At 41.5% G+C, this 72,089-nt stretch overlaps 2 protein-coding genes and 1 long non-coding RNA gene across 4 annotated transcripts in view; 1 reads left to right on the top strand and 2 right to left on the bottom strand.

Moving 5' to 3' along the window:
• cdh15 (cadherin 15, type 1, M-cadherin (myotubule)) overlaps window positions 1–783 on the bottom strand; it is a 16,005-nt gene extending 15,222 nt beyond the window's left edge. Inside the window, exon 1 of the mRNA XM_037095683.1 lies at window positions 639–783. Coding sequence (XP_036951578.1) covers window positions 639–689 — 51 coding nt within the window. The 5' untranslated portion in view covers window positions 690–783. The remainder of the gene's footprint in view (window positions 1–638) is intronic.
• A 21,841-nt stretch (window positions 784–22,624) lies between these two features.
• Window positions 22,625–60,902, bottom strand: acsf3 (acyl-CoA synthetase family member 3). Of its 2 annotated transcripts, XM_037096100.1 has the most exons (10): window positions 60,832–60,902; window positions 58,433–59,236; window positions 53,476–53,631; window positions 49,095–49,249; window positions 48,276–48,421; window positions 44,203–44,300; window positions 43,348–43,474; window positions 28,291–28,425; window positions 27,584–27,695; window positions 22,625–24,728 (listed from the first exon to the last, which is right to left on the bottom strand). In XM_037096100.1, exons 2-10 carry the CDS (start codon window positions 59,150–59,152, stop codon window positions 24,614–24,616), a joined length of 1,764 nt encoding a protein of 587 aa, XP_036951995.1. In that variant the 5' UTR covers window positions 59,153–59,236; window positions 60,832–60,902; the 3' UTR covers window positions 22,625–24,613. The 2 variants fall into 2 exon arrangements, with proteins under 2 accessions (XP_036951995.1, XP_036951996.1); XM_037096101.1 differs by lacking the exons at window positions 22,625–24,728; window positions 27,584–27,695; window positions 28,291–28,425 and adding an exon at window positions 32,006–32,178.
• Window positions 37,557–48,143, top strand: LOC119018432. The gene is made up of 3 exons (XR_005074757.1): window positions 37,557–40,295; window positions 40,454–40,576; window positions 48,008–48,143. It is a non-coding gene; the product is annotated as an uncharacterized LOC119018432 (long non-coding RNA).
• Window positions 60,903–72,089: the final 11,187 nt, after the last annotated feature.

Here is a 72,089-nt window from a genome sequence, read left to right as displayed (position 1 = left end):
ATGAAAAACTGGTAGAAGACATCGCTCAGGTAAAAGCATAAACTGTATATTTTCAGGAGTGGGGCAGCTAAAAAGCCATTTTCTAAGCAGGATCACACTCTGAAGGGGCAAGGAGTGAAGAATCTTGTGCTGAAATTGGGGGTTTGGCTGTTGACAACTGTATTATGGTTTAGTTGTGTGTTTGTACTGCACACCACAATGTAGTGGCCAAGAGTAAATTAAAAAAAGTCTGAATCTAGGCGTGTTTAGCCAGGGAAGAGAGAAGGATGTGTCACATGATCCCAGTACCTTTGCAGCAGCCTATCCAATCCATTTCCAGTCACTTGGTATTGACATTTTTTACAGCAATCAGAAAGTGGGGAGGGATACACTCCCAACACTACCTCCATCGCTCAAGCACCTTTGCTCTTTTATAGAGTCAAACGTTTAACTAAATCAACTAAAGATAACATCGTCCACAGTCCACATGATAAAGACAGCTTTAACTTTTCTTATTTTGAGACCCTTTCATCGACAGGCGGCTCACACTGGATATAAAACAGAAAACAAACACAAAGCAACTGATAATGCTCAAATAAATCAGCATATATAGTTCATTTTAGTCCACAGCAGCTACAAAGACACATGATTTTTCTTACCTGACAAAGCAGAGTACCCAGCACACACACCATCACCATCCTTGCCGCCATCCTTAGTGCCTGCACTCAGAAACTCAGAAGCATGTACAGACCTCTGATGGCTCAAAGATCTGATGCTGCTCCACTAAGAACTGGGCTCCTGAGTGGCTCGACCCTGAAACCTGTCCCTTTCTCGCCTTTCTTTCTCTCGGTCCTCTTGCACTTGCAGTCCCTCTCCCTCTCTTTGCCTCCTTTCCTCTCCCAGCGTTTGTCTCTCACGGCTCCTCCCTGTCCATGGCTGGGGTATGTCTCACAGTCGTGGGGTAAGGGGGTTAGAATTTCAGCAGCGGCCCTCCCATGTACCCCAGCACATGTGCTGTCACTCAGAGCGAGACAGAGAGGCAGAGAGAGATGAAGAGAGAAGCAGGGCAGCTGTTGGTGGTGTAGACAGAAACAGTGTCTGCACCAGTTAAAAGTAGGTAAACTTTATTAAACACTTTATTCAAAACGATGGCACTTTATGGGGAGACAAAGGAAGAGGCGGGGAAGAGGAATAATGGTCCAAAACCCAAAGATGCAAGAGAAACAGAAACAAACAGAAGCTGAACCAGAGACTATTTAATTTGCTGTATAATTTAGTAACAAACTTTAACAGTTGTGTTGATACCCTCAAAGCAAATCTTCTATCAATTTAGATTTAAGTTATACCACTTTGTTGACAATTATAATTAAAGACTTAGTGTCAAACATCTATCTCCATTTATGATAAGCTGTCATACTAACAATGGACTGCTTTCTGTTTCTGTTAAAACTGAGAAATCAAAATCTGCCACAAAAATGACTTCAGTATTTTCTTGACCACAGTCCACATCGATCTGTTTCTGTCTTTGGGCATCCGTTGCTGCCATACTGAGAGGAAACCAGCGGTCCTTTTTTCACTTCCAGGCCCCACTTAATGGCATAATGTACTCAATTTCAATTCAACTCAATAGGCTTTATTGTGACATTTGACATATGTTGCCAAAGCACAGTTGTGATTGTCAAAGACTATGTCAAAGGACAAGTTCAACCGACAGTGAAAATTCATTAAGTCATTATGTACTTTTGTAATGTTGCTGTGAGAAATTTTTTTCAAATCAATTTGCGATCTCAGTGTTTCCAGAGACTTAGATAACATACGACGAGCTGAACAGACCCATTTTCTTTATTTATGCTTTAATGCAAGTCCCCATCTACTTCAGTTGTTCGGGAGAATGCTACAATGATGTTTTGCTGTGAAGCTCCAGGAATGTTTAGTGGACTACAAAACTTCCATCGGCATGGAGGTGAGAAGATAACAATTTCATTTTCATATTTTGGGGTGAACTTATCTGTTAAAGGTCTAGATTTTTTGTTTCCTAACTCATCAAAAAATAACGCTTAGCTTTACAGTCGCTAGTGCAAAATAACAACATAAAAACTCTTGTGTTTAAAGTCTTACGTAGCTTGGCGCTTGTTTTCTTCTTAAATCCTTCTTGTCCGGATCAACCCTCATGTCATAAGGCCACATACATAACCTCCCTGTCCAGTCGGTCTGTGTTGTGCCCTCGCACATTCAGAACATGACTGGACTCTTTGATCTCCTGCTATTTTGAACACTGTCAAAGCAGAAGATGAAGATATATGGTGCTCCATGGGTGATGTCAAAAGCAGAGATTGCCATGTCTGCAATGCTTAAAATTTGATTGAAACGTGGCCATGACTGATGAGAGTTTTAGGCAACCATCTCTGTTGCAAGAAGGTGGAAAAACAGAGTGAGACTTTAAACTTCTCAGGGGAGAAACAACCAGCAGGAAAGATGTGTTTGGCATTAAGAGACGCTAGACGTGGGGGTCCAGATCCCTCAACAATACTTTCAACACCCTATCAGCAAGTCTGCTCACAGGTCGAAGGTCGATACGGATCTTTAAGAGATAAACAACTGCGGACCCCGTCGGCTTCTCTCTCACAGCAGAGACTTGCAGGACAGATGTTAAAAAACAAAAAAGTGATGTAACAAGACTGTGTAACGGTGACTGTGGTCATGCTCTAAGGGACAGAACTTTTGGACCCTGAGTATGTCTTAGAGAACTAGGGGGTAGATTATGACTTCTGTCCTGGTGGATGGATACTCGGAAAACCCCCTTGCAAATTGGATTCAGACAAGTATCGTGGTTGGTAAGCAGAAAGTGAAGCGGAAAGCTTCATTTCCTTTGTCCCCTTTATTCCAGGAATGTATCTCAAAACTGGGCACAGTGGCTGCTAAAATCAACTAAACATTTCTCCTATAGGCTAAAATATAAGGTAGAAAAATACCATATTGTAGGTTTTTGCAGTTTCCAGTTGAGTGATTTCATAGGTGCTGGACTCATTTGCAAACATACTGAGACGCTTTCTCTGTTGCTTATATCACAGGAGGGTGGATGTTGCAATGGCACTGCAGAAGGAATCATACAGACATGAACAAACAAATGACATGACATGATGGTGTTGATCAAGGATTGTGCCATTTTTTTCTGTGATGTGGTTTAAAGTCTCTGAAAAATAAAAAAAACCAAATCATTCCAGACTGACAGGAATCTTATTCCTCCATTGGGTTTCATGACCACACTATAAGATTTTTATATCTGCTGAGAGAGAGGCTCCACGTCCACACAGCCTGCCATGTTGCACCACCATGTTTCTGCAGTATACCATGTAACAGACAGTCAAATCAAACACTGCCTTTAGAGGCCTGTTTCGCGGTTTTAGTGGTCATTGTATGTGAAGTGTGAATGAGGGGTATTTAGTTGGTCACAATCTGCAACTCCACAGCTAGATATATACTAAATTCTGCACACTGGACTTTAAAGTACCTAAACCAGTCAGCATTATTTACACAGATACATTCAATTTGTACTTCCCATGTGTATCATATCATCAATTCAGTTACATTGAGGTGACATGTAGATAAGCATTTTTTTTCACATTAACATGTCAAGACAGCATTTTAACATCTTAAGTGTGAAACCACTGGAGGTTTTTGACAAGCTATCGGAACAGTTTTCATCTGTGTTTGTGGCAACAGAAGCAGGTAAGTCAAAACATGATCTTTTCCTCAACCTTACCAAGTTGCTTCTGGCCTAAACCAAACTAGACCAATAGCACAGTGCTGTCACAACATACAATTGAAAATTGGGCGTTAAGAATCGTAAAGTTTCAACACAGCTAATATAACGTACCACAGTTATAAACAACTAAACAACTGCACAGATGAACCTCTCTGGAGAACAGAGATACGGATGATACTCTAAAGTATAGAAAATGTCATGCTAGAAAGAAAGGGCAGTGGAATCACTGAGTGTGTTGGCAGGCCGACCGTGTGCGCTGAGTGGGTGTCTGCATGCTTCCATGTGTCACCGTGTCCATGAGCGCGTGTGTGAGAGAGTTAGAGGGTTCTGGTATAAAGGGGGTGATTTTACAGCACCTGTCTCTGTCATTTCAGGCTCAGGCAGTTGGCAGGAGCCGCCCTGATGTTTCCCTTCCCTCAACCCCCCCCGACACACACACACACTCACTAACAACAAGCTCTCATTCCAGAGCGCATGCAGACGTTTCAAGTGGAGCTGGAAGGATAAAGCTCGCCCATTAGATAGTCTAGACGAATGTTATGCTATAAAAGAGATTCAGGTGTGTATTATATAAACAAAGGTGATGCTGAAGTTGAAATGTTGAACCAATTACAGAAATCCTTTTTAAAAAACCCTCTACAGCATCAGAAACACTGCCCACTGTTGGCAGAAATAACGGCTCATATTAACTCAGAAGCGGACTAACTGCAACTAGATCACAACCATAAGAGTGAACCCAGAATGGAAACTATGTTCACTAATCCTGATTTAGGGATTTAGTTATTGTATTATTGAATGAAATGCATTATTGCTGTCTTTCTTTTATAATCAACCATATAAACATATACATATACATATGAAACCATAACCATTTAAAATTCTGGTTTAGACTAAAAAAGTGCCATGGGATAACTTTTGTTGTTATGTGGTGAAACGTAAATAAAATTGACTTAACACATATTATTCAGAAAAGCAATAGCTGATTTTCTGTCTGGTGATATATTTTAATTTTACACTACTAAAACCTCTACTGGACTACATTTCAGACATACATTTTGCATTATTCTTTGTGCTTAGACAATAGTTACCTTTATAATTAAGATTTCACATGCTCAACATCTAAGGAATTTACAAAATACGAGCTTTATTATGAGACCAATAAGCAGTGTATAATGCACCTAATATTTGCTACACACCTGCAAATGACATCATCATAAGTATTACTATCCAATAATGCACTGAATAATATTATGAGTAATGCAAGTTAACACAGTGAACGTTTGTAATGGAGTATTGTTTGAAATACTTCTTCCACCCCTGCATACTTTCTCTTCAAATTGTTATGGAAAAACTTGTTACCATACAGTTACAAGCTGGCAGAAGGCAGACACAAAGCAACCACCATTAATTTGTTTAAAAACAGTCAAGGGAATCCTACCCTTTCCTTTTTTAGCATTAATTTGGAGTTGGGCTTTGATTATTATTGACAGCTTTCCAACAGTCACTTTCCTCTTTGTGGAGAAGTAAGAACAGTTAGTATGTCAAAACAGTAGAGTTGTCGGATATAAAACAGAAACAATGAGCTAAAGAATGACACTTGTTTTGCTTCATATTCTTTTTTGCCAAAAGAAAGAAAGACTTTCTATTAAAGAAGAAGGTATAATAGACAGAACAGTTCACAGACATTGCCAGAATCAGAGCCTACAGTACTCATCTCTCTAGCAAAGGAAGTTGGACAGATTAAGACAACATCTTTGCATATATATGGATATTACAAACACACAAACTTCAGAATTGTGCACGTTAATTATAAAGGGAAATAAGATGACATGCAAAAGCAGAATTTCTCACTGCACCGCATTGTCCACTTTGAGATGCTGAAGAGTATTCAACCCGCAGAACATGCTGAAATGAGATCATGAGTTTCAAAGGCTTGTTCGTGCAGGGTCCCACTGAGGCGATAATAGCGAAGCGGACTTGTGGTGCGCTTGAAGCTGCAGTCTGATCACTACACAGTATTCCTCTGAACACACAGGAGGAGCCCCACTGATCAGGAAATAAGGAACCCAACCTGGTAGCTGTCTGGCTCACCAGGCAGACAGTAACACTATTAATGATGAATATTGGAAGGAGGCAGAGGAAACCTGTGGTCGGTTTTCACACTATCACTGACGACAGTGCGAGACACAGTGGTGAACTGTCTGGAAATCTGCTGGTGATGATTTTTGTATTATTTTTAGTCAAACTTTCATATGTTCATGAATGTCCACAAGATTAAAGGAATGATATGGCATAAACATATTTTTTATTACTTAATATTAACATTAATTTTACTTTTACACTTCACAGGATTGAATGTATATTGATCCACATTGGTTTAAGATATCTTCAAATAAACAGGCCTACATGTTTCTTTATTCATCTACACTATATACCCTGTTTTGCCCTTTTTTCTTCACATTGTGGTTGCTTTAGCTTATGTGTCTTGACCTTTTCCTTGGAAGTATTCAACCATATTTTGTATTCTTAATTTGTCAGTTGATGTCAGTTGTCGGATTTTGTTTAACATGAATTAAAAGACAACTTTCAATCAGAAAGCTAATGGATGCTGATTAGGGTTAGAGTTATCATTAGGGTTATTTTTGCCTGCTTGCAGCCTCTACGCAAGCAGCTAATTAGGCCAAAGCTCTAATGCCCATTGAAGTGCATGGCAAAGCATTAATGTAATTTCTGCATGTATAATGTGGAATGCAGAGTGCGAGTCATTGATTGGCTGCCAAAATACTTGTTCAAGTTGCAAGTTTTGCAAAAAGCTGCAAATTTGTTAAGAAAACATCCACAGTGAGTATCACACATCACAAACAGAAATGCTTTGTCATGTTTAGAGATAACATTTGTTGAGTATGGCAAAAATATGCAGATATATTTCACCAGAGTAACTGACAACTGCTGCTCTTTGTTGTCTATCCTTGACTGCATCTTAGCTAATTAGCTCATGGTTCAGTTAGCTATGGAGCCAGTGGCCCGAAAGTCCATCTAGACGGGGAAATCAGATCACATCACGGGGGGAGTCCCTAATAGCGACAAGGTCTAGCTCAACTGGTTCTGACTGTCTGATGTGAGAGTGACCATGCCAAGCCATCAAACTGGGATCAAACATGGCCTCCAAGACGGACAGGGGGCACAGTATGGAGGTGATTTACAATAATTTCTTTGGTGAGTTTTATTTATTGTATGTTGAGCTGACGAGGCAGATAAGCTCATCTTAGTTTGGTAAACAGTGGCATTATTCTGTTTAGCAAAGAACATAGAAGTAAGAGGTTTTTTTTTTTTGATGTTTTGTTGTCCACGTAATAGTTCCTTTAACCTTAAAATTTGCGAAGAGAAGTAGAGTAGATGCTGTATTATTGTTGTTTAGGTGGACAATAATACACAAAAAAACCAGACAAAAATAAAACAAACATATGAAATAAAAAAAAATATATACCTTACGTCTTACCATACATCTGTCAGACATTTAATACCTTTTCTCTCAATCTGTGCACCAGTCAGAGTGTAGACTGACTTCTGCAAATGCATGTTTTGTTATAGGCGTTTTCATCCTACCAGAGAAAGATCAAGATTCAAACTGTGACTTGTGAAAATCACGTCTTTGTCTTGCATATGTCTTGATAGCAGTATTTTTCTACCTTTTACAGCAGATGTTGTGGTTTTGTGCACCAGCAGAGGGCAGTGTTAGACCATATAAACATCCAGCTGGCGAGGAGAGGAGGGAAAGAAAACTTGCAAGGTGAGATGAGGAGGGTTTGTCTGAGAAGAGATTTGTCTGAAGAATAGAACAAATGATGACCGTGAGGATTAAGAACAACATATCATGGCCCAAAAAAAAAAACAGTCATACAATGACTCACGGTACAAGAGTAAGACAGTTAAATCAGGACTTCTTATCAGAATAGCACACAAAAGCCTTGCAACATGCACAAAGAACTGTACAATACATTATTCTAGAATGATCTCTGCATGATAGTCAGCTTGTTACTGTGATGGGTATAATGTCTCTGGATGTGTGTTGACTTGACTCACAAATCTGTAATTTCTTTGTCAGCGATGAAAAACAAAAGCAATGTATCATTTCTTAAGGCAGCAGTAAAGGGAGGCAAGTGTGCTTGTGTGTGTGTATGTGTGTGTGTGAGCGAGAGAGCGGGAGGTGGTGAGGTTATTGTAGCTCTGCCTTCACCCCAGCCAGCCTCCACCAGGGTGGGTTGCCAATTAGAGACAACACATATGACACACTTGACTCCCCCGCTTGAACCATGGCTGGAGATAATAGGCCTCTTCCTGCAGCTCAATCGATGACATACTGTCCCAGGGTGGATGTCTGCCTCAGTACGCACACACACACACACGCGAACACACGCACACACACACACACACACAGACAGACAGACAGACAGACAGACAGACACACACACACACACACGCAAATGCAACACATTTCTTTCTTTCTTTCCTTCCTTCCTTCCTTCTCGCGGAGTAAAATGTCAGCTTTTTGTTTCTTCACAGAAATATACAAGCAACACAGCAACACACACACACACACACACACACACACACACACACACACACACACACACACACAAGGCTTTCTGCTCTCGTTCTTTTATTCTCTCCCATAAACAATAACTTCCAACCAGGAAGAAAGAGCCTATTGTTCATGGTGAGATAAGAAACTGGTGCAAAGGAACACATTGAAGCTACATGCAAAGCTAATCCATCAGCTAACTGCGTTGCGTTCTGGCTAACCCCGCAGGAGGCGTCTGGGCTGTGTGAGGGCACCTGAGTCATGGGGATTACAGACATTACAGTAATGGATAGTCTATCTGCTGCGTGCGGTAATAGGCAGACGGCTTGCGTGAACTTGCTCTCAGCGGTTGGGTCTCGGCGTTGATGTTTCTGACTTGCATCTTGATGCGGCTGTTAGAACTCGGCTATCAATAAGGCCGCCTCGTAGCTGGCTAAAAAAATCAGTACAACCTAACCATGTGTCATCCCCTGAGCCTGTAATACTTAATTTCTCTGGAAAAAAAAGTATTTAAAAGTCTTTAAACTAAAATAGAGAGAAGTGTTTGCATGGCTGGGGAGGAAGGAAAAGGATGGATGAAGAAAATTGGAGGAGGGCCTCTGCTTAGCTTTTTTGGATTGGGGGGTGGATAGAGGGATGAATGTGGGGTGGGAGGCCGTTGACAGTTGTGTGCATGCGTGAGCCTAATCTGCCTCCATCAACTGTCAGAGTCAGAAATGTCAGGGCTACGGAGGCTCCTGGTCCTCCCTCTCTCTCTCTCTCCCTCCCGCTCTCTCTCTCTTAACAGGCAATGTCATGTTGTCAGCCCACATATGCTTGTCTGCAGTGGAGGGGAGGGGTTGGAGTTGTTTGGGGGTCGGGTGGAGGGGACATGGGCACATGGGCAGCCTCCGTCTTTTTCCTGTCGCCGTCGACACTTGTCTTCTTGCCTGTGCGCCGCTGATGCTGTTCCCTTTTAACCCCTCCAGCTCCCCCCGTCCTCTCCTCTCTCTCTCTGTGTTTGGATAACATCGGAGGCGCCACTTAGTTGAGTCGAGAATTAGGCTTTTTTGTTTTGTTTTGTTTTTGACCTCTGGCGTGATTTTGTCTCCCCGCCTCTTTCCTGCTCTCTTATCATCACAATAGATTCTGTGGCCTCTCTCATTTGGGCAGCAGGGTGGTTCATCTGTCCTTCAGTGGGTTTTTACATTCCCCCGAAGTGCCAGAAACCAGGTCAAGTTTATACATTCAACAGCAACATGTCTTTCAAGTAACAGAGTCCATTTTAATTCATATGTGTCAGTGAGCTTCAGTTTGTCTCTCCTCTGATGTGTTACCGTAATTGTTACATGTGATTTTTTTCTTTCTAATGTTGTATTTTTTTTCATGCAAAATAAGGCGTTAATATTGAGTTTTTTGTGTTTTACAGAAGGATGACGTCATACCTGGATTGGAAAGATGATTGCAACTTGAGGAACCGATTAAAAAAACCTTTTCTTTTGATTATCCAGATGGTTAGAAGAGTTTTCGAGGATAATCAGAGCAGCCGCAAGTGTTTTTACACAACCTTCCAGGTTTGTTTTAAGGAAGCGTTTATTTTTCAGTAAAATCAGATGCTTATCCTTGGTGACTTTGTTGAAAAAAAAAAATCTGTCTGGCTCACCTTTTATTTGCGGGAAACTAGTCATTTAAAACCTTACTTTTATATTATCACAGTTCTAAAGCAAAAAGTGGTCTCGCTTAAAAAAATCGTCAAAACCAAATACCTTGACATTTCTAATTGAAGTTGTTCTAGCTCTAACTGAATAAAATGTTACTTGGTAATCCTTAAGTTATTGGTTTAATGACCTTTTTCTTAAGTAAAGTCAACTTACACAATTTTTTCAGCTATTTATGTCATTGATTTTAAAGATGTGTTTAACATTTTAATAACAGATTAAAACTGCTTTAAAATGCTGTGCGTATTCATAGGTGTGTATGAACTACTTACTTTATTTTCCCTCACTGGTTGTACACCTGGACACACATGTATTTGAGCTCTACATGCTATTTATCTTATATTTATTTATGTGGTTGTGGCAATTGTGTAGCTTCTGTGATAAATCCAGTTTCTCTGGAGCCTTTTAACATCTAAACAGGGACCAAAGATGAAAAACAGGAAAAAAAAAAAAAAAGTCTATTCATGAATTTGAACGATCCCTGACAAATAAGTGAATAAACTAAAAAACCAGCATCCCGGGTCTCTTCTCTTCTCTTTGGAACGAGAAACCACCAAGCTCATGTGTTCTGAGAGGCACGTAGACAGCAGTCAAGCGTTTTTATCTGTATGGGTAACAGTGCTCTTGCCCCGCTGACCTGCCCCTGGCACCTGCCACAGGGGGCTTTGAGACTACCTGTCAATCAAACTCACATGACACCCCCCTCCCCCCTCCCTCTCTGCCCATCATCCTTTCTTAGGACTCACCATGCAAGTCTTGGCTAACTCATTACATCTCACCCCCACTCGTCTCTGACTTTCCACACACAGATGATATCTCTGTACGTACCCAGTGGAGCGCACCGCCTCCCTGTCTCAGCATGCACGCTGCATGTTAACCATAAATCCCATATAGTGTACAGTATGTCTGCACGAATGGATTACCGCGCTGTAGCACGTTTGGCTCCAGTCTGCAGTTGTGGCTCCTTATTGAGCTGAGCTACAGCCATGTCTGCAGATGTCTGGTCTGTAGGATATTAATGCAGAGCGGCTTTAACAGGGAGCAGGTCAAGACTCACATTAAAGCTTCAGCAGACGGCTTGTGAAAAGACTGATTTGTGTTAAAGAGTTAAAGTTCCATGCTCACTACGCCCTCACTACTTCTAGAAACGAGGGGAAGAGACTGAGCTGTATCTGTAATTTATCATAATATTTAGCCTTAGCAATAATATGTATGATTCATAAAACGTGATCAATGGCATTGAGCTTTCAGGAGCAACTCGCATGCTTTTTTTTTTTTTTACATTCAATTTTCATGCCCTCGGTTTGCGCACAAGCACAGAAAACACAAACGCGCCCATTGAAGACTCCCTCTGTCACACACAGATACGAACACACACGCACTGAAACACACACCCCTCCCGGCTATGAGCACCCTTGCCCCGAGTGCTCCCTCGTTGCAGTCTCCATAGCAGGCAGGGCGACTGTCTGAGTGCTTTATGTTTGCTGTAACACAGAATCATCACTGTCAGGGCCATTGATTTGTCAACAACATAGTGATACACTGTAGATGGATAATGGCCCATCTTGTGCACAGTTGCTACATTTTTCTGGACAGCCAAGGAGCATCTGTTGTTGTTCTTTTTTCCTTTCCCTTTTTCCTTCCTCCTCCTCCTCACTCTCTCTCCCCTCCCTCCCTCCCTCCCACACACACACACACGCGCACACACACACACACACACACACACACGCACACACACACACACACACACACACACACACACACACACACACACATCCCTGCAGTTTGAAAACAATAAAAGAAAAAGCAATGTGTCTTGTTCAGCTACTAAATAGCTGTCTGGTTTGTGTCTCCTGAGGTGGTTGCACATCAGTGGCTAGCCCATCTATCAGGCCGATGCACGGCCCCTCAAACCTCCAGGTAGAGAGATGATAAATACCCCACCTCCTGAAAAGGGCATGGAAAAAGATGGATGGATATGGAAAGAGAGAGACAGTTACAGATATCAAAATGGAGTGATTGAGGGGAAAAGGAGGAGGAGAATCGATGGGGAAAAATGAGGACAGGTACAAGAAGAAATATAGATAGAGATTGAGGACAGAGAAAGGGACATCTTATCTTTGTTTTAAGCGTGCCAAGTGTGTGTATTACGTAGGCTACGTAGCTAACAGAATGAAAAGACAAAGCTAATGTTTGCTTGCCCTTACTGTTACTTATATCACCTGCTCAGAGAAAGTGTGACCAAGTAATTATGTACAGTTCTCAAGCAAGTCCACAGTCATGTTTTTCTTGAGCAAGTAAAGTCAAGACAGTCCAAGAAAGACAAAAAACAAGATATTGGTACCTGTCTAAACATGATACTCTTGACCAATTTATCCTAATTCATCCTGTATATATGTCTATTTCTTCCCTTTTTAATTTTTATTGCTTATTTTTTGCTATTGTTCCTGTTATTGTTTAATATATTTCTATTTCTGTAATATTATGTTGCTGCTGTGACAAACAAATTTCCCCGTCTGTGTGACATTAAAGGATTTCTGATTCTGATTCTAAGTGTTCAGAAAGTGAAGAAATAAAGAAAAAAAAAAGTGTGTTCTAAGAACTTTTTATTTCTTAATGTCCTTTCATTAACAAAATATTCCCACCCTATCACTTTAGTAAAATTCTGACAGCTGGGCAAAACAAAACAAAACAAAACAAAACAAAACAAAATAAGAAAATAAACTGTAAACAGAAAATAAACACAAGTCATTCAGGTGATCATGTCTCAAGTCAAGTTATGTCAAGTTTCAAGTCATCTAAACGGTGATTTGAGTCTGCATCTCTGAAGAGGAGTAAGAATGACATTTGACCAAAAATGCTGTTAATGATGATATAAAGTAGGAAGAAATTAAATCAAAAGTGCCACAGAAATAACCTCAAATTACAAAATATCTAGATGACGGAATGGCGGCTTTGGTTAGCTTAGGACAATCAGCTGTACGTGAGGTTTGTTCAAGTGGCGTTGCCATACCTGCTGTCCCAAAATGGTGGACTCGTTCTTGCACGTGTGACTCTGACTGGTTAATGACAGGCCACAAAATTTAGCACATCACAAGTTCGAGGCTAGTTATAGTCACAGAGAGCTTGAAAAAGGACTTAAGGCAGAAACTTAGGGATGGATTCATGAATAGCTGTAGGTACAACCCGGTCCAGGCTCCCCTGCGCTCATCCCTTATTCCCTCAGCTGGCTGATTAAACAGTACTTTCCCCCTATTCCCCCTTATCTGGGCTGTCGCTGCATGAAGGAGCTATCTGCTGTGTGACTGGCAGACGACTGCCTGCTGCCTCCGATAGCATTCCACTTTGGTTAGGTAAATAGGAACTTAACTGAACTGAGACAATTTAAACAGTCTAAATGTAAGGAGATTAAAACTGGCCAAACAGTGGCTGAGCACAGGGATGCATCAGTGCTAGTGCTGCACCGCTGCGAGGACGAGGAACACACACGCAGGTTTTTTTTTTTGTGCACGGCCCGCACGAAAATTTCACAAAGTCAAACCGAATGACACGAGCATTGGAGACGCCCAGCAAAAGACACGCAGGGCCAGAGGACACGTAGGAGCAGCCTTCAGTTGTTTTTGATGCCTTGCTGCCCTCTGACCTACAAATTCACTTTCTACGCTTGCAAAATCCCCACAACACAGACACACACACACACACACGCACACACACAGACAAACAGATACAAATGGCATGAGGCAGGCAAAGCAGGATGGACCTGGGGACAAGTTTCCGCCTGGACGCCCTCATCCAAGCCAGTCCTGCCCTTCTCTGCCCACAGGCCTTTCCAGACTGGCCAGTCGAGTGAGCGACCTACCCTGACTCTAACACTGTGTGGCAGGGGGACCTAGAGACAGATGTTCCCTGCCACTGGCATGGTGCAGACGAGGAGATGGTATCCCATGTGCGCACAGTAATATGTGTCTGTGAAGACGGAGGGAGAGACAGACAGAGAGAGAAACTGAATGCTTGACTGGCGATGTTGGGAGGAAGAAAGGAGGAGCAGCAGTGGGTGGTGGTGATGGTGGCGGGGGGGGGGAGTTGTAAAAGGAGAAATAAATCAAGTCAAAGCAATTTGTGGCAATAGCTGCTGCAGTGTCATTAGGAATCCCGTCACGCAGCAGCTCCTCTGAGCAGTCAGAAGACGCAGGTTGACAGCAGGCCAAAGAGGAATTTTAATTTTTCCCCCTGTCTCCCAGCTCCCACCTCAGAAACATTTTCGAAACTACTGGCCCACCCTGCCAATAGTAGCCTTCAAACTCATCCTCAAAGCTGCTGGCACTTCCTGGATTAAAGCCTTTCTCAGTGTCATAATAATACAGGATCACTGCAGGCAGAAAATGTGCTTTCTGATTTTTTTTTTTTTTTTTGCAATTTTACAAAAGTTGAACACAAAAGTGAGAAATCAAGCAAAGGATAATTCTTCTTGGTTGAAATGCAGCTTCTGCATCACACTGCTTAATATTCCAATTTAAAAAATGTTTGATAAGGAAACATTTTCTTTTACAGAGGTTTTGTTTGATTACATTTACAATAATTATCAGGTTTTAACATAATTTCTGCAACCACGCTCCATAGTAAAAAATGTTTTTTTTGCATATTCCTACTTTTCCCCATCTTCCTTTTTCTGTGTCAAATGAATCTTCAACATTTTTGATGAGTTAAATATGCGTAAAATTGCACTGTCCAGTTGCCTGTGATACAGCACTTTGAATTATCATGACCTGGATGACGGAGAACCCTCACCAGCAACTGAGGGAGGAACATTTTTAAATTGGAGAAAAAAGTCAAAGTTGCAATAGTTCCTGGCAGCAGCGAAGAACAATGGAATAAATTATAATTTTAACCAAATTTCATACAAATGAGTAAAATTAATGACATGACATGGCTGAGGTGCAATTACTAAATCAACAACATTCAATTCATCTTGTCTGTGGTGCAGCTTCTGAATCACTAGTTGTCACTTTATTTTAAACCACAGATGAAGTCAGTGATATCATGATAATCAAAGAAGAGCTTTCAAAGCAAGTGTTTTAGCATAGTAACACGTTTTATTCACTTTCCTTTTCTTCACATTCTAGTTAAATTTTAGATGTAATATTTACCATAAACATTTGTTAACATCAATGTTTCTGCAAGATTTAAACATTTCTGCCACCCTATTCTATAGAAAACCTCCATCATAATGTTTTTTTGTTACTTTGTTTTTGTATATTCTTACTTTGTTTCATTTGACTTCACTGTGTTGACTTCACAATGTTTTTCCAGCATTTCTTTTTTATGTGTCCAATAGTCTTTGTTTGTTGTTTCTTTCTTTCTACATTTTTTGCAGGTATACAAAAAACTACTGTCATTATCGTAAAATATAGAAATATATTTTGAAACAAAACACAACATAACATAACACAACAAATACATTTAAAAAAAAATCTTCTCTTAATAATTCATGCATTAACATTTTAATTGTAATTCGGATAAGTAATGTAAGGCATACACTTACATGATACAACACATTTGTCATACATACACCTATGTCACAGAGAAAGCTCCTGAAGAGGGCAAATGTTTCTGTGACTGCTGCTGGCACTAATGTTGTTACAACCACAATGAGAAGGAAGGAATAAATTGTCCTTTTAACCACATCTCATACCAATAAGTAAAATTAATGACATGACTGCGGTTGAAATCATCCAATCGATAACATTACAGATGATATTACATGATGCATTTGACCTTTTATAGAAATCTGTTACAAGTGATAGAGATAGTGTCTCATCAGCAGCAGCACACAAGTGATATGGACACAGTGGATGTGTGTCAAACACAGAACCAACAAATCCAAATCAGTGTTATGAGAGGATAAGCAGCACAAATGGAGAGTGTGGTAATAACGCTGCCCAGAGCCGAGCGGGGCAGAGTAATGCTGCACATTTCTCCTCTCAGCTGCCACTTTAATGAGCAGACAAAATGGCCACCGTTGAATAATTAATATGCGGGTCCATTAACAAGGCATTAGAATGCATTCTATCTCTTATTGATTTTTTCCTGTCTTTTCTTCTTTTTTCTTTTTTTTTTTTTGCTGAAAACTTTTACTCCGTCGGTAGACCACTCTGCGTCCAGCGCTGGCGAGAGTGAAATATGGCTGCTGCTGTTTAAATGTCAGCTTTGTAATTACACATGGAGCCATGAGCTGGGCAATCCCGCGGCCTGAGGGCCTCTGATTTATGGTCAGGCACTGATGGCGACGGCACAGACACATACAGACAAAATGCCTTCACACAGAAAACATCTCCTCTCCGCATTAAAAAGACAAACACACAACCTAAACTCAGATTATGCCCAGTTTTATTTACTGTATATTAACTGTATTAAGTAAATGCTTTTATTTGCTGACAGTAAACACAACAGTACTACAGGTGATCCAATAATTATCATGTTTCTTGTTTCTTAATGACCCTTAAATGCATTCTTTTGGTCCCCACGTACTTTCTATTCAAATTCTTTTTCTGTTTTGTGACTGGGTTTTGCGACCACAGTGGTTACTAATATGTGTTCGGTCGGCCACTAAGCAGTAACAGCGGCATAACAAAACGCAATACGTATATAAACATATAACGTAGGTGGCAATTGTATGTTTGAAAGATAACATGATTTGATGATAAGACTTTTCAGCATCAGTCAGTTGCTGTGTTTTTGGGGTTTATGCTGTCTTTCAGCGAAACAGGATTACTTAAATGCGCAACATGTACTTTCTGCCACCAGGTGTCTCACAATCAAAACAGAACCCATAAAAACGCAAATAAATGTGGGAATATTAAAACGACATTATGCAACTTTCCAAGCAAGCAGCAAAAAAAGATTACTTTACACTTACAGGGGTTGAGCCCCGTCTCTTGACATAGTAGTTGTTTTCCTGCGTGCCTTAAGACAGCCAGTCATCATCACTGTTCGATCTTGGCTGAAGAACCGTGCTGCATGGTCATTGGCTCACACATGCTGATGAGATGAACTGCTTAGGTATTGAAATTTGGTACAGAATGACGAGAAATTTTTCCAATACTTGATAGTATTGAAGCAACTTGCTCGGTGCAGTTGAAGTATCATAGTTTGGTGCCCAGACCCACCGAAATGTGGTGTTTTATAAGATTAGAAATGAAAAATCTTTGCATGTTGGACTGTCATCTTGCTATTTTCTTACAATTTATAAACTATAATCAATCAATCAATCAGTACATCTACAAGTAATCAACAGTTCAACTGATAATGAACATAATCGTTACAGCCTGACACACCTTTATCTTTGTATTGATTCAGCTACTGATAACAGTGTCACTCTTCCTCCCAGTGTCTGTTAGTCTTGTGTGAAGTGTAGCTTCGGCCGTCTTTCCTCCTCCAGTGCTTTTTGCTCAGCGGTCTAACACACTCTAGTGGCATGTGGGACACCCCAGTTCAATACACCCTCCCTCCCTCACGCACTCCGCCCATCAGTCAGATTGTAGGCACAGATACCTGCTGGGAAAACCAATCTATATCTGGACGAATGGAGGAGGAGAGGCGAGGCCAGATCAATGTACAGATATTGATACACGCAGCCATGCAGGGAGACTACACTCCTTATGAACTCATTCTCTCCCTCGCTGCAAAGATTAGGGATCGAGATGAACTGCTGAGTAAGGCGTGTGCGTTTGGGGATGACAAAAGAGACACTGTAACACACGGGCAGATACAACAGATAGAGGGGAGAAGAAGGAGGGAGTGGGGATGCGTAGTGCAGACACAGATTACCACCACAGAGCACAGTAATGGTGTGAGAGGAGCACGTCAATAATAAATACCTCCCATTACACCACATTGGACCGCTGCAGCCGCCTGTACAGCACGACACCACGCTGACTCCCTGATCTACCCCAAATTACACTGATGCTCTCACACTGAGCTTCTGTGGACTGCAACACACTGACACAGAGCACAGCTATGCACAGATGCATACATAAAAATCACACATGCGGCTGCAGCTCTGAATTTATTTCCCAGCACAGCGCAGAGGTTGAGCACCGGGGGTTTGATCCCCCCTGCCGACTCCCCCATTGGGGTCTGGATATTTTTTTTTGAGGTTCCACTCCCTCCCTCCCTGCCTGCCTCCCGCTCTTCAAAGAGACGAGGCTTGACATCCAGGTGTTTTATAGTATTTGTGGCTCTGATCATCCATCAAGCCGATCGATCACTCTCCCAGCAGCTTTTATTAATGATCTTGTCAGGCAGCCCGCTCTCGGGTGCAGCCGCTTGTCCAGAATGATAGATCATTAGCTAGTCTGCCTGCTATTTATTCTCTCATGACCTTGTCTCTCTCCATTGTTGAGTGGGCCGAGTTATGAGTGCTAGAACATGATAATTCACTATTGATTCTGCTTTTGGTTTTTTGTTGCAAAAAAGTTTCATTTTTGAGCTTCGTTCAACTGCAGACAGGCACAGACAAAATCAGTCATTTAAGCAAAAGTTGCAAAATCACAATGTCAGAAATATCGAATACAGGTAAGAGTGCAGAAGTTTTACCGACGAAATGTGGTCAAAATATCAAAAGTGAAAGTGCCGAATTATGCCGAATGGTCCCTAGCAGTGTTACAGTAACACACCTTTGGATGATTCAGAATGATTATTTTAACTTCATACTGTATATTGTTGGGTAGTTTCACATCTTACAGTGCATCGTATGTACCACGTGTATCATGCGTTTTCAATATCAAATCTTAATTTTGAAAAGCATTATTTTTTGGCATTTAAAAATATATATATTTTCAGTTTTCAGTGTAGTTTGGTTTGGTTAAGGCAACAAAAGCACTTCGTAAGGTTTAGGAAAAGATTGTGGTTTGATTTAATATAATAAGTCAACATAAACTTTTGCTTTTGCACAGAACATGAACAATGATCACAAATGAAAACATCTGTTTGAAGTTACAGTAAGGTAGGTTAATGAGGTTTTCTGTTAGTTTAATTGTTGGGTTGTGGTTGCTAGTTGAACAACAAGGTGATGAGAATACCCAATGCGAGCCAACAAGAACGTGCCTCAGGCACACAACACTCCGCGGTGGCGTCCCCCAGGTAAAGTAAGGAGCTTTTAGGAGTCCCACTTGTTAAACACACCATTCATAGTTGGTCCCTCTTCCCCAGCTCAATGAGCAAGACACAGAGAGAGAGAGAGAGAGAGAGAGAGAGCAAGAGAGTGAATGAAGGTGAGGAGTGGCATTAGGGAGAACAAAGCAGTGAATCAAAGTAATAAAACGACTGTTTCTCTGTGGTTACATTTTAAAACAAAAATAAACTCACCCACACCAGAAAAGCCTCTGCTCAGCTGCCTCTCTGCTCTGCCCCACCCTCAGTCAAACACACACACAGACCTCAGCAGCTCTTCATACATCCATGACAGACAGAGAGCAGAGGAGAGACATGGAGACTTATGTGAAATGAAAAATAAAAAAATAAATAAAACAAATACAGGCAGAGGGCAACCACACACCTCCAGGGGGTCACAAGTGATGACCAATTACTTTTGTAAGATTATATACATTTTTTACCTTTCAGTATAATAAATATGTGAACTACATTTAGTTTACAGCATTCTCTTCAGTCATAAATAATACCTTTTGTCGTCACCTTCATTTACAAAAACCTGTTGTGGAACATCATGGACAATGAGACAATAACAATAAAAAGTGACCAACAGATATTAATGACGGGTGACAGGAAATTAAAGAAAAAAAGGGAGTGACAGAGAGAAGAAGAGGGAAAAAGGTCAACAGAGAAAAAGGCAAAGAGAAAACAGAGAGCGAGTCAGCAGGAGTTTCACAGGAGCGAAGCCCGAGGCCGAGCCAGTGAGGTGTACGCAGCTTTAGAATAAACATGAGCTCCATGTAAACAACAACCTGCCACTACAAGCATCGGTTACGCACCCACACAGACCTGCTGGGGCTCTGGATTCACTGATGTGTGTTTGTATGTGTGCGCACTGTATACTCAGGCTGTCCCTGGGGCTGAAGAGCCTTGCCTGTCATCCTCCCATCACTCCTCTCTCTACCCACTTACATCCATACAGCCTGTCATGTTGATCAAGTAGCTACAGGCCCGAAGCCTTTTGTGACTGTCAAAAGTGTGCACATGTGAATATCTGACTGAATAATTGTAGTCTGATTTTCCGTTTGTGTCTCTGATGTACAACAGACCAGAGGTGTATAAGTGCTCTACCACTGAGAGGCTCCTATGATTCTGTGGCTCATTACTACAGTCTGGTGACCTTCAGTGTACAAAGCGAAGCGGGAGGAACTTCCTTCTCCTCCAGAATCAGTCACGATGGATGGCTTTCATGTTTGCAGCGGATGACGGGCTGACTGAGTCCGACTGAGTTTCAGTAACACACTGTATGGAGATCAAATACAAACTTTCAGAATGAAAGGCATGAAATAAGTACAGTGTAGTGGAGTACTTTTACGTCTAGTGTCTTGCAACCTCACACTGACGTCTAGCTGTCTCTTGCTAAGTTTAGCTAACAAGCTGCTGCGTCTAGGTTAATTATTCATTCATATGCACAGAGAGGTATCAATCTGCTCATCTCGTTCTCAGTGAGAAAGCAATTAATCCTCTTCCCATTTCTTTAGCATTACGCGTGACTCTTTCCTGACATTTTTCAGTGATGTCACCCAGGATCACCGAGTGGTGAAACTTCTACATCACTGCAGCAAGGTGTGAGTCTCTGTGTAGTTTCTCACAGCTTTTATACTGAAGCGCTTAATCATCTTTGCTCTGAACATTTCTGTATAGTTAAATCGTCACTTGATAGCATGAGGTTTTTTTTCTGTTCATACCTATCCTTTCTTCTGTCTGTTTGTAACAACTTTATTAACCGCCCAGTGGCGTTTGTCAGCCCTGTGGTGAGGTTGAAAACTGTCAAGTCTTTCTGTCTGCCTTCGACCAGGTGTATGCTGGGATCTGATTCTGAAAAGTGGGTAGAGAAAATGAATCGATGATTGAATGAACTGGCATTCAATCAGTGTGCTCGCTGTAATAAAAAATCTCTCTTTGAAATGTAATACTGTTTCAATCCTTTGTTAGCTTGTGAAGCCAGCTGGTTCCTGTTACAACCTAATGTGTGCATCGTCTGACGGGATGATAAATTAAATATCATCCTGCAGGCGGGCTAACATTCAAAGTGAAACTGTGACAAAGTAAAAAGACACAGGCGATATGAACCCTCCCGTCATCTGTTTTCAACATCACCTGCTTCTTTTAAACCTTTGCCATTCTACCCAAACTCTCCATGTGACTCGAACACATAAACAACCTCACCGGTGTCCCCCATAACCCGCCCTCCAGGACCCTGGGGCCCAATAAGCAGCCATCTGCAGACAAGCTCTTCTCACCACGCTCCAGCAAACACAGGCAGGAAGTGTTTGAATGTGTATGCGTGGATGTAGTTCAAGGGCACAAGTACTCCATCAAGCTGGAGTCCGGGGAATATACACCAGCTTCCCCTCCCCCTTATGTGCACCAGGGAGGCACTGGAACCCGTCCTGAGTGCCCCCTCTAAACACACACACACCTACAGTAGAGTGTATCTATTACTGCACGCCAGCTCTCTGCACTTCAGTTTTGATTTTGACCCTCTGCAGCCGCCCCTGTCTCCCCACCCGTGGCCCCGACCAAGTCCTGGCTCTGGCGTGGGTGGTTGGGCTGGGTGGCAGGGGGGGTTTGGGGGCATTGAAGCTGTCCTCTGGTGCTCCTACAGCCCTGCCTGCTCATCCATCCTGGCCTGCCAGCCCACAGATCGATAGCTCTGCTCTCTTAATCAGGTCTCTGGTGACTGTGGGTGGACGGGTGTGTGTGGATGTGTGTGTGTGTGTGTGGACAGGAGGTTGTATTGGCTGGGGGTTACACTTGTGTGTCTCTTTCCATCTTCACTTCTCTGGCTGTTCATCACGACTGTTTATCTCGACTGTATTTTAGTGCCTCATTCTCTCTTGCCCCTCGAAATTCTTCTACATATCACTTGCTCAAAATCCTACGCCCACTTTTTCTTCACCATCTCCAGTCCCGTCACCCCCCTCTTCTCTATCAGCTCTCTCTAGCCAGCTCTTGTTAAGGCTCCCGACTGTCCTGCTTTATATTTTCATCTCCACTCTGTGGCTTTTCTTTCATCTCTTCACGCACTCTCTGCCTATTCTGGCAGCACGCCAGGGCTCATTCAAAAGGAGTCTCAAAGTCGAGTTGGTCCCGGTGCCACCGCAATCTGTTTTGACTTGTGATGAAGACAGAAGAGGCAGCAGTATTGGAGAAACGGAAATGAGAAAGGATGAGAGGTGAGAAGAGCGAGCGGAGCGAGAGGGTTAGTCAGATGGAGTGTGGGGCATCCAGCTGTGGTGTTGTGCCTTGCTGGAGAAACCGCCTTTGGGCTCTCATCACACCTGTGTAACCACAGCTGCGTGCACACACACGTACGTACATGCACACACACACACGCACACACTCTTGAGAGAGAAGCAAACAAAAATAACTCCAAAACACTTCGACTCAAATTCTCTAAAACTTTTTTTAATTTTCAGATAAACATTATCTATAATTTCAAGTGCATCAGTGTGTGAACAATATTAAAGGTGCACTATATAACTTTTTCAGCCTGTCCTCATCAGAACCTTTGTTGTGTGTTGAACTTGTTTTAGTACAAGATGCTGTTTTTCTTCAAACCCCTCCATAACATAACCACCATAACAGTTTTGCTGTAATGTCAAATACAAAAGTAAACATATGGCTTTAGAGTACATCTAAAGCGCATGTCAGCTCTTGCAAACTACTATTGTACATATCATCAGCTGTGTCTCTGTTTGTTTATAGGCCCGTAAAAAAGCAACACAGTGTACGTTACATAATATTAACAGTATTTGCTCACTTATCACATTTCAAAGATCATCATGTTCCACCACCATATTGTCTTTGATTTTGTCTGGTACGAGTATAACTTGTTACGATTCTTAAATTCAAGTCACACCACCAAAAGTGTCATACTGTATTCTCTAATTACACCATTTTCACAAATAAATCATCAACATATTCCTAAAAAAGTACTACGCGCACTCTTTACCAGTAGTTACTGATGTGTTTTAAGTATTCTTACTTGAACAGATGAACATCCTGTTTTAGTGTATGTGTAATTATTCAGCCAAATCAGACTTTAAATAGCTGTTCCCATCTCCTTAAGGCAGAGTGAACAGTGCATCCCACAGTGCATAAAGGGCACTCACTTGAAGTGCACATATCCAATGTTTTGACCCAGTTCTATACCGCATAAAATTGCACAAAATATGTACTATAGGTTATTCTCTATTGTCCATGGTTTCTGCAGATAGGGTACAAACTGCACCAAAAATGCCACAGGCAAATGAACTTCATGCAGAAAAAGCAACATGTTTTCCCGCGTTTTATTTTGGGGAGGTGACACGCAGCAAAGGGACACAGGTTGGACTTGAACCCTGGGCCACTTGGGCAAGCACACAGCCTCCGGACATGAGACGGGCGCTCCACCAACTGAACTACTGGGGCAGCCCAATACAGAACAGTCAGTATTTACTCAGTGTGAATACTGACTGTTCTGTATTTTTGTCATGTTTCTAGTGTGAACATACTTTAAACCTGTTTAGAATACATACAGTATGTAGTATGGAACTGGGAAATTACTACGATTGCAAAGCCTACAAAAGTGGGCCACATTAGATTGTGTACCAGTTAACACTGCTTGACAATTTCTTGTACAATACATGTTGGACTGTTTTGAACGGCATGTCAGATTATTCAGACTTTTTATGATAAATTCATTTGCAATTAAGGTGCAAATTTCTCTCCTCCTGATTATGTTTCAAAGTGCCTCAAAAAATTACATATCTGACATGGCAATTGATAAAAAATGCATGGGTATGAGTGATACTTAATTTAACAGAATTACCTTTAGAACAGTTTTTGTGTTATGATTATGTTACATCCAAATTTAAAGGAGACCTATTCTACTTTTTGTTTCTGTTCTTTCCCTCAGTGTTTCATGGGTTCGCCCCGTCAACCTTTGATTTAGTGACTTCCTTAATGTTAAAGTACGTAACTGTGTCACATATTTGCATAATGTAGTTAATCTAGCTAGTTTGGCACATAAAACTTCATTTAGCACAGCTGCTATGTTGTTGCTAGCGATGCTGGCTCAGGTGTGTGTGAGCTGACCAATCAGAACAAATTGGGTATTTGGGAGGGGGGGCCTTAAAGAGACAGATACTAAAACAGTTTCAGACAGAGTGGGAATACTGTGCGGCAGAACTGGACAGTAAAAGCATTTTTGATCACTAAAGCAGGTAATCCTATTCTAGTAATAACCTGCCTGAACCTTTAGTATAACATGTCTGCTTTAAGTCAAAAATTGTTTTTCTCTTTACACATTGTATTTCCTCTGTAGCCAGGAAGCTACACCTGTGTTTTTTAACCAGCCACCTTTATGCTGCCATGTGCATCAAAATGGTCTGGTCATGGGAAGAAGTGACGCAGGAGGTCTTTCTTGTTGACCTTGCCCATCTGGTTCCTTGGCATCTCCTCCACCAGCTCCAGGCCTGTGGGGATGGTGTAGGGCGCCATGTGCTCCCTGCAATAAACACTGATGTTAATACACTGAAGACTGTTTACTGCAGAGAGGAAGGGAAGATCAACACAGACTCAACTCAGACAGGCATGCACAAGGACACATAACACTGATCAGTGTGCACACATGCGGGATGGGACAATGCACACGCACACACAAATGCAACAAGAAAAAAATAAAACAAAAGCGGAAAAACAATTGCAAAACAAAGGCTAGCCCCGTGGCAGAGTAGACGAGATAAGGAAAGAAATGTCCTTCATACACTCTGCAGCTCTCCTCCCTAATATCCACAATTCGCCTTCCAGACACAGACAATTCCCTTCGTACAAAACAATATAATCACTGTGAGATGAAATAAAAAAAAAGAAAAAAAAACAAATAATAAAAGGAAAAACAGAAGGCTGGGATAATTAAAAGTGTTTTATTTTTTCCGTTTTGAGTGCACGGTTGTTACGTCAAGTCTTGAAGCCTGGAGCTTTTCTATTATCTTCTAACCTAGTTTGTTTGTTTGTTTGTTTGTGCCTGAGTGTGTGTTAGTGTGTGTGTCCCTGTGTGGTACGAGGGAGCATAATGACTCATACTGCTGCCATCAAACACTCCTTTCAGCAGATGTCTCCGTCTCTCCCTCTCTCTGACTCAGTGAGTAAAGTGTGAGTGAGTGTATGTGCATACATACACTGTCTCTGTAATGGGGCTTGTTCGTGTCACCAATTTCTCCAGGGCAGTGTGTTTGTGTGTGTGTGAGGGTGTTTGTGTGAATGTGTATATGTGTTTGTGTGTGTGGGTGTTGAAGGCAGTGTGAGGCGCAGAGGGTGTGATAGAGATTCAGACTGACAGCTGAAGCCAGGGCACTGAAGAGTGAGCATCCATCTACTTGTTTATGTCTCATTTTATCTCCCTCTCTCCCCTATGCCCTGGCCTCAGCAGTGGGCTGTGGGCTGGCACTGCCTGTCTGCTGGCAGCACCTCTGGCTGCAAACACTGTGTGTGTATCGCTGTGTGTGTGTGTGTGTGTGTGTGTGCCTGCGCAAGTGTGTGTTAACCTGGGTCACAGGCAGCAATAGTATTCCACCATGCTGGACCAACAGGCCACAGCAGTAGGATCTAACACCCCCACACCATATGGAGCCCACAGCCCAGACGCACACACACACACACACACACACACACACACACACACACACACACACACACACACACACATGCACACACACACACACACGCACACACAAAATGCACTCAGAATTCAGAGAAGTGAATAAATGACTGTGGTGTGTAGTAGATGGATAGTGCAGAAGACAAAAACCAGATGGTGGAAAAAAGAAAAGAAATATGTGGACAAATGAGTTGGAGAAATTTCTGTGTAGAGGGTGAGTAAAAGAGGGGGGGACAAAAAAACAAGCAGTATTAGTGCTTTCAAAATAAACTCTCCTGACATTTAGGAAAAAAAAAGAAGCTGTTAACATGTAAGACGAAGCCCTCCGTAACAATCATTTGTCCGCTTCCTCCGCATCCTCTCCTTTTTCATCTCCTGTCTTTCCTTCAGCTCCCCTCATTAGTCCATCTCTGGCCTCTATTTCTCTCACATCCCTTTGCATTGATCTGAGGACTTCGGGGGCTGGTCACTGGGGGATGTGTGTGCAGAACTGCTCGGAGAGCTGCAGAGTCCGCATGAGGAGCCTTCATTTGTTTACCACAGGACCGGCAAAGAGCTTCTTTCCAATCGAACATAACAAGATTCAACCAAGGCAGGGTCAGCACTCCTTCACAATCATGGGAATCGGTACTCTTTTTGTGTTTTGTTGTGAACGGTGCACGACAGTGCATCAATTATTTCATCAGCTGCTTTAAAGGGTATTATTTCTCCGTAGCGTAGAATTTTTCAAAGTGGAAAAAAAAAAGTTTTCTTGCAAGTCTTGCAAGTGCAAAAGCAATCAGTACATTACTCACGCTCACACTACAAAGTCAAAGTAAAAATTAACTCTACTTTTACCAGAAATTTTATCTTTGCAATATACTGCATTACGGCAAAACTTGCCTGGCGAAACTTTTTTGCCAGATATGAATGAAGGGTGTCATGGTTAGCTCTGTCGCCTCATATTGTGAATGTTTGGAACCTCTTCAGCAGCCTCTCTGGGTGGAATCTGCTTGCTCTCCATGCTTGTGTGGGTTTCTCTGGATGCTCCGGATTCACACATAGTCCGAATAAGGGATCTAAACAATTAATCATTAATTGATCTATTCATTGATTGGCCGATTAAAATCTATTAACCAACATTAAGAGATGGGCAAAAATTATTACAGATGATTACAAATTACAAATACTTTTCCTCCTCAAACATATCAAACCAAAATGCAAAATACTCCATTTAATTAAAATGTTTTGGGTTTATTGTTGAATGGCTACAGACAATGAAAATGAAGTAATTATTTTGGTTTATTAAATCAAAGTCTCAAGTATTTTGGTGTTTATTTGATCGGCTATTTTAACTCCTAATGTAGCCAACTCTGATTTTGCATCAAGCATAGATCGAGTTTTGGTTAAAAACAGTTTTCTAATGGAAAAACAGCCACCTATCAATTCAAAAAAATGTTTAAAATTTGCATCCCTGGTCAAAAGATGTGCAGGTACGTAAATTGCCCTCAGACAATGATAGTCCGTCTTCATCTGTCAGCCCTGTGATTGGTTAGTGACTTGTCCGAGGTATAACCTGCTTGTTGCCCAATGTCACCTGCGATCCTTTTACAACAGGTAAGCGAGTAAAGCTGATGGATGAATGAATGAATGAATAGGTGTGTTTTGTTCATGTATTACTGTTGACGGAAGCTGTTAGATTATCAAGCTGAAAGTCACAATACCTTGCCCAGGTCTTCAACTCCGGCAGGGTCATACTCTGCCCCTTCTTCAGCTGCACCACTGCAGTCACTTTCTGACCCCAAACAGCATCTGGGGCCCCGATCACAGCCACGTCTGCAAGGTTACAATCATACAAAGCAGACATGCTGTTAAGTTCTAATTCAAATTCTTTCACTGTGCGGTGCAGGACATAAAAATTAGGACCCGAACACATGTGTTCCATCTGTATTTGAGCGCAGTGATTTTAAAACAGAACTATAACTGGGGTTATTCATGCTGACTATCATTCATATGGTCTTTACATGAACATCAGGAACAGTCCTCTCATAAGTCACACAAACCTCTTTGGTTGTCTTGTCTCTATGGTAAGGATCATTGTCCTGTGGCATTTTCTTAAACTTATATACAGCATAAAAAGGTCTACAGCACCGACCTTATATTGATTTGGATGCCCTAAATATCTTAAATCCATTGTGCTACGGAAGAGAGAAAAAACTATGACAGAAGGATCCCTGGCCAGTTACTCACAAGTCAAGTCAATTTAATTTATATAGGGTCAAGTTACAATCAGCGTTATCTCATGACACTTATGCACTAATAGGTAGGTTGAGACCATACTCCTTAATTTGTTCACGGGCACCTGACATTGCCCCATGAAAACAACTGCCACTGGCACATCACCGGTAAGACACTAAACCAGCACTCTTACCTGTGATGTCCGGATGAGCCAGCAGCTGACGCTCAACCTCAAGTGCACTGATCTTGTAGCCACCGCTCTTGATGATATCAACACTGCTGCGACCCATGATCCAATATACGCCGTCTTTATAGACCACCGTGTCTCCTTAAAGACAAGAAGAGAAACGGTACACAGAAAGTAAGATGGAGTCACAGTCAAAGTTTGCATTTTTGAAAACAAAACTACAGACCCTCAGCCATGACTGAATGGATAATTGTTCAAGTTTTCATGTCAATCCATCAAATAGTTGTTGACACGTTTCAGTTCAGGCCAAAGTGATACACCAACCACCCAGCCGTCTTTGCTTTCCCCTAAACCTAGCCACTAGGACGGCTAAAAATTAGTGAAAATATAGCAAAAAAGCACCATTTGCATCATCAACATGACAAATTTTGGCCATTTACTTTTTTATAGTTACATTCATGCAGCGCAATCAGCAACTTATTAGCATTTTCTCCCAATTCTTTCTGTCATCACTTGAAGCTTATTCTGAGCCATGCCTGCCACAAGACAACCTAATTTACTGTAATTGCTATGAGTGGTTTCTTGCAGGAGACAACAACAGCTTTCCAGTTTGTGGAGAAAAATATGTGTGAAAGTCAATTAAACCGAACAAAAATCAGAGTATAGGGTACAGATGATATTCATATCACCTTTATGACTAAAAAACAAGGAATATAGAGTAAGTAAACTTGATTGAACACAAGGAGTGTGTGAGTGTGTGTTTAAGACTGCAGTGGACAGATGAGTGTTTAAGATCCCCTCATGTCATCCTCCAGACACACACACAGACACACACTTCGGTGTCTGGGGGACAGGTGTGGGGGAGGATGAGTACAGTATGTGGGATGAGGGGCTCAGCTGGGCCGGGGGATGACGAGAGGAGGAAATGGGTCAGTATGGATGAGTGGAGAGAGACGAAGGGGGAGAAAAATGGACAGAGGAGCGAATGAGCGGGGAGGAGAAAGGAAGGAACAAGAAGGTGTCCTTTTGGATTATTACAGGTGGCATGTCCGCAGCTGGGACCGAGGAGGCAGTGGATGGATGTGTGTGTGTGTGTGTGTGTGTGTGTGTGTGTGTGTGTGTGTGTGTGTGTGTGTGTGTGTGAGACACTGTGATGAGGTCAAGCTGATGCTGTAGTTAGGTGGTAGACTTAGAGATCAGCAGAGGTCAGGATCAGGGGCTGTGACTGTAGCTTCAGTATGACTGAGCACACCGAGGACAATTCATGTCCGCTGTATCTGAACATTTGGGTGTTCGACGATCAAGGGGACAAATAAAAACAGCAAGTTTTTAAGTTTTAAGGCTAATTAGATATCCTTAAACATCAGTTTTCACATTTAGTAAGACATTAGAACGCACATTAGAATGTGAACGATTTATTTAATTAAAGATGCAAGATGTTATTATAGACCTTCTGTGTACATACAAGCATGTTTAATTAAAATACCAAAATTAATTAACCCACAATTCAAAACATTGTTTTGGAAAATAATTCAGACCATTGTGCAGGGACATAAAATGTAAGGAAATGTATAATTTAATGGTTAAATTAATATACAGTAAAAAATAAACAATAATCCAATAAGGTCAATGAAATATTAAGTAAATTCAACAGCTTTTGGTTGGTCATTAAAGAAGTCCTTCAACCCAACGCATAATAAGCTTGTTCACCTCTTTGCCGAGAGTTAGGTGAGAAAATAAATAATTATCTGCTATGAAGTCATTTATGTTAAGCTAAGCTAAGCTAGCTAAGATAGCGTAGCTTCATGCTGAATGACCACGTAGGAGTGAGGTATCAATCATCTCATCTAACTCCTGCCAATACAGAGGATAAGTGTTCCTCTTACTACGTACTACATCTTTACATCTGGGGTGTCACCGGGAGATTTTAAATCCTGAATGCAGCCCTCCTCAGCACATTTCCACCAGCTTCAGCGGTGTGTGTTTGCTGACACTACAGCAGAAGCAAATAGTCTACACTTGAAATATTGCATCAGTAACAGAAAACAACTGGTTCTGTCTCACCTGGAATCAACACGATGAAGCATTTTAAGAGAAGGATTATTTTTGGCAGTGGTCCTTTTTTTTTTAACCGTCATCTTCTGTCTGTCCTTTACTCCATCATTTAATCTCATTTATTCTCTACACTAATGCTGTATCCCTCCATCCATCTTACACTTTTGTCCACTTTCAGCCAAAAGCACACAAGTCTGCTTTTTTATTTCCACTTTTTTTTTTTTTTTTATTACGATCCATGCCCTCCATTTTTTCTCACTACCTCTGGAGCATCTCTCATCACATCTCCTGTTTCCGTCTCACCACCTATCTTCCCATCTCTTCTTCCCCCTCTTGCCTCTCCGCTTCAGCATCAATAGAGGGCCCATCTGTTCCCATACATCACGCACTTCATTTCAGTTTATTAGCTGGGATAAATCATAAATATTTCATTATACATCACGGGCGGCTGTCGCCTGCACACCGACAATTTATCACCACTGCCCTCTCTGCCGGCTTGCCACGGCGGCTATAAGCTTTCCAGTCTATTAAACAAGATTGATACAGTGTGTAAATTTAGATATTGGGAATTTCTTCACAGTCCACTGCTCCGCACTGATAGGCCAGGGTAACAGGGGAGGGGAGGAGAGGGAGGATGGAGGGAGAGGAGGAGGGGGGAGCAGAGGAGCTTGTTTGGGTGTTAACACCACTAACAGAGTGCAGTTTCCTCCATTCTCCTCCTCTTTTGGATGGAGAGGGGAAAATAAAATTAAATGTGGGACTAATTTGGTTACAGCCATGTAGCTCTCATCGTATGCATATAAATATAGGGAGAAGAGCCGTTTATATGCAAACTGATAAACTGTTGCTGTGTGCGCACTGGCTGAAACAGATAAAAAAAATACCATAAAATTCTTCCATTTGGCTGTAAATGTTTAAATGTAGAGGAAGGAAACGGCATTAATGAGGCAATGTTTGACAAAGGGGTTGAAAAGAAACACTCAGACAACGTACTTTGATTGAGTTTGAAGTACTTATACAGGACTCTTTGACCTTGTCTCTTTGAGGAGAAGGAAATAACGAGGGATAGAACAGCATGTTTGCAGAGCGGCACAAGTGGGAATAGTGATTGGAGAACACAGACTGATAAAAGAGGAAAGAAGGGCGGGAGAGAGATTGTTGGGAACTGTGTTACTAGGACATACACACACACACTACTGTATGTACACACACGCTGCGCACACACACACGCACACAAACACGACTTCAGGCATCAGAGACTCTCTGCCATTATGTGTTATGGCGTCGGAGGCAGATATGGCCGAATGGCTTTCTTAATTAAAACGATAAGAAGCCTAATTGCACTGGGCTTTCATCTCATTCTGAAGCATTAAAGAAAGTGAAGGCACACAGTGTGGAAAAAAAAAGAAATAAAAACAGATCAAGACTGGAGGATGGAGGGCAGAGAAACTTCCATAATGTCTTTTAGAAAACTAGAAAATGACATTAGTTGGCTCTGCAGAAAACTTTATTCTGTTAATTGAAATTTCAGACAATCAACACAAAATTATTTTTAAGCCATTAATTATCATTTTCTTAACGGGGAAAAACAACATTGTGCAGAGAAGTGTGTAATCAACGTTTGGAAAAAAAGAAAAAAAAAAAAATCCAGCTCCAGCAATTTTTCAGATGAATACAAAATTGCCTTAAGAGGAATTTCTGCTGGAGTGTGACATTTTAACAGAGCTCTGGTGATTGGCCTTCATTCCTGCAGTCAGATTTGTGGTTGCACAACATTGTCTCCATGTGTGTAAATCTTGACAGTTTCCATGGTAAACCAAGCATATTACATTGAACAAACTAGATGGAAAAAAGAGGAGAAATACAAATTGTAAGCAGTGACGGTAAACATCAACTGTGAAAATGTAGACGACAAACAGATTTCTAAAACATGTTCCCTCCACACAGCATTACACAGCCATATGCTGTGATTGTTTTTTTTTTTTTACCGGAACTAGGGACCAGTTTGCCAACAGTCTCAGAAAATATCATGAATTCACATGATCACGGTATACAGTATTATGTCATTGTTAATACACTGCTCAAAAAAAGGGAAACCTGCCTCCCTGTCTGCACTCCTGACAACATCTGATGCTGGTCTTGCTGCTGGGTTGATGCCCTTTTACAGCCCTGTCTCGTGTGGCAGCCGGTCTCCTGGTAGCTCCTCAGCACTCTCAAGACTGTGCTGGGAGACACAGCAAACCTTCTGGCAACCACGAGTATGGATCTGCTCCACTTGGAGGAGCTGGACTACCAGCTGTCTGTGGCCACCACATACAAAAGTGTTCCTTTTTTGGGGGTTGTCTTGCTTTTGCCTCTCCATTGCACCTGCTGTTACTCTCAATTGCACCAAAGCAGGTGAATTGATTCACAGGCACTTGCGCTTCCTGAATGGACAGACTGAAGTTTAACTGACTTGGTGTTATACTGTAGCGATGAAGTGATCCCTTCATTTTTTTGAGCAGTGTATCATTATCAGTTACAATGAACCTTAGTGAGGAAAACAGAAGGTAAGACATAAATAAATGTATCTGTGTATTTGAATTTAGATAATTAGGGTATGATAACCATCAGTTCCTGTACTGTGGTATACCTTAAAACCAAAAATATCCCAGTGTTACATAATTACTGCTTTGCAGAGGAGGTTATGCTTTTACCTGTGAGCATTTGTTTTTTGGTTGGCTGGTTTGTCAGCAGGATTACACAAAAACGACTGAACAGATTCCCATGACACTTGGATGGAGGCTCAGATCAGACTTAATTAACTTTTTGCGTAGATTCCTTCATTGGGAGATGGATTCAGGATTTTTTTCTCACTTTGATTCAAAATTGTGAGACAGGGCATTTTTTGTCCTTTTCATTAATTTCTCAGTGAGTAACACATGGACCTTGACGAAAAAGATGAGGCATATTTAAGTTGTTTAATTTTTATTCAAATTTGTATAGATATTGCAATACTATCATTATGGTGAACTTGTTTGGCCATCGTGTAGTGAAAGTCTGATATCATAACACCCAAAATCTAAAATCCAGATCTGCAGTGTCTGTTGCTACATGTGATGCACTCAGGTTGGAGCTTAAATTTATCCTAGACAAGGCAGGTGAGTCCCTCCCGGCTGAACCAAGCTGTGGGCTCTTTATCCATCAAACCAACTGTTTGCCTCTCTCCCTGAGTACCCACTCAACAAACTCTCAGAGCAGCACGGGGGCTCCACAGTAATGGCGCCATTGATGTTACCTCAGAAAAATAGGTACTATGATTTGACAGGATTCAGAAGTAGCTGTATTTCCAATGCCAATCCCAAATCATTAATTGATGTCATAAATGCCCAGCGTTTTCAATTTATGGCTGATTGTGTGCACACATGAGCCCTCGCTCCATGCAACTGTTCAAAATAAGACGGACACAGACAAACACACACATAGTCTAGACATGTTGCTTTGCTTAGACAAAGAAATATGTGAAGGAAAAGGGCACAATGTGACATATGACAAAGGCCAACATCACACAAACACTTCAGCCTGTCTGCCACGAGCGTTACAGCTAGAGGTGTCGGAGAGGCAGAGAGGCAACTCAAAATGCACAAAAACAGTTTCTGTGGAGGTGACAGAAGTCATCCATTAGTTTGTCTGGACATTCAGACCACAAAACAGATTTCTGCTGTTTCTGGAATAACCATTATGTGAGTGTTTATAATTGAATGTGATTTGAGTCTGACCTTGATCTAAGTACCATGTACTTGTTTTTTTGTGTACCCCCTCCACTCGACCCTGGAGATGTGTCTGGCATGTAGCCTCCTGTAAAGTGCACTTTGAGTGATAAAATAAAAACATGTCCACACTCACATTATTTTTCTCACTCTGCTTTTGACTCAAACTCAGACTGCAAACTCATCCATGGGTAAAGTGTAGCTAAAAAAACAGCTCCAGACACTCAAGTAGGCGGTTAAAATTAAAAAGATATTTAATAAAGATTGACATCTCTCCTAAAAACAAGCCTGCATGTCTTTGATTCCCATCATTATACAATGAAATACCACACGGATTCTATGAAACTTGAGACGCTGCATAAAAGATAAACAGAATGTGATAATTTGCTCTTCCTTTTTGACATATACTCAGTTGAAAAAATATAGTATATTTAATGTTTTACTATTTGTAGAACGTTAAATATTCAATATGTTTAAAAAAAATCAGTATTGCCAAAACATCAGTTTTCTCATTGATTCCTTGTACTTTGAATATTGACACTTTACTTGTGACCAGGGTTGGGAGGGTTACTTTAAACCGTATTCTGATACAGCTAATAATTACCTGCTATAAAAAAGTATTCAATACCGTAGTGCAAGTATCACAATATTCTTAAGTAACTTACCCTGATTACTTTCCATTACTGTTTGATTACCTCCATATCGAACACATGCAAATGAATACATGAGAAAATACATAGCAAAAAGATTACTGTCATGTAATCCAAACATATAAGTGTTTCTTACGTAACAATACACACTTGTGCATTTAGTTTCAATTGACAACAGAGTGATGTTGTGTGAGACTTGTGAAGTTTTTGTCATGTGCGCATGGTTACAGACTAGCACAGGGCTGCCCAAAGTGGGGCCTGTGGGCCAAAGTTGGCCAACACATTAGGTTCAATTCAGCCTGCCAGATGTTTCTAGAGAAGAAACTATATATTCTAAAAGATGCAATGTGTAGGAATTTTATATTCAAACATTAACCAAAATTATCAACAGATGTGAAGTATTACATTGAAAAGATCTCAACTGAAGTTGGCATGCTAATCTGCTAGCCCTGGCCCAGGTATCAGCACCTCCTTTGGGCAGGTGTCGACCATTAAGTTTAGCTTTTGTTCATCTCTGTTCTAAATTGTAATCCTGTTAGTAATACCCATTTTTAAGACATACCCGTAATTTAATTACGTAATTCTTTCTTTAATGGAACAGTTGCTCACTGTTTGCTAATTACATAATAATATAAAATGTATTCCCTTACCAACCAAGCCTGCATGTGACTGTCAAATCTAAGAATTCAAATGTAAAAACAATTTAAAGTTAAATGAAGGGATACAACAAATGAAATCTTTCTGACTTAATCTTATTGTGTGTAATTATTTATGGTTATGAATTTACAGTCTAATATTTCCTGTAATAAAAAATACAGAACCCTACTGTGATGACGATTACAGTATTTTATAGGTATTGTGATTAAATTTACAATGAGCACACTGTTGAATATATTACAGCACCCCACTAGTTTATTGCTGCCAGCCAGTCACTTTAAATTTCACAGTATCACTTTAACAGTGCAGACATCGAGGTTGTAGAAACTTTTTATATCCCTTTGAATATTATATATATGTACATATTCAAAGTTGTTTAGAGTATTGGTTATCTGTGTATCTGCACAAGCATCAAGGAGGAGGAGATGCTTCTCCACTGTGAGTATGAGCACAGTCACATTCTTTCACCACATTCAACACCAACCTGAACTCTCACACTGCAGGTTAAAGCTGAGTGCCCTCCATCACTGTGGAGAGGAGAGCCTGATATCTGAACAAAGATGAGAGAGGTCTAAAAGTGAGCCGTGCCTCGTCTCAGAGTGACTGTAAACACTTAGCATATATGAATATTAATGTTCCACATTAAAGCCCCGATGACTAGATGGAAGAGTTAATGAGGATAAATAACAGACAGCCAAGCAGTGAAATCTCAGCTCTGACATTATTTATCATCCTTAACTTTTGTCACAGCTCCTTTTTTTAGTAATTAATATCGTACAAGAAAGCACTTTGCACTTGGATGAGTGATCTAATTTGTTTAATATAATGCAATTAAAGAAGCTTGAATTGCTTTATGTTAATGTTACTGATTATATTCCTCGCTGGGTTGCCTCTCCACCAGCAGATAACAAGCTGAACTTGAGGATTGATGTCTGTCTCAGATCTGCCATGTTCATCAGGCAGACTACTTAACTGCAGTTTACATGCACCTTCTCTACACTGAATCACACACATCTGATAGTCAACCCAGACACACAGACAGCAGTCTACTGTAAAGCCTGAACGCAGAACAAACCGGATTCGGAACTCAGGACAGTTCTGCTTTTTGCACTTTTGATTTCGAAGTTTTCCATCTTTTTGTTTTTGACCAGAAAAAATATCTTTCCACTCTCTAAGAAAACAATGGCAGCTGCTTCAAGAGTTTGCTATAAACTCCTGGAGTTTAGTAGCTCACATAATGCAACATTTCTCTAAATTTACCTGCAACTGGTGGTGTTAAGACCAGGAGCACCATGTGCTGACACCTTGGCTGGGAGTTACAGGGTTGGTTGGTTTGAAACAAAGTGCCAGGAGGGGTGGGGTGTTGGTGGATCCCACAGGGAGCTCTGACATTGGGGTTGGGAGGACACAATGTGACTCGGGGTGAAATATGACATTGGGAACACAGAGAGGGATGGAGGCAGTGGAGAGGAGAGCACAGCTGGGAGCGATAGAGCGATGCACAAATGACTAGTGATGGCTCTGCAGGATATGAGCCACACTTCTGTCTGTCTGTCTGTCTGTGAAGAGAACTTACCCTGCAGACCTAAAGCTCACCTTTACAGCCGGGGTTAGATCTCTCTAAATCTTGAACAAGCAGCCACAGTCAGACACACAAGCTTTATCATGAGGCACACACACACACACACACACACACAATCTCATTAAATTTGTTTTAACTAGAGCCAGACGGTACTCGATCCTTGATATCAGGAATAAACTAATTCTGACGTTGCTATGTATCGCCCGACATACACACATTTGTTGCAATGATCCTGCAAATGTGCAGTGTTGGGGAAGCTACTTTGCAAGCGTAGCCTGTGAAGCTACATGTAGTTCAGCCTTTCAGTAGTTTGAACAAACTACATTTCTACCTCTGGAGAAATGCAGTTTGTAAAACTACTGCTAAAAAAAAGTAGCTTTAGCAACTACTTATACTCATAATACTCATTTAACTCAGTATTAAATAAATCAACATAGGTGTATATGAAATAAAATATAATAGCCTACAAAAACTTCACATACCAGCATAGATATGCCTCTCAACTCAAGTTTTATTTTTGCAAAGAACAAAAGCGGACATTTTTGGTCAACATCACAGGAACTTCACAGTCACTAACACTAGAACTAGATGCCAGGGCAGAATCGCTTGTTGACATGACAGGTTGTGCATGATGTGCTTGTGCCATATGAGCACTGCCTTCCTTGGCACAAAGGCCCACCCACTCTGTGAAGCATTTGAGTGCTGCCAGGGCAAGCCAATCAGAGGCAGCGTTGGCTTAGCATGTCATAACATGTTTCATGCCTTTTTTCAACGAAAAATTAAATACATTTTATCAGCACATATTGTTCAACATATATGCTGATTCCAGTGTATCTGTCATTGGCACCTGCCAATCAATATATTATGTGGGCCTCAGTTTTAACATTTAGATTTGTCAAATAAAATGAGGAAAAAGGTTAGCTTAATAGCAAAAATTCTTAAAAAAAACACGCCTCTGCAGCAATATACTATAAGCTTGAAACATGTTTTATCATCAACCTGGTAGGAGCATCTTAAAATAAAAAGTAAATGTTTTTTACAACCATATGTAAAACCACCCACTGGTTGGTGGACTACCACTTTTAAATACTCAATCTAGCATTACTGACATTGCTTTCTTGTTTTTTTGGAGCCAGTAGTGACCATATTTGAGGGTGGAGCTCTGTCCTGATTGATCTGACGGAGAACATGAGGACATCCTGTGCTAGTAGTAGCCGTGCCCTGAAGCGTAACCTGCTTTATAGGTCATTTTTATCTAAAAGGGAGCATAATTTACAATATGAATGTCACCTTTTTCGCATAAACTTACATATAATCAGAGGTCTTTTTGAAACCAGTGGAGTTGCCACATGTTTGCTATTAAAAAGGCTTCCAGGCACTGCTGCATTAGCCTTTGGTGTCTGATCCAAAAGTTCTGCCCATGTTTTATACAGTCAAATGTTATAGCAACAAAATGTAGAAACATGCCACCAAAACCTATTTTGCCACACTTATTGTTAATTCTTGGTCTTACAAGATTCAGTTGCCTCATGTAGGTAGATTCTGCAGGGAATACGCCATTAAGTGTATGACACTGAGGTAAAAAGACAAAGATTTAACGCCCTTGTTAACTTTTATGCCCAAGAGTCTGAGTCCCTTCCAATCAATTAAATAATTAACCATCAGATAAGGCAGGGTTAATCGTCAGCCCCCAAACACAGCTTCCTCCACACTGCCTGCCTCAAGTAAGCTTCCATTATTCATCACTGAAACGCAAAATTTGAAAATTGCTAATGCTCAAGCTCCCTTCTCTTCCCACAAGTCCTTACTAATTTATGTATTCATACATTTATTTATGGTTTATTTCAGAACATCATAATCAATTCCAGGGGGAGCACTGGGCTCTTGGTTGACTAAACCCAAATACACTGCACCATCACCAGTTATACCCATTTTTTCATCTATGTTGCCCCTTTACTCGTTATAGTATTTGCAATTATGCAACAAATCAAACAGCAGCCCACTTGTCAAATTGAGCTGAACTCATATTGTAGCTCTGGGTGGCAGATGGACTGCAGCGGGAGCACAAGAAAAAGGGTTAAAAAAGGTGAGAGAGGATCAATGTGCTCAGAGATGTTTGTGAAGATGAGTGGAAAGAGAGAGCACTCAGGAGAAGGTGACAGCTTCTCTATAGAGCTGCCAGTCATGCTACACAGCACCCGCTTGCACTGCCGAAGACACCTCTCGCCAGCTGAGGACTTATTGATCCAAACTCTCACACTCCTCCACTTCTTACACTTCACTTTTCTTTGGCAATCTCTCCCTTTCCCTCCTTCTCCTATTGGCCTGTCAGTCTCCTATTAGCTTTTTTTTCTTCTCAGATGTCATCTTTCACTAGGCCACACAGAAAAGTTTTTAAGACCTGTGTTGGATTTTAAACCATTTTAAAACCTTCTTTTTTATCGTTTACACAGTTCTGCTGGATTTTTCATTTTCAATTTGTGCATCGGATACCCTGAGTGGACATGTTGGAAATTTGAGAAAAGGCTGTAGCATTGCAGGAAGATTTTTGAGTTAAGCTGAGGTGGGAAAGTTGATATATTGATCAAAAGACAATGGGAAGAGACTTACAAAGAGTACAAAACCTGTGAAATGCATGAAACATCTGACTTAAACAACAACTGAGATAAAATGACTGGATAAAAAAAAACAAGGTCTTTGTGGAGGTATTAGGGCTGGGCAATTAAACGATAATGATATCTATCGCGATAGACACGTGATCAATATCAATAGAAAATACGTTCGATAGAACGTCAATAATTCCACTGAACTCTGTTAGAAAGAAAAGAAAACAGGCAGAAAACCCTGATCCAGAACCGCAAGGCATTCTTAGGGATGTAGGCAGAAGAAGGGCTTTAGCCTCTAAACCTCTCCCGGCCCAGCTAAGCAAGAATGGTGGCATGAACATAGTCACTTGCTCTTTGGTAACCTAGCAACAACCTGTTGTTGTGACATGCACAGTAGCACTTTCCTGTTTTGCCATCGTGCCACATAACTGCTTTAACAAAAAAAATGGCGTGGAGTGAAAGGAGAAAACAAGTGCAACAGTGCGAGAGGACATTGTGGATAAAAGAGGAAAGGTCACATCAGCAGTTCGGCAGTATTTCAGATATTTTAAGTCTGACAAGAGTCAGACCGATGTTGTCTGCAAACTACGCAAGGTCGTCATCCCTACCAAGTCTGGCAATACGACAAATGTATTTTAACACCTCAGTCGCTCTCATCCGTTGGAGTACAGCAGCGTCAAACAGCCACAGCCATCGACATCTGCCGGTGCAGGTTGATCACCACACAACATTTCCCCATTCTGACCTGTTTTTGTCTTTGGAATTAAATATTTATTACTTCTGTTGTAACCAAACATTGTGTGCTCAGATCTTAGAGGCAGTGCATCTAAAGACCATCAGATAACATTTTTCTCATCCTCCATGTTTCAGCCACACCTTCGCAACTCCTTTACAGCTAGCCAATTGATGCTGGGTGGGCGCCTGGAAGTAGCTGCTGCTTCGAGGCAAAATTCGAGTCAGGAAAGTGTTTCAACACCTCGCTGCAGGTGCCAGGTTTGTAGATGAGATGTTGTGCATATTTTATTCAAGTCAAATATTTGCAGTTCATTGCAAAAGTCCATAAATGGACATTGTAGTCAGATTCCTGAGAAGCAGTCTCAACACATTTTATTTCCCCTCCCTGACCTGAAGGTCAAAACCTAGAGGATGAAGTGAGATACAGAAATCTCTGTCAGAAGGTGACAATAGATCAGCCAAGTGTTAGCAAGTCAGAGATGGAGTGTGAGGATGAGACAGTGTCAGAGAGGAAGGTGGAGTGTGAAACAGTGAGCAGGTGTGAGGGTAAAAAGAGTATGAGAGGAGAGGTAGGAAGCTAAGGAGCGGGTTAAGTCCCCCCCAAGACATCCACAAAGAGGGTTCATGTGAGTCACTTGTGGGAGTTTACTGTCCACACAAGCAAGTGCCTTTTTTATAAATCAGATGCATGTGTCTCAAAATATGTCGAGTTGTGAAGTGGGATAAGCTTGAGGTTGCAAGTATTTTGTTTCTATACTCAAAACAGTTCTTTCCTCAGCTAACGACTTGTGAATTTCCTTGGTGAGGGATCAATGAAGTCTTATCTTACCTGAACTTATTGCATCTAATCTTTTCTTATCTCATCCTGTCAGCACTGTGGCCACCAGTTTAAGATTTTTTTTTTTTTTATTGTCAAACTGGGATGACAGATGACTGTTTAAAACTACAGCACCCACGAGTCTCAGAAGAAGGCAGAAATGTCAATCAGAGCTGTGACAAACACTTTCTCAACACGTGCTGCACCACCATAGTTCCACAGTTAATCTAATATTGACTGAGAATATAACAATTGGCTAGTGGAACAGGTTTGATGCATTTGGAAAAATAAGTATGTACGCTAAAAATTAAGCTAAAGCCATCAGGCAATTAGCTTAGCTTAGCATAAAGATTGAAGGGAGGAGAAAAAAGCTAGCCTGCTTCAGTCCATACCTAAAAATGTAAACGTAACAGCATCTCCTACTATTTAGCCCTCGGCACAGCTACATCCTGGAGTCTTCACTGATTGTCTGACAACCTCACAGTGAATTCTTTAAAAGAGTGAAAAGTATTATCATTTTGTTACAAAACAGTTTGTGTGGAAGAACAGAATTTTCAGATGGTGGAGTGTCTCTTAATATCTCTGAAATGATCTTCTAGATTTGTAATTGACTTGCAACTCATCCTCAGACAGTTCTTTCAGAGGTTCGAGTTATTCTAGTAGCAGTTAGAGCTACAGAGGTTTGCTAAGATCACTTCTTTTCAACTCCACAAATACAATCTTCAGCCCCAACTGATGCTGACTCATATGACATCATGCCTCATCACCTGAGGCAATTTATCAGATTCCCTGTAACTTACTCTGGGGTCACAAATAGCTTAATACAACCATTTTCCACACATGCAGTAGTACTCCCTGAGATCTGTAAACAGAGTTTGCTGTGTATAATTGGTGGAGTTCCCCTTTACAAACATTTTAGTACCAGATATTTTAGAACTAATGATGTAACCACAAGAGGAGGGCTTTTAAAGTGCTTCAGCTGTCACCTAACATTGTCTACAGAAAACATAAACTGAGCTCCTGCCACTTCACAACTCTATATGTGTGCTTGTGTGTGTGTGTGTGTGTTTAAGTTGGCATCAGGGAACACAGGCAGGTGGGTGGGCAAGAGTTTGATAGCTGCCTATAGAGTAATCCACAGTGTGTATATGTGTGTGAGCGTGTGTGTGTGTGGCTCGAGGGATCGGTCTGTGGGGAGCTGATTGCACAGGCTCTCATTATGTGGCCAGTGGCTGTAATGGAGTGTGACAGCAGCGTGCTGTGCTCTGGATCTCTGTCCTTCCAGCCTGCAAAGCCAATTAAACACACTCTGCCCTGCTCTCCCACTGCTTCGCCCTGCTTCGCCCTCCACCACTCGCTCCTTCCCTGCTTCTTTTCACCAACCCTTTCCCCGCCTCCACCATCACCAGCTCCCCGTCCCTACCTTGTCCATCCCCACCCTCTCGGGAGCCTTACATGCCACCCTTTGTAGCGTACTCTCTCTCCCGTCCACCACTACATCTCCAAGCTCAATACTTCCAGCTCTTTTCTCGCTCTTTTTGCTTCTGGCTCTTATCTCTTGTAGTCTACGTGACAATTAAAAGCTCCTATTGGTTCTGCCCTCCCTTCTGTGTCCCCCAGCCTCCACCACTCCACACACAAACAACGTAGCGCCTGTCTACTGGTGGCTTTGGAGTAAAGCGGAGAATCGCAGTGCTGCAGGGAGAGAAAGCCTCTGATGACAGCTTCCCTATGTGCGGCCACACACACACACACAAACACACGCACGCACAGAGAGAGAGAGAGAGAGAGAGAAAGAGAGAGAGTAATACTTGGTTTCTCAAGACCCAGAGCAGTCACAACCACTTAGGAGGAAAAATGCCCTGCAGCACCAAAACACACATAGTCCATTTATCACTCCCTCATAGTACCCCAAAATGCACACACACACACACATACATGGCACACACAATTTGTGTGTGTGTGTGTGTGTGTTTTCTTGCTGGTCTCCTGGTTTTTAAGTGTTTAAAATCAAGCCCTGAAAGTGAAGTCTGCAGCAGAGCTGAAAAAATCTGTTGACATCTTTCCCCCCTCCTGTGAATCCCTCCGACGGTACAACTCATGTAGATGCAATTAGTGGCAGGATTCACTCCCTCTAAGGGAATGTGTGTGAATGTGTGCGTGTACAGTGTGAGTTAAGAGAAAAGGGGGTCAGATGAGGAGGTTCGGGTACCTGTTCTGAACCAGCCGTCGTCAGTGAATGACTCTCGGGTCTCTTGAGGTTTGTTCCAGTATTCCTTGAAGACAGACGGACCCCGAACTAGCAGCTCCCCTTCCTTGCCCTCCAGACCTGGACGTTCCTGCATTATTCAGAGAGTAAGAGACTAAGACAGACAGTTTTGAAGACTTAAGGACAGTTAAAATTAGCCAGAATAAACACTTAAAATTAAAATCCAACTGGTGCTGATGGATGCACAGCAGGACAACACATGCTAAACTGAATCTAACCAGCCTACAGTTGCAGACTTATGAAAGAAAAATATTGTATTTCCATGTTTAGGAAATGAGAATAACCTGTATTTTATAGTTAATCTAGAAAATGTGTAGACACCATCTGTGTTGTGGCTTGTACAGTAGAGTTTGGGATTTGAAATTCACAGAAATTCTCCTTGAAAATGAACTTCTTGAAAGCCAAAAAAAACCCCCAAACCGAATCTATTCACAATCACAACCTATATTTCAGTCTTTTTCTTTTTCAATGCTCTGTAGACTCTGTAGATAGCCAGGCTTGAAATAACCAACAAATCTATCCAATTGCACCATTAAAACACAATATTGCAATAAAGACCTTTATTCTTGGCACAAGCTCCTCAATCTGACATGCCACTAAATGTAACTCACATTGCAAATGTACAAGCTATGTGAAGGTTATCTTGGTTATGTCTCCAAACAGGGGTAAGGATGTTGAATCGTGTGATTTCCATGATTCGCCATTAAACTGTGGACACCTTCAACATCGATTTGTAATCTAAAATCTAAAATTGCCGCCCCTAAAAATCGGCTTATAACTTATTAATTCAGTGTTTACCCGAGTCTCTCTGTGACTGCCCTCCACAATGGTGATGTTGGTTTTGTTATTCATGACAATCTGGACTTCCACACTCGGTAGCGGCAACCCCACAGCCCCTGTCAGCAAATCAAGCAGAAACACACACAAAAGTTCATGAGTACAAGGGAATATAGTAAATTGAAAGCAAGATGGGATGATATTTGTTCCACTGTAAAGAGGCTGAACACTTGTATTGGCAATGACCAATGTAACGATCGCCATCAACCTTTGGTGCAGGATTTCTACTACTGTGGGAGTGCTCTCTTCCAAGATGTCATTAACCTCCGTCTGCAGGGCATAACTGGTCACTAAATGGTTTGCTGAGCTTGTGAAACACTAAACTGAAAGCTATTCGTCTCACTCGCCAGTCAGCTTACTTGGACAGTAGTGGGGATTTCTGGGTCAGTGGCCTGACATAGCTATTTTCTCCAGCGCTGAGTAAATACTGAATGGAGAACTGTGTATTGGACATTTTCTGTAAGACTTGTGAGAACAGATACATTGTGATACAGTCAGACAGAGTCCTCTTAAAGTGACACTGATCTGCAGCATCCACAGCATCTAGTCAACCCAAAGATCACAATATCACCCCACTCCAACACACACGATGTCAGTCATACTGCTTAACCTCCATAACCATCCCCTGAAATAACAGTCTCAAATTTTTTGCACCTGTTTGATGCCGTTTCTGATGGAAAAAAGAAAGCAGTGACTGAACAGTGGATTTCAATCTTCCAGTCAACCACTGCTGAGTGCTTGACAAGGCTTTTTATTTCAGCACAGTTGCATAAAAATGTTACATGAGCCAACAAATTATGAAATACAATGAGACCTGTCAAAATGCAGAAATTATTCTCAACTGTGAGCCGCAGTCAGTTTTGAGTGAAACTCTTTATAAGAAATGCGTTTTAAAACATGGTTCAAAACGAAAATTCCCACATTCACTGACACCACCTACAGTCTCCATCTTTCTGTGTGCAAGTGTGACATCCTGAGTTAAGTAATTATAGCAAAGAGTGCACAGGGGATGCACAGAGAAGGTCTCAGTGGCATTTTCTGTGAGTGTGTGCGTGCCTGCCTTAAGGCTATTATGCCATTTCACAGACCACTGCTCTCCCAATAAAGAGCAGGTCAGGTCCTGATTAAAGAGTGATTCTCTCACTTCATATTGATCTAATCCACTCCAGTCCTGATGGGCAATGTCTATCACACACCCTCCATCGCTTGCGCTCGGTCCAACAGGAAAAACCAACTGACCACAAAAGTAACTAGACTGTAGGTCGGTGGAGGTGCAGGATGGCAAACAAACCCAAGTCAGAAGGTCTGACAAGTTAAATCTAGCACAATTTTAATGATCACTGCGTCCTGAACTACTGGTGGGATGTGGAGAAGGTTAATTGGGACGTAAAGCGTGAGGTGGCTCTGCTGTCTTATTGTCACTAGAGGAGCAGTTTGGAGGACAGAGTGGATCAGGTTCAGCTACAGCTGAAGGAGACTTACATGCTTCATCGGATGTGATGGGTCTACACCTCTTTGTGACAGCTGGCTGTTCACTTCACATTCATGTGTGATTGTTCAGAACAACTACAGCCATTTAATTTGAGATAACACATGGTACAAACTAGCTCTTCACTAGAATAACCTTACCCTTGTTTTAGATCAAGGCTGATGTGGTTGAACTAATTCATGACAAGTCAGGAAAGCTCAAGGAAGTAAGAGATCAATGTGCTTTACATTATAACGACAAATCAAACCTAAATATAATTCAAATAAGCGATAACATAACCCTAACAAAAAAGGTTAGTCTCTCAGCCTCTTGTTCTCTTTTCTTCTGACTGGAGTGAGAAAGTGTAGAACAAGTAATCTTCACCATGTCAAGGAAAAAATTGACATCGACAAAATGTCCTCTCCTTCAATGACAAAGTCTCCAAAATCCATTTTAAAGTGTAATTCAGGAAATCTCCCTCACCTTTCACTTTTATTTCTGGTGAAAATACACAAAAAAACAAAAGAGCTTGTAAAAAGTAGAAGGCAAATCGAAAAGATGAAAGGGATAGCAGAGTGAGATAATAATGACATAGATAAAAACAGGGTTGAACAAATCTCACATATTCACATCTTTAAAAGGGAAATATGACCTAGAAAAACACACTGCTGTTAATCAGGAAGGCTCCAAAATAGTGTGCTATACAACAAAATTGGGCCAATTAGATGTCCTAAGTATATTTAATATCATTTATATGACATAATACTGCTGTCAATAGGTGTATTACAAGCTGAGCTGTCTTCTTTGGTGGAGGACATTAAGAAAAGAAAGTGTGTGAAAGAAGAAGAGAGAGACTGCACACCTCTACTCAGCTGAGAGTGTTTCCTATAGCTGCTATTGATTCATTTTAACCTACTTAAAGACAAGACAGGAACACACTGACACAACAGTCACAAGCTCATGCCCGCACACACTCACACCTCCACACACACTCACACACACATACATACATACACGTGCACGCAAACACACATTTTTAAAAAAAGTGTCTGTGCTGCAGTGGAAACATCAATAGACCTCTTGAAGTCATTCTTAAAAATCACTGGAGAGGAATCAAACACGGCCTGCTCAGTTTATGCCAAACATTACCTGACAAACAAACAAAACAATACCCCAACAAAACAGCCAGACAGAGGATTACTCAATCCACTTGCAAGCTAATTAGCTCTACCTGTGTAGAGGAAGAGTTGGCTGGGGAACAGGAGGGGAAGGAGAAGGTGGGGAGAGAGAGGAAGGGGGGAGGACAGGAGAAGACAGGAGAGGAAAGCAACCACCGCTTGTCTGACCTCATTTTCAGACCCTGCCTTTGTTTGTGCATGTGTGAGGGAGGTGTAGTTGGGATCATGGGGTTTTATCTGACATCATGACAGAGAAAAATGCCTGAAACGCAACATGTGAAGCCAAAGGACTGAATCAAACGGGTGAGGGAGGTGGACATTATAGAAGTGGAAAGTTTGCTTTCTTTGGCCGAAAGTGCAGAATAATCCAGACTGAATATACCAAGCTGTTTTTACTGCATGTCATCCCATTTGTAAACCTAGGCCAAGAAACCATTGGAATCCACTAAATATTGAAATAAAGTCATCGAAATTGTATTGAAACAACGCTATCTGAGTTGATAATATACTTTCTAGAAGTTCTAGCTGTCTAGAGGCTTTTAATCAAATTTGGTCCTGTTGTGACACAATTTCACTGACAAATCAGCAAAACCACACTTGTTATGTCCTATCATCAGCTGCTTTACAGTAAGATTCAACTTCACGAAAGAAGGGAAATCAAAAACCCCAATCCTCTGCTACAGGAAGCAATTTTCATTTGAATTAATCTCTATGAAAGTCTCAAGCTCAATCTAGAATCAGATACTCCCAGGCCATGAATCCTGGACATTAAATAAAAATATACTGCACGTGATTGAAGTGGAAGAAATCGCTGATTGCAAGTTTGTTGATTGATGATCATTAGCCTCAAAATTTTGAAGAACAATGCCAGTTACATGTAAAGTTTAATTACAACACAGCAACAATGAATATTTTGATGTGAACAACATCCACATTCTGCAGTGTTTTACTGCTGTGCCTGTGCTGGACATTAGAAAGAATGCAAGTTTAAGGCACTTCCAAATTGGCTATGTCCATATTTTATACAGTCAATGGTTTTGTAATTAAATGGTTTTTAAGTTTGAGTAGCTGCTGATTATCAGATGTCAAACCTGTCTTTAAAATGTTTTTTCTGTTCTAGCTTGGTTTCCTGCCGTTGATCGAGCAGTTGGCTTGTAACCTCACCACAGTTCACTTGGCAGAGGATCAAGACCTTGACTTTCAGCTGTTTCGCTGCTAGTGTTTAAGAAGTATACAAAGTATAAGAATAAACTTCTCTGAAACAGTCACTTTATCCAACTTTAATTTGTTTCCTCTTATATATATATGTGTATGTCCATATGGAGTAAAAGTCTGAGTGTGTGTGTGGGTGGTTGTGTAAGTGTATCCAGTCAGTCAAACTTGAGTACCTGGGATGCGTGGGCCGTTGAGAGGGTTGGACAGTGCCATGCCGATCTCGGTCATGCCATAACGTTCCAGCAGTGTGTGTCCTGTAATCTCCTCCCAGCGCTGCAGCGTGGGAAGAGGGAGAGCAGCCGAGCCCGAAACCATCAGCCTGGAGGGAGGGGGGCGGATGTGAGGGAAACACTCTACTATGCCACAGAAACTTTGAGAAACATGTCGATTTCAAGTCTATCATCTTTGAGGTTAAGAGTTCTTAATATTTGTGTTGTGAGACTGTGACATGTAATTAGACCTGCAACTATAGTTGATTAATAAATGAATAAACTGCTGTGAATGACAGTAAATGTAAAATGTTTGGGTTTTGGGCTGTTGGGTTAAGACTAAAGGGGGAATTCGACTTTGAATGATCATTTATATAATCAATTTCTATAACTTGTAAAACTAAAAATTAATTGTGAAAAAATGGGCACATTGATCTACGAAAATATGAAAACATTTGTATCCCTAATGTGAGGTGGGTGATACGTGTGTTGAGAAGCTGACTTGATGTAGACAGTAGCATATTTTCATGAAAAACCTTGAAGTAGTAGAGAATTTTGGCACCACACATTCGTTATTTAAAAAACTGAATTAGAATACTTTATGTTTTTAATGTATTTATTACACATTTTCCTTTAATATAGGCATGTACACACACACACGTGCACACACACACACACACACACACACACACACACACACACACACACACACAAAGAAACATGTTATCTGCAGATACATCTACCCCTGGGAAAGGTATCTGTCATTGATCGCACGGGGAGTACCTGATCCTCTCCTTGCACACTGCTTTGACAAAGTCCTTGACATGAGGTTGTGTGAAGTGCTGATCATAGTACTGGATCAGCTTAGAGTAGATTGTTGGCACGGCCATGAACACATTAACCACAGGAGCCTTGGAGCTCAACAGCATCTCCCACACCTGGGACACAGACAGAGGGAGAGAGAGAGAAGGAGACACTCAAAAAGAGATAAACACACAACATATAACTGAAGAGGAAGGAGGGGAGGGAAAGAGAGGGAGATAAGGAAAAGGGGCCATGCAAACTAAATTATTACATCCAGATTCATTTCATTAGTGCATGTGCAAGTGACATTCTTTTCTTTTCTCTGATGTAAATGGCAGAGTAAGGTCCAGACAGCAGCCTCATATAAAACCCTGTCAACACCACGGCAAAAAAAGACAAGAAAGAAAAGTCGAAATTTGTAAAGGTCAGGGGGAAGAAAACAGCAGACCGCTGTAGGGCAGAGCCGGCATGCTGGGCAGTTAAAAGGCCTTCCGCATGGCTACTTTTGACAAATGTGCTTTTTGACTGTTGCAGAAGGAGCCACTCATGTCCTCCGCTGCATCAAGCGTAGCGCTTTAAATACACACACATACAAAGGATGTTAACGGACATAAACATACATCGTGAACTAAATGCACACATAAAAATACTATTCAAATATCACATAAACTCACTTGTTCAAGGACAAAGCCATTTTACACACCCCACCCTACATACTCCACCTCATCCCTCACACACACACACACACACACACACACACACACACACACACACACACACACACACACACACACACACACACACACACACACACACACACACGCGCACACGCACACACACACACACACACACAGTCTGGGTACACTTGCAGTAGACGATGGGAGGATGGGACGACAGCATGAATTAAGTGAAGGTGAACGACAGCTTCTCTAAGTCCCATCTCCCCCCCGGGAGACAACAGCTCCTCCCCAGCTGTCTCCCCTCCCGCTCCCCTCTCAGTCTACTTATCCTCACTTCTTCTTCATCCCACATTCTACCTTCATTCCCCAAGTGCTTCTTTTTCATTCTCCACTTTCATCTCTGACCCGACATCTTCCCTTCATCTTTCTTTCTACCCCCCCTCCCCTCGCTCCCTATCTCACATTCACTTACCTTCTCTCTCCGTTTCGTAATTTCCTGCTTCGCTGCCTCTGCAGTCTCTCTCTCTTTCTCTCACACACACACACCTTGACACATACTCACACACAGAGAGATGCAGTTTTTACCGTCATCCCTCTCACCTGCACTACCAACACATCCTTCTTAATGCGCCAACAATTTCTAAACTATTCCTTCCACTTCTCCTTTGAGTCACCTCATCTTAGTCTCACTTAATCTATTATCTACCAACTGCTCCTCTGACCTCCTCTGCCTCAGATAAACAAACTGAAATATACAGATGAATAAAGCTAAGATGATTAAGACTAGTCAACGGTCATACTGGTACCCAATCCCTGTTTCTCACAATATCATTACAAGCTGAATAATTGTTGCCATTCACAGTTCACCTGTGCACATACAGAATCAAACTTTGAGAGGAGGATTATTAACTGACTGTGCCCCAACCATTCTGGGTGGTGTCTATCAAGTGCAGTCGAGCGCTTCCACCAAGTCCAGTCTGGTGGGGAGAGGAAGGCAATTTATGTCCGTCAAAGAGCTGGCCTCCACCTAGGGGACAGGATGTGGTGAGAACCCAGAGCCACGGCCTGCATCCTAAACAACTCACTGAGCTGCTCAGCCTTGCACTCGACATGGGCCTCCGACACAACTGCCAGTTCTTCCTGAGGAGGAATGGTTGTTGAACGTCAATATGTTCGTAGCACTTATGTATCTCAGGTATCAAAAGTTGCCATTGATGCTTATATCTACGTCCAGTGTGCTTATTCTTTCATCTATTTCCTTTAATCAGCTATTTCCTCTAATTTCAGGCCGTGTTTTATAAAGAAAATGTTTTTGTGCAGTTAGACATGGATATATTGGCTTATCTTTCTAAAAAGAATAGTTTTGGTACTGGTACTGAAACTCAACATACTATCAAATTAAGAGTCTACAGCCATGCCACCACCTCTGTTAAACTGTAGTTTGGCTGAGCAGTAATTTCAGCTAAATGTTAACATTGCATCGTAATAAGCCCCCAATGCAATCAATGCAAACATATTCATATTGAGCAGGTACAGTACAATATTTACTATGATAAACACTGTCATTTGAATCTTGAACAAATGATGGATAAAGGTAACAACAGTGGTGATTAAAATTAACTGAGGAGAAAGATGAGAGTCTGCAGCAAATCTTCATGACAATTTTCTAAATGACCGAATAACGGCAAATATTTCACTGAAAAACTGCCTCATGGTGATAATAAACAAAAATTTAGGGGAACACCAAAGTCAGTGGGATTCATCCTTTGGGGATCATGAATGCCTGCACCTCCCAATAAATCTAGTGACTGTTGAGCTATTTCACAGGTTAAACCAGAATGGCACTCAGTAGACAGCATACCTCCTCCAAGGCCTAACAGTGCCCGTTATTTACAATCAGTGTCCTATTTGTTTCCATATGGCGACTAAAAAAGACTACCCTCTGTGAAAACATATGTAAATCCATTAGACCTGGATTTTTACTTGGAGCTGCATCACATTGTACTCACTCATCGATACCAGCCACCTAAATATGGCAGATTTTTTTCATCAAAATCCAAGCATTATTCTCTTGGATATTCATCAAAAATGTAAAAAATGCTGTATCTCGCAAACCTGAAGAAAGTGAGAGTAAATTCCTAGGTCCTGGAAACAGACACGGGTAAAAACATAATCTCCTTGGCAGAGGGAATGAAAAGTTGGACCCGCTGGTCATGCTAGAGAAATAAAGGGGGGTATAAACAAAGCCAGTAGGTCTTCATCCTCTGGGAACCATTACTGTAATGACAGTGCGAAATCCTGTGAAAATCCATCCAACAGTTGGTAAGATATTTCTGACTGGACCAATATTGCCAAACAATGTGACCATTCCTTTATCCACCAAAGCCGACCTAAACCACTGGTGTGTGAAATATTACTCTGGATATATCGGCTCCGACTTTGACTTAAGGAACGGGCAGATTTTGAGTTTGTGGGGATACTTTCGAAGCCCTTTCAATAAAAAGCTCAACAAAATCTATAATACAGTATCACATGTGAGTGTGAATGAATTTCCCCTCCTTAATTCAGTTTTTGCTGCTATGATGAAGTTGTCCATGGGGATGCAGACAAAATCTGCCCAATATTGTATGAACCCCAGGAATAGCACTGGCCTTTGTAAGTCTACAACAGCACACTTGAAATAGACTTATCTGCGATTTACTGGATCACAATTCCCGCTCTGAAAATCTTTGTCACTATCTCCAGGCGATATCAGAAAAAATCAATGGCGGCCTCTGCTGCCTAGGCTACCCTTCAGAGATCTTAGGAGATAGAAGAGACAGACTATCGATCACTTCATCAATGTACTGTAACTTCAGGAGGAGGAGGAGAATAAAGGGTTTTTTTTTAAAGCTGAGAGGAGGGGTTTTGTGGTTTGGTGCACAAGGTCAGGGATAACAGCTGAATACTGATAGCTGTAACAGTGTAGCAATACCCATACTGACAGATACATATGTCCTTTCCTTTCCTTTCCATCTACTTTCCTTGCCACTGAGCTTTGCAGGTCCTGACATACAAAAAAACAAACAAAAAACAAACACCCACATACATTGGAAAACACGTACATTTACACCCATATATGTGCCAAAGCCACACACACACACACACACACACACACACACACACACACACACACACACACACACACACACACACACACACACACACAGAGCCCCCCATCTTCCCCTCCCTTCTGCGGGCCAAACAAGCACTATCATCCTTCAATGTCAGCTCATCGATTGATCCGCTGCTTAAGCCCCTGCCGTGAGTCGGCATTGGTCAGATACAAAGCCACACAGGGCAATTCATCACTGAGCCCCAAACACTTAGTTTGACAGTCAGAAAGGGGAGAGGAGGAGAGACTGATAGAAGGAAGAGGGGGTAGAGGAGATGAAGCGAGGAGAAAGGAGGAAGGAGGAGAAAAGTGGATGTGGAAAGGGAAAGAGAGAGAGGGAATGATGTGGAAAGAGCTGAAGGTCTTTTTCAACCCAGCAGCACTGTGCCCATATTCCTCATTGTCAGCGATAGCTTGGGTCTTGCAGTCACTTCCTGAGCCATACAGCTATACAACTTTGTAAATGAATGGTGTATTGTACCAAAAGAAAAAGACAGACAAGAAAAAGGAGGAGGGCAGTCGAGACCTTCTGAGGCAGGAAGTCAGGCAGCATGACGCAGGTGGCGCCCACCCAGAGTGGGCACAGGAGCTTGTTAACGATGCCGTGCACGTGGTGGAGCGGCAAGGTGTGGAGGATGATGTCATCTTTGGACCACGCCCACTCTGAAACCAGACACTGGACCTGATGGATGAGACACGGGAGGAAAGAGAGAGTGTCTTTAGGATGAATCGCTCAATCAGCTTCCACTGCTGCAGACATTTAGTTTAGTTCTTGAACATTTTTACCTCCCAACCTGCTGCGTTCACACCTCACTTAGTAATTCATACAAAAATGACTCCTGCCCAGAGACCCCTCTGCACAATGTTTATTGCTGCTGTTGGAGAGCGTAATATTAACAACTCAAATTTATCCAGCTGGTCCATTGAGGCTCCTCTAGGTGAAGAAATCTGTTTACTCTCATCAACAGCTAATTTCTCCCAGCGTTTATTCTGCATGTTTTGGAAAATATATGTCAGCTGTCATTATCGCTGCTATCAATGTTTAATATGGTGGCACATCATCATATGAATTTAGCGGTTAGCAGTAAAAGCAAAAATCACCAGCAAACCATAAAATAGGTTTAGAAAATGACATCACTTGACTTAGAAGCATGGAAAGACAACACTGTCTTGTGTGTTGTCATACAAGCCCTGAATAGGAAATAGTGGATTGCTGGAACATTTCTCAGAGAATTAAGCTGCCAGATATATCAGTCATGAGGAATATTAGCTTAGAATTCCTCATACTCACGTCAAATAAGGTCAATTTTATCCATATTCCTTAAAAAAAAAAAATCACAAAATTGTCTTTTAGAAAATGTAACACCCTGGATTCAAAATGATAAACTCCTCAAATTCACCATTAAGGTTCATTTAGTTGCCAAAATTAGATTAGGTGATTATGGAGGGAATGGAAATTGAACTTCATCCATGTGCTCCTGACAACCACTAATGATTGCTCAGCAATTCATTCTGGAATTGTGTCCGTTTAAACGATTGCACATTTCCCGCCTGTGAGTGTCCAGTTATAGACGAACATCTGAAATAGTCTATAATGTGTTACAACAGGTTTAATCTCAACGCTAGCTTTGTAAAGCTGATGCTGTTCTCACTTTTATTAATGAAATTATACAGTGATTTGTTCCTGACAGTGTTACTGAACTGCATTACAGTAAACTGTACAAGTGTTCTGGTTATTGTGTTCTGTTTTCTGTTTGTTTGTGTAAGCAGATTATAAAGTATAATCTTGTTTATTGAGAGTGAAACTTCCACCACATGCTATACATACAATGATATTAACTGAGCAGTTCATGGCTGGAAATTGAGGACACACTTGCATAAAACACACATGCGTGCAGATATCTAGCCTCGTGTTAATGTTTGACCCCACTTGAAATAAGAACTCCAACAACAAGGCAATGTGGGTCACTGAGGAGTGGTCTTTGTTACAGATGTTACTGCAGATTCTGATCACTCACACTGCATTCAGTCCACCTCTGACACCCTTCATGGTGCGTGTCTGTGACTACCATCATGCACTAAACACAACCTGGGCACAGGCTCAATCATTACACTAGGAATGCAGTGTTCCATTCACTAGGAAGAATTGCATCATTGCTGTCTGTGTGGGCATTATACACGTGTTAAAATACTGAACGACACAGAAAATAACACACGCACATTGTAACAACGTCAGAAATGGTGGAAGTGGATTGGATGATGGGGATCAGGCAGTAATCGTAAATCCACCCTGGTCCAAATTAGTCTCAAGTCTTCCTTCACATTAACCTGGCAGAGAAGTTTTGCAGCAATTCTGACAACCTGATGTCGTTGCCTTCCAGTTAAAACAGACAGACTCACTTAATCACTCACTCAGCCACCTCCTTGAGCCAACCAGAGACAAATGAAGCTCTGTCGTCTTTCGGAGTGATTTAATTTTCCACACTATTGGACATGTAGGTCAGCTGTACTTAAAAATATACAGGCAAATCTTCAGGAGATCTTTAATGGCATAAATTAGTGATTATTCAAGAAGCTCGAGTGGAACAAAAGAGGACTGATGCTAATCAGGGAGTCAAATGGCTGAGGGGGTGTCTGAATACTCAAAAACATGCAGACATTTTATCCATCTGTATTTGTTTGATTTGTGGAGCTCTGGTCACGTCTGTAGTTGAACTTCCTGAAAACTGAATAAAGAAAATTTACTCTAGAGAAGTTCAAAGCCATTATCAGACAAAGGAACTTGTGATTTATGTCAATATAAATTGTACTGATGAGAATATTTAAGCTGGCTGTCAATTATACAGGAAATACATCGGAAGGTGTTTAAAGATTATACTGGGGTTATCACACCTGTTAGCCAATGGATAACTATTAACACTTAACTCTATATTTCATGGGGCGAATTGTATAAAATACCGGAGTTGCACTGGTTTCCATAAATTTTCATAAGGTACACTATATTACCAAAAGTATTCGCTCACCCATTCAAATGATCAGAATCAGGTGTTCTAATCACTTGGCCTGGCCCCAGGTGTATAAATTCAAGCACTCAGGCATGCAGACTGTGAAACAAGACATTTGTGAAAGAATGGGCCGCTCTCAGGAGCTCAGTGAATTCCAGCGTGGAACTGTCATAGGATGCCACTTGTGCAACAAATCCAGTCGTGAAATTTCCTCGCTCCTAAATATTCCACAGTCAACTGTCAGCTCTATTATAACAAAATGGAAGCGTTTGGGAACAACAGCAACTCAGCCACGAAGTGGTAGGCCATGTAAAGTGACGGAGAGGGGTCAGCGGATGCTGAAGCGCATAGTGCAAAGAGGTCGCCGACTTTCTGCACAGTCAATTGCTAGAGAGCTACAAACTTCATGTGACCTTCAGATTAGCCCAAGTACAGTACGCAGAGAGCTTCATGGAATGGGTTTCCATGGCCGAGCAGCTGCAGCCAAGCCACACATCACCAAGTGCAATGCAAGGCATCGGATGCAATGGTGTAAAGCACGCCGTCACTGGCCTCTAGAGCAGTGGAGACGCGTTCTCTGGAGTGATGAATCACGCTTTTCCATCTGGCAATCTGATGGACGAGTCTGGGTTTGGAGGTTGCCAGGAGAACGGTACATTTCAGATTGCATTGTGTCAACTGTGAAATTTGGTGGAGGAGGAATTATGGTATGGGGTTGTTTTTCAGGAGCTGGGCTTGGCCCCTTAGTTCCAGTGAAAGGAACATTGAATGCTTCAGGATACCAAAACATTTTGGACAATTCCATGCTCCCAACCTTGTGGGAACAGTTTGGAGCGGGCCCCTTCCTCTTCCAACATGACTGTGCACCAGTGCACAAAGCAAGGTCCATAAAGACGTGGATGACAGAGTCTGGTGTGGATGAACTTGACTGGCCTGCACAGAGTCCTGACCTGAACCCGATAGAACACCTTTGGGATGAATTAGAGCGGAGACTGAGAGCCAGGCCTTCTCGACCAACATCAGTGTGTGACCTCACCAATGCGCTTTTGGAAGAATGGTCAAAAATTCCTATAAACACTCTCCTCAACCTTGTGGACAGTCTTCCCAGAAGAGTTGAAGCTGTAATAGCTGCAAAAGGTGGACCGACATCATATTGAATTCTATGAGTTAGGAATGGGATGGCACTTCAGTTCATAGAATGAGTAAAGGCAGGTGAGCGAATACTTTTGGTAATATAGTGTATGTACTAATAATAAGGGGCCACAAATCAAAGATGCAAAGATGAAAATGTTTTAAATAAATGCTGTTATCTGCTGTGACATTTAAATAGCAAACAAATCTCTTCTCTTCTATTTGGAGAACATCTGGGCAGGACACACAGACCAGGGAGGTTTAAGGAAATTCAATCAAAGATGGGAGTGTTGATTTTAAAAATGTCAACACAAATACAACGATTACTGACACAGTATCTGATAATTATATATTGACATTCATCTTTTTATATAAACACCTCACAAACTCAAATAAGCGTTATATAGATCCCTTAGACTTGTTTTTATTTCATTTTAAATGTGACCAAGATACATACCGTCTCCAAATTACCTCAGACCTAGTTTGGCATTTATCTAATGGGTTTCTTGTTAATGTAGAAATATCGGAGTAAGATAATATTTCTATGAGTAAATCCATCAATATCATTGTCTCACTATTTAGTACAACAAAGCGCTGTTGAGTAGAACACAAAGTATGTTATTAATGATATTATGTGTGAAAAGGTCTAATTAAGTCCCCTTGGATTGATTTAATATCATCATTGGCTGTTTGAAAAAAAAGTAAAAAACGTTTGCTGTAGGTACAGTAGTATGTTCAGCTGTCATTCAGGTCTAAAATGTCCTAGTAGACACAAAGAGCCAATAGCTGGTTTACAGACAATCCTCGCTGCTCTGTATTTTAATTGGCCACAGCTTCGAGTCCGTTCTCACTGGAGCCTGACTCAATATAGGGACTGGCCAATATTTTCAGCTGATATTAGCCAATCAGTGTATATGCTGTCTTATACGTAGAGATATCAAAACTTGTTTTTGCGGGAATATAATGCGGATAAAGATGCCCAGGATTTCCAGTGAAGTTTATTGCTTCTGTGCATTTAATTGTAAAAAAACAAAAAATACTACTATCATTAACAGTGATTGCTAACAACATTTGAGGGATAATTGCAAAAAACGATGTGTCAATGTAAATAATTTTTTTGTAAATATATCAATACCTGAATGGTTATACTCCTGACTACCAGTATTGGCATCAGCTTTAAGAATCCGGTAGTGGTCGGGATCTAATGAGCACCAGCTTAACCATCCTCTGTTGTCAAAGATGTAAATCAACCTTTTTTGCTACTTATAAACATCTACCGTTATCAAACTAGAAGAATATATTTTGTTGTGTCTCCAATTACATTACAGTTTAAAAGACAACACTTACCATGGCTTGGATGCTGCTGTGTGTATGTAGAACACCCTTGGGTCTCCCTGTGGTACCACTGGTGTAGATAATCATCGCTGGTCGATCAGCCCAGTCAGTGATCGCTGTCTCCTTCTCTTGGGAGTCTGTCCCATCTAAAGTACTTAGGTCAGAAGTCGGGGGCAGTGTCAGGCATGGCAGCCCCAGCCTCTGTGCCAGTGGTTCAAGAGTTTCACCGTAGGGATGCCCCGCCACCAACAGTGAACTCTGGGAGTCAGAGATGATGTACTCGAGCTCAGATTTGGGGTGTTTTCTGTAGAGTGGTACTGCCGTCCCACCACTCATCCAAGTCGCCCACTGTGCCACTGTGTAGGAAGCATCATTAGCACACAGGAAGGAGATTCGTTTGCCTTCCAGACCCCCAAAATCTGATTTGAGAGCAGCGCTAATTCTGCCTGCCAGACGTAAACTGCTGGAATACAGCTGCTGGTAACTGTGGCTGCCGCTGCTGTCTACAATAGCCAGCCTGTCTCCAAATGCTGATGCTCTGGCAAACACCGGCTTCTGGTTTAACCTCCATGAAGGTGCTTTAGTCCATCCATGAGCCCTTCTTTGAACCACAGTTCCCAGCAGGCATTGCCTTTGCTTTGACAGGTAATGAGTCCTCTGAAGAGCGACTTTCCAGTGAGGCAAAGTACACTTCATAGAGTGGCAGGCGGCAGCAAGAAGTCTTGACAGCATGTCTGAAACTGTTCAGATCCTGCAGAGTTTGAACCTCAAGATGGCTTCATCTTCAGTCACCTGCATATGCTCATAACTGATTATCTGTGAGTTGACAGAGAAAAAAGGCACGTTAGCATACAACATTTGACATCTTCTTCTTCTCTGATCTATTCATCCCCCTGACTTCCTGCTCTAACATTCAGTTTTAGTTGACAATAACTTCCCTTAAGCGTTCATTCATCTAGAATAGCACTATATAACGCAAACTCAGTATCTGCAGTAAATGTATCTGAAGATGTAATGTAGACTGGAAAAAAATGATCAGTGGTTGATTAATTTTCAATCAAAAGGGTGCTCCATTGATATAGTATTGCAGTTGCTTTACGAGAGAGATTGTCCAAATGAGTTACTTATAGTGTATTAAGTAAAGTATTAAATAAAGCAATAGATATTGACTTGAGATAGACTTGAGTAAAAGTCTAAATACTTTGTGATATTGTGGACAGTAGGGCAGTTGGTACAGCATGTGTCCTGTATACAGAGGCTATACAGGTCGAGTCTGACCTGTGGTCCTTTACTGCACGTCATCCACCCTTCTCTCTAATCACTCTTCCTGTCATCTCTCAAGCTGTCCTATCGATAAAGCCATGAAATGCAAAAAAAAAAAAGATCTGATATTGCATCTACTTCAGTATAAAAGCATTAAATGTAAGTAAACGTAAATCATAAGTGTATTCACATGTAAGCATATACTGTGTACTATGGCCAATGATTAGATCGGACATTTTTTAAAGTATATTTTTTTGGCTTAATTGACAGAACAGCTTGTAGAAATGACAGGAAACAGGTGCCCTGGTGTCCTATGTTAACCTTTTTTTTTAAAAAAAAATTGGAATCAGTGTTTTCTTTTATTTTTTAAAATCTGATTGTCGATACAATTTGCTGATTTAAACATGTACTCATTTGGCTCTGATGCAGCATGTAAACTGAAAAGTAACGAGTAATTTAAGTTATCAAATTAATCTAGTGATTAAAAGGTACAATATTTGCCTCCAGCACGTAGTGGAGTGGAGGTATACAGTAGCAGAAAATGGAAATACTCATTCAATACATCACTGGTTACCTAATCTGTCAATCTTGCCGAACACTGAATGGTACATTTTCCATCACTTTATCCAGCACCTCTATTTTATATGCAGCTGTTATCAAAGCCAGGGTAGCACTGTCTACGATAATTAAAGTGCAGCTGATGTGTATAATCGGTGGAGTATTCCTTTAATCATGAACCGTATCGTGTTATTGGACTATAGGTCGGACAACGTGGTAAAAACAATCGTTTATTTCATAGAGGAGAGAGTCTAAAGCTGAATTATGTTTCAAACTATTTTCAGTAACGTATGAGGAAACAATCGGTCCTTTCTGAGTCGGGTTCAGTACCGGTAACATTAACTTTATAGGAGGCTAATAGTGACCATTGTATATGTCTATGATAGTGACGACCACTGACATTATTTCTGTAAGTTAGCTAACTGACAGTTAAAAACGAGCCTGAGTTGACGGACTTCAGCCGACATAACAGCTAAAATAACGGACGATAAACGTCCAGTTTCTACGTCGAATAATACATAAATACTTTATATAAATTAAGACTTGTGTTTCAGTGTACACATTTCTCCTTTAATCCATGTTCACCTTACCTAAATCTGAAGCCGGTACGTCTTGTAGTGAGGGACGGCGCAACGGCATTAATCTTCCTACATGAAACACGTCGTCAGAATGGTTCCGACCTCGTAAGGCACATAACAAACCAGGAAGGCTACAGTTTTTACTTGTCAAAGAGCAATTTGTGAATTTATTGAAGCTGTATACTTTCTTTAACACATTTCACATCAAATGATTTAAATGCACCTGCTATGAGATCACGACTTCATCTCTGCTGATGATTGTTTAATTGTAGTGCTATTAATCGAATTAAATTCGATTTTAAGATCAATTTCAGCCCTTTCACAAACTAGATATCTAGACCTGAATCATTGTGCCTTAAACTTGAGTCTGTTTGACTTGACTTTTGACTTGACTTGATGACCTGAATGACTTGACTTGATGTTTTAAGTCACATTTTCTAGATTTATTTTTTAGTATGTATTTGTCAGAAATGAATAAGATGCAATTAAATCTATTTACCTGATTAGTTATGGTACAAATACAATTTAATGTCAACTTTTTGAACAGAGTAGGTACACTGGCCAGTCATATCATTATCAGACAGGTAATGATACCTTTTCTTCTCTTCTTCTCTCTTCTTCTTTCTTTCTCTTTTTAAACACTAAAAGCTACAGGTAAGACTGCAGAATCTTTGGGAAGGGAAGTGACATGACTTGAGACTTGACTTGCATGAGAAAAATTGACTTATGGCTTACTTGAGACTTGGATCAATGACTTGAGTCACATGTCTCTCACAGACAGCCAGTTTCAGATAATTGTATCACTGATTATAGCAGTACAAGACTCGTGTTGCTGTCTGTCATCCCGTGGTCCTTAACTCAGCTTGCTGGTTGTTGGCAAGTTTCACCCCCATTCTTGAGGACCGATCCAGTGGAGAGGCTGCTCACCAGAGATGAGGACAGGGGAAGGGAGAGTGCAGCGTACATGCAGCTACCCCACACAGAGCTGTGTTTGGCTTTAGATCACATGCCAGTCCTACCGCTCAGTGTGCCAACTAGCTTGGCTGGCTTCATCATCACAGTGCAAGTGGGTACATTCAGCCGCCAGCTGGCAGTCGCGGGCCTCAGATAAGAGAATGGTACAGACATGGCACACGTTCAAAAAGTTTTCACTTCCCTCCCCAAACCCCCTACACTGCAAACAAGGATGGCATGTTCCTAACGAAATTGGTGCCTTTGTTTCAGAGAACTCCCCTCCACTCTCAGGAATAGTATCGTCAAAGACCACTCGTTCCCATTCGTGGGGAAAACGCTATTCAAGGGGATGCTATGCTACCCCAGCAGCTATGTCATTTCCAGAGAATCCTTTATTTCTAGAGCTTTTGCACAGTCTTTTCGTCTTTTTTTATGCAGATGGCACTGCCGGTTTTTCATCTGGGCTCAACCTAAAATGACCGAATGCGATCTCCGATGAAACGAAATAAGACACTGACGACCCATGTTTTTGGATTTGCTTCCTGGAAGTTGGCCATATTTTTGACATGTTTTATACTGGGACTGGAATCTGAGCCAATGAGAGACGTATTTACGGCAACTCAAGGACTGCAGGGATGGATGAAAAGCAGAGGACGATAAAAGGCATCATGTATGCGTCTGTTTGTCAGGGGTGAGAGGAGAAGACGTGAGGACTTAGGGATACGGTTATGGCGAAAACAAGATAGGCAGAGTATCTAGCAGAAGCTGGCATTCTGCTGCGATGGCCTGCTGCCAACACACCATTCAGTAAAGACCACCTGAAAGGATCTCGCCGCTGATGGGCTGGATGGCCGCAAGCAGGCGCCAACTCCCACCTTGGCAAAAGACTGCATCTGAGGGAAAGGGAAAGAGGGGACCCCCCACAGATCTGTGAGAGAGGCTGAGATGGTAACACAAACCGTGGGGAGTACCCAAGCATGTGTCAGGTTGGCATCAATGTGAGAATGTCTTGGCAAGCGCTCCGTTCTCTCCCCTCCCACCCCAGCTCACACACAAACACACTGTTGCCCTGCTTGGAACACATGGTACATCAGCAGCGGCATCTGGCCGTGCTGACTCCTGGCAGCTGCGCTTCGTCTTCGCCAGTTGGGAGTCTTGGCACTGCCACTTCATCAACTACCTGTGGCTCCTCCCGGGTAAAAAGGCGAGCGATGAATTATTTCGAGGCTGCAGCTGCAAACTTGACTTTCATCCAAGAGATTCACTATAAACATATGACTGCCTCACAGAGCACATGCCACCCACATACTAATGCACGGTTGACAGTGTGGCTTGTATGCTGCGCAAAGGGACTCTGCGTGTCATCATGTGATAGCATGGTTCATTTGAGGTGAAAGACGGAGGATGCTCAGTGATGACTCTCCGAGTGTTGTATCTACGCCGAACACAAGTGCTTTTCAAAAAGGCCCAGGGAGACAGACGAGTGGGAGCTCTTGGCTTACCAAAGGTGTTTTTTTTCTAAACCCTCAAATCTACAAACTGGAGAAGAAAAAAAATCACAAGTGGCAGCAAAATAATGCGTTTCGGGCTTCATCTGGCAGCATCGGCCGATCTCTTTGTGTTGGGAAAGATGGAATCAAAAGTCAGCCAAGGATTATACTGAAAGAAATTTCCCTTCCATTTTCATAATGAACAAATGGATGTGTGACCTTTCAACTCTACAATTATTGCCTCACATTCCATTTCTAATGGAGGTTTTGACAACCAAGGACATTTGCCTGAAGCGCTCTGAATACATTTTAGCTGTGACACCATGGATTGCTGATAAAGAATAGGACAGCTTTGTCTGCAGATTACCTCGTCTCTTGAGGGAGAATTTCCAATGGCACCTTTGTGAGATGTGCTCCCAAAGATTTTATTAGTAACACCTTGTTTTGGAAAGATGACGTTGTAATGTAACGCTGCTTTATTTAATGCTTGTGGAATATACAATCTACTGGTCTGGATGATTCCACTTAATCACTGAGGTGAATTTAATACCAACTGCTCTCCATCTGTCCAGAGATGTGTTTGAGTTTTCCTGCACTCTGAATTGATTTTTCTTGTCGAGAAGCTCTGACGTTCCCAGGGCAAAAATCCAAAGCATTCAATTCATCCAAAATGTCAGCTGCTATGCCGGTCAAGTTTGATAGAAGTATTTTTTTAAATAAATAAATAAATACAGTCTGTTTATTGTAGTCACGGTTCTAGTATTAAATGAGATGAAGATCTAAGTTGATGACCACATAGCTTTAGCTGTGTTTATACATGAAGTGAAGTCAGGGAAGAGGAGTTAATAAAGCAAAGCAGAAAGCCCAATTTAATGTTAAGAATTTTGGACACCCTCTGGTTTTATCTAGAGTTCATGGTTTGCCCTCGGCTACTCAGGCACTGCATGACCCAATTTAAATTCAAAACTTGTTTTTGTCTATCCTTGTTTCAACAGAGATGTTGCCGGCAAGCTGTTAAAATTTGTCAAAATTTGACTGTATCACCCCTTAGACACATAAACAAGTAGGTACACACATACACACAAATATTCTCTCACTTTTTGTGTGGGTGTTAGTCATCTGACAGTGACCCAGTGGGAGTTTTTTTTCTCCATCTGTGTCGGTCTGACCCATTTTAGCCCTCGGCCACGTCCAACTGTTCCGTTTCCCAAACATATGTGCAGTGGCAGGGGGATAAGCGAACCGTTGCCGCGCGGGACCTGCAGACACACACTGCAGATATGACACTGGACCCTGCTATCCAGTCTGTCTGCTTCCCACAGCATATGCCATCATCAGCACTGGCCCCGAGGATTCAGACCTTAGCGATTCGACAAAACAAAACTACTGCTTCTCCCTTCTCCTGCTTTGAGCCAAAGATGATAAAGTACATTTGTCAAGATTCATTTCCTGCTAATGCACTGTGTGTGTTTTTGCTGTTGGACAGTATCTGCTTGCCCTCATTTGTCTTCCGCTAATTTTCAGTTCACATGATGACTCCTCAGTGAATGCTTCACCTCTCGTATTCAGTATTCACCTGCGTTTCTTCAGCCGCTATCGGCCAGCCCCTTAACTGGGCACTTGACTTGGCGGACCTACTGGCTACACTCTCTGTGCAGCTCATAACACCAGCCAGTGAGGGCAGGATAGGCCAACCAGAAGAGGGATTGGGGGTTTTACCAAGTGGTCCATGTTGGCAGATGAGATGGTATCACTGCACAGAGCCAAGACCCACTGGGGACTGTGGGGTGTGAGGCACATATGGGCAAACAGGCGGCTGATGAGCTGCCTACATGAGCTTCCCATCATAGCCTAAGAGAGAGGTGCCTCCAGCCGAGGATCTGATGTTGTTATATGGAGTGGGTCTGCATTGTTTGGGTTGGGTTGAAAAAAAAAACATAGAGAGCTGATCTCAGCCAAATGAAACAGAGAGAAACACTGTGTAATATTAAAGGTTATGTGAAAACGCCCACAACTTGTTATTGTAATTTACACGTTCTCTGAACAGCTGAGGCAGACGGCGTGGTCAAATGGACGGAATAAAGTTGACTTAACTGCAGTCTTAAGGTAACTCACCTTAAATAAATGATATCCAACTTCCTGACCTGCTGGCTGTAATAAGCTTTAGATCGCTCCGGAATATTTTGATAGCTTTCCACTAATGCTTTATTGATTTCTCCTCTTTCCCTTTTAACTCACACACATGAAAATGGAAAATATTCTGCTGCTAGACAGACGATCAGGACTTCCGCCCCCCCCCCCCTCGCTGTCTAATTCAGCTCAGTAACTCTGCATCCTCAACAATATGCTGCCTCTGAGCATTAAAAGGGTTATTGCCTCTCACTGAAGCCAAAGTTGCACATTTTTTGCATTATATTACATCCAGATGCAAAGCGAAACCTTTAGTTTTTTGATTTCCCATCAATTTTAAAAATGTGCTCATGACACAGCTTGGATAAAAACAGATTCTGGACATGGTTGTTTATAATCGCTCTGACAGCCTTATAAACGTTTGGCATGTTAAATGTCTGTTTAGCTTATATGAAAGGACAAACAAAACATACATTTCCTATACATAATCAATTTAGTTCTTCAGCCATGCAAAGAAACTTGGCAGGCATCTTTCTTGTTCCATCGTCTGCACATACTACAGGCACCCTCAGTCGCTCTCACGCACGCACGCACACACGCACACACACACACACACACACACACACACACACACACACACACATACATGCATGCATTGTAACAAACGCACACTCTGGGGCTGTGAGGCTGCTTGGGTGGTGTGTTGTTCTCTCAGAGACGGTGCCATATGTTGTCTAGCCTACCAGGGAGGGCAGAGCCTGAATTGAAGAGAAGCCCACTGCAGTACAGCGCCTACAAAGCTCCCCAAATTAGACATATTCCTGTGCATTTTATGTCATTTGTCTTTCAGCTTACTAACATTTAGCTTGCCCTTGAAGTGCATGCACTCAGTGAGATACTGTCAAATTAAAGGATAAATTCACCCATGAGTGAAAACTGTCCACTCACAGCACGCGGATTGAAAGTCAGCTGAAGTTTTGCGGTCCACAGAACATTTCTTGAGAGTCACAGCAAAACAGTGCTGCAGCATTGACTTAAAAACAAGTGAAATAGATAGGGACTTGTTTTAAAATGTATAAAACCAACGGATACAACGGCTCAACACAGCTTGTCCGGTGTAATCTGAGTCTCCAGGAGCCCAGAGACCCCAGCACGATTAGAAACGACTTTTTTCATGGCCCTTTTAAACAGAAATCTTCATTGCTGCAAAGGAAAGGTAAAAGCATAAGTCTGAAGAAGATGGGTATGAATCACATCTTAAAAATCAACTCCGGATCTCTGGGCTTCCGTAGACTTGGATTATGAAGTCTCCATCTACTTCAGTTGTTTAGGAGAATGCTGCAATGCTATTTTGCTGTGAAGCGCGAGACGTGTTTTTGTCTCCTGCGATGATGACTGAATTTTCATTTTTGGGTGAACTTAAAGCTTTAAGTTTTCCAAAGGTATGAACAATCCAGATTTTATTCAAAATGTGGATTTAAATCTGAGTAGGAACAATGAGTACCAAGAGCCTTCTTTCACTGGTGTGCCAGTGTGGTTTTTATTTTGTTCTTGTATTTTTTCAAAGAAGCCAGGAATACATACAAACATACTGTGCTGTAGTGTTTGTGTGCACTTAGCTCCCAGCATCCCTGTCTTGTTGGACAGAGCAGCAGTATAGTGTGAACACTTCTGGCAAACTGTAAGCAAGTAAAGAGCTGTTTAGATGGATTCCAGACAATGGCTAACCTTGCAGCGAGAGGACCTGTCAATGCCTCTGCACATCTGCAGATGAGGTCTTGAAAAATTCATTATAGCCAGGCAAAGTGAGAAAAAAAAAAGCTTTTGTTCAGCGGTGCCGTCTTGGGTCTTTCAGAGCCCTTGGATTTGTCCTTTCTTCTCACTTTTAAGAGCAGAACAGACAGGGTGACAAAAGACAAGTAGACAGTAAAATCGCAGTGAGCGGAGAAAAGAGTGTGTTTGGATACCTTTGGCCAGGAGTGTGGGAAGGTGATGGGTGTGTTTGTTGAGAGGGGGGATGAAGGAGAGAGAGTGGGTGTACGTGTGTGTTCGGGGATACAGGTTCAGAATTTATCTTATCTGTGTGTTCATTACTACTTTGCATTTCAGGCAGAGAGCTTGGGTGCTCCACTAAATCGCAGGAAGGATTGTTAGACACGCGTGTTATTAATTTTTTCAGGGTCCCTGTGGCGTCTGTATGAATCTTAATGCTGCTGACTGGGCTGCAGCTCTATCGACTTTCTTTAAAATATGAAGAAGCTTTGCTGGAAGCGCCTGGGGTCATTAGCTGAAGAGTAGGCGCAAATCCCTCACCGAGCCTGCTCCGGCTTCGCCATGTTAAATGTGCTCTTAAAATATTCATAATCATACTCTTGCCTGCACACACGCACACACACGCATGCACTCACACAGACACACACATGCACACAGACAATGCACCAGGGACATAAGGGGATCAATATTAAAATGTATTCCTGTTTTGGTGTGCGGTTAATTAGCTGCGGTTCTTTTAAACCATGAAGTTTGAGAACAGATTAACAGTATCTTTTTGTACACAAGATAATATTTACCTCTGCTTCATCCGTGCGGACAGAGATGGAATGTGTGTCAGCGGATGTTGACATATGGAAACCAAAGACAACAATGATTTTGCTTTGTACTTCTTTAATATTTTACAAAGAGGGTTTCAGTGTCATATTATGATAAGTGAAATATGCAGTGGCTTCTGTTTCACAGCGCACTGTTACCTCCGTGCTGCTAAAATTAGTGTATTTTCATGTTTCTATAATTCAGTGTGGATTTGCATTAAATTTGCATGAAATGTTCACAAACTGTTAAGTTGTGCATTTCCTGCTGGTTTACTTCTTTGTCTGCCTCTTCACAAAATATGTCTTTTTTATTATCATATCAAAATAAAGGTTTGAAACAGCAACCTCACTCAAGGATTGTTTGGTTACCTTGATAAATAAAACGCTGATATCCAAATAAAGTCCTGATGTGGAGACTATTAAAGCGTGAAACTGTATTTTTATGACAGAGTGTATTGATTATTTCAGTTCTGACCTTTGATCGGAGGCAGTTCGTGGCGTCCCCGGTGTGATTTCAGCCAACTGTGTGCTCGGTCCTTTTGAAGCTCTGTCAGGAGTGGTGTGACCCTTAATGGCAGCTAATGATCAATAACACCAGTGTTAGGTCACAGACTGCGGTGGATGCTAGCATGAGTCAGCTGTTGTGTATTTCCGATTGTTTCATGTGTACATGTGAGTTGGACACGTGTGTTGTGAGTGCTGTTCGGCTCCTCTTTGGTTGGGAAAACTGGCTCCTTACAGATGCCTGCTCTGGATTTCTTTATCCAATCGTCATTCAGTTGGCAGAGTCAGATTTGTCAAAGCTCCCAGCCGCTCCTCACAGACGTGAACCAAAATGACAGACACATTATTGATGATCCAATATTGTACGTTATAAGAACGTTTCTAGTAAAATTGCTCAGACTTTATATATAGGGGCCTGGATAAACACTTCCTCTTCTTTGTCTCACAACATTTTCACCTTGATTTTTTTATTTTTGTTTTTTTTTGCTTGAAATGTGTCTTTTGAAAAACTGTCAAAGCATGCAGTTTCTTTCTATTGATTGTACTGCGATTAAAAAGGAACAGGAAGGTTAATGGATAATCTTGATTTGTTGAATAAAATGATGATGAAGTTTGTCATTTGGCATGTTCATGGCTCTTTAATGTGCAAATATTTAACATGATTTATCGGCTGTCTTTTTCTTTTTTGCTCTTCGTTTAAACCGTGGTAATGATTCCAGCGATCAGCATTCACATCATTCTCTGGATAAAACAATTGGACAATTGATTGCAACCCTTGTTTCCTTGAAGTTGGTGGCTTTAGTTAGAATCTTAAATCCATGACAGTTTTTGTCTTGATTTAACCATCATTGCATGGAATCTCTTCAGTTTTTTTTGATAAAAAAAAAAACAAAATCAAAACATAATTATCTAAAATGCCTGTATTAAAATACTTTCAGTGTTTCGATACAAAACACTCATGACCATGAGATTAAATTCAGCAGCTTCTCAGTTTTGACTGATTTGTGTTCTTGGAGATGGCTGAAAATTCTCTGAAAAATCTCTCCACTTAATTCCAATACATTAATATTCTTTAAGGCAGTGGTTGTTACCTTATTTCCAAATGCTCTGGGTTATTCCGACAAAGAAGCGCATCTAGTTTTTCATCGTATAAGAGACCTTAAGAGGCTGATATCTAAAAGTGCTGAGTGTTAATAGAAATGAATTTCTTCCAGCCTTGCCTCAAGGAGGATATTTGAATTCAGAATTAATTTAACTTAAAATAACTTTAATTAATGAGTGAATAGATGATGTGTAACAATGGGATAGAATTTCTACATTTGTGGATTCATTCTTTGAAGCAACTTGTTCCGAGCATGGTAGTAAGTGGACAACCTGTGTGACCCCATGATGACTGTCATAATTCAGAACTCATCAACTCACCTCTTCACTCTCAACTCAAGTGAGCTCCACCGACTGACCTTACTAATATAAAAGCCCTTGAGAACAGCAGTAATCAGACCAGTGTGATCTTTCCAGGTAACTCAGACATAAGTATAATAAGCCATTTATGTGTGTAAATACGTGATATGCTATTCAACTATTCTCAAATTTAAAAAAATGGCATTTGACCCACAGTTTGTTGTTATAATTTGTGCAGTAAAGCGATCTTAACTGAACTAATCATTAGCAGAACGTGAACACGAGCATGCTATTTTTACCCCCCGGCTAATTTGAACGGGGGGTAAAGTTACGGCCCATCAAAGGACTCCAACATGTGTGAGACAGGTGCTGCGATGGAGACCAGGCCAAAACAATCACGTTGCTATAGAAAGGCACAGCCTGGCTAATTGAGGCCTGTTTGTGTGGCACACTGCTGCACAATGGACCCGGGCTGGCAGATGCATCGGGGGGGGGGGAGCGAATGATACACACAAATCCACTGAGAACAATATCACAGGAACAATGAGGGCCAGGCGAGCGCACGTGTGGGTTCAGTGTGTGTGTGTGTGTGTGTGTGTGTGTGTGTGTGTGTGTGTGTGTGTGTGTGTGTAAAAAGGAAAAAAGTGGGAGGGTGCAAGAGAGAAAGTGGGGGGATTCATGAGTCCATAACACTTACTCTTTGCTGTATATGAGACTTATTGCACCTGCACAGAAGTTGCCATTATTAAGTCAAGTGAATATCACTGCTTCAGTTCGGGTGGTAAAATTAAGCATTTCATTTCCATGAGACTCCCATTTCTCAGAAAGAAATACCACACTTTCTTTTTTACATCCTGTTGCGATTAATTTTCTTTATTAATTACATCATGACTGGGTTCTTAAGCCACAATTCATCACGTTTTAGTGGTAGTGCAAACTCTAACCTATGCAAAAAGGAGGAAATAGATGTAAGACAAGATATATTGTACTTGTTTCTGGAGTACATTCAGTCCAGAGTTACCCACTACTTTTAATAGTTTCATGCAACATAACAGCGACCCAACAGTATATAACATGCAGTAGTCAGAGCAGCACCTGGACAAGCTGCACCATTACACTGCTGTGAGCAAATTAAGATATTAATATTTAACAACTTGGAAGGAGCCAGTCTTTTTGAATCAGTCATTTTAATACATTAGTTCAATTTTGGTTCTTCTACTTTTTCTCAAGTAGCTTCAAGAATATTAAGAGATAACCTGTTGAGTAGTTTTTGGCTTGTGACCTTTCAAAGTAACTTTAAATCCACTCCTGACCACATATTAAAAACTGCATACTGTGTAATTTGTGAGCAGCTCCATCAAGGTGGTGTCTCCTTTTCTATATTGATCGATTATAATAGTTTTGAGAGGCCGGAGGAGGTAAAACTGCCAGTATTTTACAATCATCAAAAAGGAAAAATTACAGAAAAATGTACATAATCCTTTTTGCATTTGTTTTTCTCCGCAAAATGTTCTGTTCCAAATATCTTAATACACTTAAATGAGACTTGTTATGTCCCTTACTAGCATTTTTGTTCATGTAAAAGATCTTGAAAATTAAAAAGTTCAAAGTCTGCACCAACAGAAGCCCCTGTCTCCCACAGAAAACACTGCACCTGGAACACCTTGTCAGTAGTCTCTCCTGTAGGAGTGACTACTGACAATAGGAAGGTCACTTGCTTGAATCAAAGGCTTCTCCGGCTGCATGTCGAAGTGTCCTTGAGCAAGATACTAAGCCCCAAATTGCTCCTGATAAGGATGACCTTGCGTGGCATCAGTGTATGAGTGTGTGTGTGAATGGGTGAATGTGACAAGTGTTGTAGTCAACGCAGTCTATGTCGTGGAATCACTCATTTGCATAATGTACATCCAGTGGCTAGTTTATTTAGCTCAGCTCCTTTGTTGTTGTCAGCGGCGTCGGGTCAGGCATGTGTGACCTGGCCAATCAGAGGGGACTACTGTAAACTCCTGTAGTAGTTACCCAGAATAAGATTGTTAACCATCCATCCATCCATCCATCCATCTTCTTCCGCTTATCCAGTACCGGGTCGCGGGGGCAGCTGTCTGAGCAGGGACACCCAGACTTCCCTAACCCACCCTGCGGAGGAAACTCATTTCAGCCGCTTGTATCCGGGATCTTATTCTTTCGGTCATGACCCAAAGTT

This window comes from Acanthopagrus latus, chromosome 4, assembly GCF_904848185.1.
Source record: "Acanthopagrus latus isolate v.2019 chromosome 4, fAcaLat1.1, whole genome shotgun sequence".
Classification (NCBI taxonomy): domain Eukaryota; kingdom Metazoa; phylum Chordata; class Actinopteri; order Spariformes; family Sparidae; genus Acanthopagrus; species Acanthopagrus latus.
The sequence above is the reverse complement of the archived record's forward strand: the minus strand, read 5'-3'. Positions and strand labels throughout refer to the sequence as shown.

Excerpts from the sequence above, each read along its gene's own strand:
- acsf3 (XM_037096100.1), bottom strand. The coding sequence starts at position 59,152 with ATGCTGTCAAGACTTCTTGCTGCCGCCTGCCACTCTATGAAGTGTACT. Across the intron at positions 49,250-53,475 it reads CTGACTTCCTGCCTCAGAAG|GTGTGGGAGATGCTGTTGAG; the intron begins GTCTCGACTGCC and ends TCTGTGTCCCAG. Across the intron at positions 48,422-49,094 it reads GTGTGCAAGGAGAGGATCAG|GCTGATGGTTTCGGGCTCGG; the intron begins GTACTCCCCGTG and ends CCCTCCCTCCAG.